At 50.5% G+C, this 67694-nt stretch overlaps 4 non-coding genes across 4 annotated transcripts; 3 read left to right on the top strand and 1 right to left on the bottom strand.

Annotated features, from left to right (window-relative positions):
• Positions 1 to 20384: 20384 nt before the first annotated feature.
• On the bottom strand, positions 20385 to 20491 carry LOC123725757 (U6 spliceosomal RNA). The gene has a single exon (XR_006758271.1). It is a non-coding gene; the product is annotated as a U6 spliceosomal RNA (small nuclear RNA).
• Positions 20492 to 28638: 8147 nt separating this feature from the next.
• On the top strand, positions 28639 to 28745 carry LOC123725759 (U6 spliceosomal RNA). Its single transcript, XR_006758273.1, has one exon. It is a non-coding gene; the product is annotated as a U6 spliceosomal RNA (small nuclear RNA).
• A 9756-nt stretch (positions 28746 to 38501) lies between these two features.
• Positions 38502 to 38607, top strand: LOC123725760 (U6 spliceosomal RNA). The gene has a single exon (XR_006758274.1). It is a non-coding gene; the product is annotated as a U6 spliceosomal RNA (small nuclear RNA).
• A 9664-nt stretch (positions 38608 to 48271) lies between these two features.
• LOC123725756 (U6 spliceosomal RNA) lies at positions 48272 to 48378 on the top strand. The gene has a single exon (XR_006758270.1). It is a non-coding gene; the product is annotated as a U6 spliceosomal RNA (small nuclear RNA).
• The last annotated feature ends 19316 nt before the right edge of the window (positions 48379 to 67694 follow it).

The following is a 67694-nucleotide window of genomic DNA, read 5'->3' on the forward strand; positions in this document are numbered from 1 at the left end:
TACTGAGAATATTGCAAAATGTGCTTTCACCGAAAAGCTATTTTAAAATCGGACATAGCGAGTGCATAGAGGAGTTCTGTATCTATAATTCTTAAAATAATTATGTTTTTTGTGAATGTTTATCGTGAGTAATTTAGTAAATTCACCGGAAGTTTGCGGTGGGTATGCTAGTTCTGAACGTCACATGCTAATGTAAAAAGCTGGTTTTTGATATAAATATGAACTTGATTGAACAAAACATGCATGTATTGTATAACATAATGTCCTAGGGTTGTCATCTGATGAAGATCATCAAAGGTTAGTGCTGCATGTAGCTGTGGTTTGGGTTTATGTGACATTATATGCTAGCTTGAAAAATGGGTGTCTGATTATTTCTGGCGGGGTACTCTGCTGACATAATCTAATGTTTTGCTTTCGTTGTAAAGCCTTTTTGAAATCGGACAGTGTGGTTAGATTAACGAGAGTCTTGTCTTTAAAATGGTGTAAAATAGTCATATGTTTGAGAAATTGAAGTAATAGCATTTCTAAGGTATTTGAATAACGCACCATGGGATTCAACTGGCTGTTGAGTAGGTGGGACGATTTCGTCCCGCCCGACCCTAGAGGTTAAGCCGCGAAGTTCAAAGCATGGGAAAAAAGTTGCGGCTTATAGTCCGGAATTTACGGTATAGAATATACATTGTAATGAAATTATAAAGAACAACAAATAGTAATATAAAATGGTAGTAAATGATAATACAAACCGAACAACAATAAAATGGAAAGTCAATAGTATAAATGTTATAAATATATAAAAAGCTAAACATGGAAGATGAAACTATAACTAAATAACTGTCATCTTCCCCATTACATCAGTACTACAACTACCATCATCATTACTACTACCATCATCATTAACCTCTCTTGGGCAGGTGGGATGCTACCGTCCCACCCACGGTTCACACTATTCAACAGCCAGTGAAAAATCAGAGCGGCAAATTCAAAACAACAAAATGTCATAATTCAAAGTTCTCAAACATATTACTATTTTACACCATTTTAAAGATACACTTTTCCTTAATATAACCACATTGTCCGATTTCAAAAAGGCTTTATGGCGAAAGCAAAGTTGGATTATGTTGGATTACAGGTACAACACAAGAAGAACCACACAGCCATTTTCCAAGCAGGAGAGGGGTCACAAATACCAGAAATTCAGCTAAAATTAAGCACTAACCTTTGACGATCTTCATCAGATGACACTCCTAGGACTCAATGTTAGACAATACATGTATATTTTGTTCGATAAAGTTCATATTTATATCCAAAAACAGCATTTTACATTGGTGCGTGATGTTCAGAAAATATTTTGCCTCCAATACTGCCGGTGAATCAGCACAACAATATCCCAAAATACTCATCATAAACGTTGATAAAATATTAAACTGTTATTCAAAGAATTATAGATAACCATCTCCTTTATGCAACCTCTGTGACAGATTTCAAAAAAGCTTCACGGGGAAAGCACACTTTGCAATAATCTGAGTACGGCGCTCAGAAACATACACCAGGCAATACAGATACCCGCCATTTTGGAGTCATCTAAAATCATAAATAGCATTATAAATATTCACTTACCTTTGATCTTCATCAGAAGGCACTTCCAGGAATTCCAGGTCCACAATAAATGTTTTGTTCGATAAAGTCCATAATTTATGTCCAAATACCTCCTTGTTGTTAGCGCGTTCAGTAAGCTACTCCAAATGTAGGAAGCGCGCCCAAAATTTAATGACGAAAAGTAACAAAAAAGTTCTATTTACGTTCGTTGAAACATGTCAAACGTTGTATAGCATCAATCTTTAGGGCCTTTTTAACATAAAACTTCAATAATATTCCATCCGGACGATTCCAATGTCTTGAAAAACGTTATGGAACACAGCTACCTCTTCACGTGAACGCGCGCCACAAAACTCATGTCATTTTCTGAGTCACCAACTTCCCGGCCTTCTTGTTCGCTCTCTGTTCACTGCAAAAGCCTGAAACTAGGTTCTAAAGACTGTTGACATCTAGTGGAAGCCTTAGGAAGTGCAAAATGAACCCTAAGTCACGATGTGTTTAGATAGGCAATGACTTGAAAAGACTACAAGCATCAGATTTCCCACTTCCTGGTTGGATTTTTCTCAGGTTTTTGCCTGCCATATGAGTTCTGTTATACTCAGACATCATTCAAACAGTTTTAGAAACTTCAGAGTGTTTTCTATGCAAATCTACTAATAATATGCATATTCTAGTTTCTGGGCCCGAGTAGTAGGCCGTTCAATTTGGGTACGTTTTTCATCCAGCCGTGAAAATACTGCCCCCTACCCAAGAGAGGTTAAACTGCTATCATTACCATCACCCTACTACCCATACAATTTGGAATGATAATCACAACGATAATAATAGTAACAATAATAATTTACTATAATAGTTTACAGTATACTACTGTTTACTATGAAGATGTTATTATCCAGTATCCCTCAGGCTATGGCAGGCAAATACATATTTGGCTTCAAGAGGAGCCATTGCTCCTTCGCCTATGAGTATTTTTTTAGTTTTTCCTCTGGGTTAAATTAGTTAAAATTTGAAATAAATGTAGTAATTTCTGTGAATAATGAATCTCTTTGTGAGGAACATTTATCACAGTAAAGGAGAAAGTGCATCTCCGTTTCTACCTCCCCTGTTGTGCAGTGACCACATACACACTCCTCTTTGGGTAGGCATGTCTTTTCATGTCTGCCGGTTTCTAAGTCCATGTCTGTTTTTTCTGTATTTTCATTACCAGTGGAAAGCGCCCAAATTCTGCCCTACATGCATTAGTTGGTGTATTTCTCTGGACTTGTAGAATTTTCTGACAGAATTCTGCATGTAGGACTTCAATTGGATGTTTGTCCCACATTTTAAAATCCAGTTTATTGAGTGGCCCCCAAACCTCACTTCCGTAAAGAGCTATTGGTAGGATTACACTGTCAAATATTTTGGTCCAAATTTTAATTGGGATTTTGATTTTGAATAATTTCATTTTTATTGCATACAATGCTCTGCGGCCTTTTTCATTGAGTGCCATATTAAAACTTCTTCGGGATAGGGGGCAGTATTCGGAAGTTTGGATGATTGATGTGCCCAAAGTAAACTGCCTGTTACTCAGGCCCAGAAGCTAGGATATGCATATAATAGTAGTATTGGATAGCAAATACTCTAAAGTTTCCAAAACTGTTAAAATAATGTCTGTGAGTATAATACAACTGATATGGCAGGCGAAAACCCGAGGAGAATCCATCCGGATTTTTTTGTTGTTGTTGAGCTCAGCACTCATTGAAATGGCTGTCTATGGGAATATCAATGGAATACCTCCCAGATTGTTGACATCTACTGGAAGCCCTATGAACTGCAGTCTTCAGAAAGCGTTTCAGACTTGTTTTTTGAAAAATTAGCAGAATTTGTAGTTTTTCTAGGTGGCTCCCATTTTGGCTGTAGTATTGTGGCGCGCGTGGATGAGGGCCCGCACTTCGTTATTTATCTCAGTTAATGAACATACTATTCTCAGTCTTAAAATTGTTTGTTTATTTACATATTAGGGTACCTGAGGATTGATTAGAAACGTTGTTTGACTTGTTTGGACGAAGTTTATTGGTAACTTTTGGGATTCATTTGTATGCATTTTGAACGAGGGAAACCGGTGGATTACTGAATCAAGCTCGCCAACTAAACTGACTTTTTTGGGATATAAAGAAGGACTTTATTGAACAAAATGACAATTTGTTATGTAGCCGGGACCCTTGGGATTGCAAACAGAGGAAGATCTTAAAAGGTAAGTGATTTATTTTATCGCTATTTCTGACTTTCGTGATGCCTCTGCTTGTGGCGCTGTCCTCAGATAATCGCATGGTATGCTTTCGCCGTAAAGCCTTTTTGAAATCTGACAAAGCGGCTGGATTAACTTCTCTGGGAAAGGGGGGCAGTATTGAGTAGCTTGGATGAATGAGGTGCCCAGAGTAAACTGCCTGCTACTCAGACCCAAAAGAGAACAAATCCAACCAGGAAGTGGGAAATCTGAGGTTTGTAGTTTTTCAAGTGATTGCCTATCCAATATACATTGTCTGTGGGGTCATATTGCACTTCCTAAGGCTTCCACTAGATGTCAACAGTCTTTAGAATGTTGTTTCAGGCTTCTACTGTGAATGGGAAGAGAATAAGAGCTGTTGGAATCAGGTGTCTGGCTTAGGCCATCTCAGTCACGGGCATGAGCACGAGCTCCCTTCTCTTTCCTTTATGAAGACAAAGGAATTGTCCAGTTGGAAAATTATTGAAGACTTATGATAACAACATCCTAAAGATTGATTCTATACGTCGTTTGACATGTTTCTACGAACTGTAATGTAACTATTTTGACTTTTCGTCTGGACTAAACGCGCGCTCTTGTGAATTTGGAATGCTGGACTAAACGTGCAAACAAAAAGGAGGTATTTGGACATAAAGATGAACTTTATTGAAACAAAACTAACATTTATTGTGGAACTGGGATTCCTGGGAGTGCATTCCAATGAAGATCATCAAAGGTAAGTGAATATTTATAATGCTATTTCTGACTTTTGTTGACTCCACAACATGGCGGGTATCTGTATGGCTTGTTTTGGTGACTGAGCGCTGTACACAGATTATTGCAGTGTGCTTTCGCCGTAAAGCTTTTTGAAATCTGACACAGCGGTTGCATTAAGGAGCAGTTTATCTTTAATTCTATGCATAACAGTTGTATATTTTATCAACGTTTGATGAGTATTTCTGTAAATTGATGTGCTCATTCACCGGAAGTTTTGGAGGCAAAACATTTCTGAACATTACACGCCAATGTAAAATGTTTTTTTGGATATAAATATGAACTTTATCGAGCAAAACATACATGTATTGTGTAACATGAAGTCCTATGAGTGCCATCTGATGAAGATCATCAAAGGTTAGTGATTAATCTTAGCTGTATTTCTGGTTTTTGTGACGCCTCTCCTTGCTTAGAAAATGGCTGTGTGGTTTTTCTTGTCTAGGTGCTGTCCTAACATAATCTAATGGTATGCTTTCGCCGTAAAGCCTTTTTGAAATCGGACACTGTGGTTGGATTAACAAGAAGTTTATCTTTAAAATGGTGGATAATACTTGTATGTGTGAGAAATTTGAATTATGAGATTTTTGTTGTTTTGAATTTGGCGCTCTGCTATTTCACTGGCTGTTAACCTCTCTGGGCTAGGTGGGACGTTTGCGTCCCACCCTAGTCAACAGCCAGTGGAATCCCGTGGCGCGATATTCAAATACCTTAGAAATGCTATTACTTCAATTTCTCAAACATATGACTATTTTACACCATTTTAAAGACAAGACTTTCGTTAATCTAACCACACTGTCCGATTTCAAAAAGGCTTTACAACGAAAGCAAAACATTAGTCAGCAGAGTCAGCAGAGTACCCCGCCAGAAATAATCAGACACCCATTTTTCAAGCTAGCATATAATGTCACAAAAACCAAAACCACAGCTAAATGCAGCACTAACCTTTGATCTTCATCAGATGACACTCCTAGGACATTATGTTATACAATACATGCATGTTTTGTTCAATCAAGTTCATATTTATATCAAAAAACAGCTTTTTACATTAGCATGTGACGTTCAGAACTAGCATTCCCACCGAACACTTCCGGTGAATTTACTAAATTACTCACGATAAACGTTCACAAAAAAACATAATTATTTTAAGAATTATAGATACAGAACTCCTTTATGCAATCGCGGTGCCCGATTTTTAAAATAGCTTTTCGGTGAAAGCACATTTTGCAATATTCTGAGTAGATAGCCCGGCCATCACAGGCTAGCTATTTTGACACCCAAGTTTGGTACTCACCAAACCCAGATTTACTATAAGAAAAATTGGATTACCTTTGCTGTTCTTCGTCAGAATGCACTCCCAGGACTTCTACTTCAACAACAAATGTTGGTTTGGTTCCAAATAATCCATAGTTATATCCAAATAGCGGCGTTTTGTTTGTGCGTTCAAGACACTATCCGAAGGGTGACGCGCCGGTGCATATCGTGACAAAAAAATGCAAAATATTCCATTACCGTACTTCGAAGCATGTCAAACGCTGTTTAAAATCAATTTTTATGCGATTCTTCTCGTAAAATAGCGATAATATTCAGACCGGGAGTCGTTGTTTTCATTCAAAGACTGAAAAAGTAACATGGACTCTTCACGTGCACGCCCGTCCCATTGTTCTCAGATCGACCACTTAACAAATGCGCTACTGTTTTTCAGCCAGTAACTGCAGAGTCATCATTCAACGTTCTGGCGCCTTCTGAGAGCCTATGGGAGCCTTAGAAAGTGTCACGTTACAGCAGAGATCCTCTGTTTTGGAAAGAGATGACAAAGAAGGCCAAGAAATGGTCAGAGAGGGCACTTCCTGTTTGGAATCTTCTCAGGTTTTGGCCTGCTATATGAGTTCTGTTATACTCACAGACACCATTCAAACAGTTTTAGAAAGTTTAGGGTGTTTTCTATCCAAATCAAACAATTAATTATATGCATATTCTAGTTACTGGGCAGGAGTAGTAACCAGATTAAATCGGGTACGTTTTTTTTATCCAGCCGTGCAAATACTGCCCCCTATCCCCAACAGGTTAACAAGAAGTTAAGCTTTTAAACTTTGTAAGACACTTGTATTTTCATGAATGTTTAATATTACGAATTTTGTATTTTGAATTTCGCGCTCTGCAATTTCCCCGGATGTTGGCGTCCCACTGATCCGCAAGAAGTTAAAGTTTCCCGATGCAGATATGGTCAGACCAAGTTATGAGTAATTTTTAGTGTGTTCAATTATGGTGTTGTTCAGGGTGAATTTCTATTTGTTTCTTTTTTTAAATTTACTGCCAGGGCCCAATTATGGAAATTTGCTCTAGAATGTTAAGGTTCTGTTGAAGACCATTGGTTGGTGATAGAATAACCAAATCCTCAGCATATAGCAGGTATTTTACCTCCGTGTCAAATAGTGAGTCCTGGGGCTGGAGAAGGTTCTAACATGTCTGCTAATTCATTGATATAAATGTTGAAAAGATTTGGACTCAAACTGCAGCCTTGTCTCTCACCTTGACGTTGTGAAAATAATTATGTTCTTTGGTTTTTGATTAAAATGCAAATCAATTTATAACATTTTTGACATGCGTTTTTCTGGATTTGTTTGTTGTTATTCTGTCTCTCACTGTTCAAATAAACCTACCATTTAAAATTATAGACTGATAATTTCTTTGTCAGTGGGCAAACGTACAAAATCAGCAGGGATCAAATACTTTATTTCCCTCACTGTACATCATTTTTCCCTCACTCGCTCTCTCTCCCCCTTTCTCTCCCCCTTTCTCTCCCCTTTCTCTCCCCCTTTCTCTCTCTCGCTCGCTCCCTCCCTTTCTCTTGCTCCCTCTCTCTCGCTTTCTCTCCCTTTCTCTCGCTCTCTCCCTCCCTTTCTCTTGCTCGCTCTCTCTCGCTCTGTCAACCTCTCTCCCCCTCTCTCGCTCCCTTTCGCTCTCCCTTTCTCTCGTTCGCTCTCCCTTTCTCTCGTCTCTTCCTTTTCTCTCGCTCGCTGCTTCCTTTCTCTCGCTTTCCTTTCTCTTCCTCGTTCCTTTTCTCTCGCTCTCCCTTTCTCTCGCTTCTCTCCTCCGGGCTTCCGCTTCTTCCCTTTCCTCTTGCTTCTCTCCCGCTTCTCTCCCGGCTTCTCTCGTTTTCCCGCTCTTCTCCTCGCTTCTCTCCCCCTTTCCCTCCTCGCTCTTCTCTCCCGCTTTCTCTCCCTTTCTCTCGCCCTCCTCCTTTCTTCCCCGTCTCCTCTTCGCTTTCTCCCTCGCTCTCCCCTTTCCCTCGCTTTCTCTCTCCCTTTCTCTCCCGCTTCTCCCGCTTTCCCTCTCCTCGCTTTCTCCCTCCTCCCTCTCTCTCCTCTTCTCTCCCCTCCTCCTCGCTTTCTCCTTTCCTTTCTCTCCCTTCTCTCTCCTTTCTCTCGCTCTTCTCTCTCTCTCGCTCTCCCGCTTCTCTCTCTCTCGCTTTCTCTCTCCCTTTCTCTCGCTCTCTCTCTCTCCCTTTCTCTCGCTCTCTCCCTTTCTTCTCGCTCTCTCTCTCCCTTCTCTCGCTCTTCTCTCTTTCTCTCGCTCTCTCTCTCCGGCTCTCTCCCCTCGCTCTCTCTCTCTCCCTTTTCTCTCCCGCTTTCTCTCTCGCTCTCTCTCCCCCCTTTCTCCTCGCTTCTCTCTCCCGCTCTCTCTCGCTTCTCTCCTGCTTTCCTCGTTCTCCTCTCTCTCGCTTTCCTCCTCTCTTCTCGCTTTCTCTCTGCTCCTCTCTCCCTTCTCCTTCGCTTTCTCTCTCCCCTTTCCCTCTCGCTTTTCCCTCGCCTTTCCCGGTTCCTCGCTCTCTCCCCGCTTTCCTCTGCTCTCTCCCGCTTTCCCCTCGCTCTTCTCTCCTTCTCCTTTTCTCGTCTCCTTCCCTCGCTTCTCCTCGCCTTTCCCTCGCTCTCCTTTCTCGCTTTCTCTCCCTCCTTTCCCCTCGCTTCTCCCTCTCTCCCTCTCTCTCCCCTTCTCTCTCCTCCCTCTCCCTCTCTCTCTCCCCTTTCCCCTCTCTCCTTTCCTCTCTCCTTCTCTCCTCTCTCTCTCCCTCTTCCCCTCGCTCTCTCCCCTTCCCGTTCTTCTCTCCTTTCCCTCCCCTCTCCTCGCTTTCTCTCCCGCTTTCCTCCTGCTCTCTCCTCGTTTTCCCCTCGTTTCTCTCCGCTTTCTCTCTCCCTTTCTCCGCCCTTCCCCTCGCTTCCTCTCGCTCTCTCCCTCTCGCTCTCTCTCCGCTTTCCCTCCGCTCTCTCTCTCCCGCTCTCCTCCCCTTTCTCCTCCCGCTCTCCTCCCGCTCTCTCCCCGCTTTCTCTCTCGCTTTCTCCTCTCGCTTTCTCTCGCTTTCTCTCTCTCTCTTCGCCTCTCTCTCGCTCTCTCCTTTCTCTCCCTTTCTCTCCTACGCTCTCTCTCGTTTCTCTCGCTTTCTTCTCCCTTTTCCCTCGCTTTCCTTCCCTTTCGCTTCTCTCCCTCGCTCCTCTCCCCTTTCCTCGCTTTCCCCTTTCTCCCTCGCTTTCTCTCCCCCTTTCTCTCGCCTTCTCTCCCCTTCTCTCGCTCTCTCTCCCTTTTCTCTCCCTTCTCTCTCCCTTTCTCTCGTCTCTCCCTTTCTCCGCTCTCTCTCTCTCCCCGCTCTCTCTCTCTCCTTTTCGCCCCTTTTCCCGTCTCGCCTCTCTCTCTACCCCTTTCCCCGTCTCGCTCTCACCCCTTTTCCCGTCTCGCGCTCTCTCTCTACCCCTTTCCCGTCTCCAGCTTCTACCCCTTTCCCCGTCTGCGCTCTCTCTCTACCCCTTTCCCCGTCTCGCGCTCCTCGCTCTCTACCCCTTTCCCCGTCTCGCGTCTCGCTCTCTACCCCTTTCCCCCGTCTCGCTCTCTACCCCCTTTCCCCGTCTCGCGCTCTCTACCCCCTTTCCCGTCTCGCTCTCTACCCCTTTCCCCGTCTCGCCTCTCTACCCCTTCCCCGTCTCTCGCTCTCTACCCCTTTCCCCGTCTCGCCTCTACCCCTTTCCCCGTCTCGCTCTCACTCCCTTTCCCTGTCTCAGCCTCTCTACCCCTTTCCCCGTCTCGCTCTCGCTCTCACCCCTTTTCCCCGTCTCCTCTCTACCCTTTTCCCCGTCTCGCTCTCTACCCCTTTCCCCGTCTCGCCCCGCTCTCTACCCCTTTCCCCGTCTCGCGCTCTCACCCCTTTCCCCGTCTCGTCTCTACCCCTTTCCCCGTCTCGCTCTCACCCCTTCCCCGTCTCGCTCTCTACCCCTTTCCCCGTCTCAGCTCTCGCTCTACCCCTTTCCCCGTCTCGCCCCTCTCTACCCCTTCTCCCCGTCTCGCTCTCTACCCCTTTCCCCGTCTCGCTCTACCCCTTTCCCCGTCTTCCGCGCTCTACCCCTTTCCCCCGTCTCGTCTACCCCTTTCCCCGTCTCACTCTCTACCCCTTTCCCCGTCTCGCGCCTCTCTCTACCCCTTTCCCCGTCTCTGCTCTACCCCTTTCCCCGTCTCTGCTGTTCTCTCTCTACCCCTTTCCCCGTCTCGCGCTCTCCCCCTTTCCCCGTCTTCGCGCTCTCTACCCCTTTCCCCGTCTCGCTCTCTACCCCTTTCCCCGTCTCGCTCTCTACCCCTTTCCCCGTCTCGCTCTCTACCCCTTTCCCCCGTCTCGCTCTCTACCCCTTTTCCCGTCTCTCCCTTTCCAATGGATGCAATAGCGCTATGTTGCCACCAGATGGAGGTATTGGAACAAAATTAACATCCATCTGGTGGCCACATAGCGCTATTGCATCCATTGGCTTTATCACTGACACTGTCAGCCAATCCAAAGACATCTCTCTCCCTCTCTGTCATATTTTTCTCTGCAACAACTGTTTGTAACTTTCCCTCTCCCTTTTTTCTTTCTCTCTCTCCTTCTCCTCTCTGCCTCTCTTCTCTCTGCCTTTCCCTTTCTCTTGCTCTCTATTTTTCTTTCTCTCCCCTCCTTTTCCTCGCTCACTCTCGCTCTCTCCCTTTTTTCTCTCCTTTTCCCTCTCCCTTTCCCTCTCCCCTCATTTTCTCTCTCCCTTTCCCTCTCGCTCTCCCTCGCCCTCCTCTCCCTCTCTCCCCTTTCCTCGATCTCTCCTTTTCCTCTCTCCCTTTTTTCTCACTCCTCTCTCCCTTTCCCTCTTTCCCTTTCTCTCGCTCCTCTCCCTTCCCCTCGATCTTCTTCCCCTCTCCCCATCCCCTCTCTCCCGCTCTTTTCTCTCTCTCCCCTTTCCCTCTCCTCTCTCTACTTTCTCTCGCTCTCTCTCCCTTTCCTCTCGCTCTCTCCCTTTCTCTCGCCCTTTCGCTCCCCTTTCTCTCCCTTTCTCTCGCTCTCTCTCCCTTTCTCTCTCGCTTCTCTCCCTTTTCTCTCGCTCTCTCCTTTTCTCTCGCTTCTCTCTCTCTCGCTCTCTCTCGCTTTCTCTCGCTCGCTCTCCTCCCTTTCCCCTTGCCCTGTCTCTCCCCTGTCTCTCCCCCTGTCTCTCCCCCTGTCTCTCCCCTGTCTCTCCCCTGTCTCTCCCTCCTCTCTCTCCCTTTCTCCTCGCTCCCTCTCCCTTCTCTCTCGCTCTCCCTTTCTCTCGCTCTCTCTCCTTTCTCTCGCTCGCTTCTCCTTTTCTCTCGCTCGCTCTCCTTTCTCTCGCCCTCTCTCCTTTCTCTCGCTCGCTCCTCCCCTTTCTCTCTGCTCGCTCTTCCCTTTCTCTTCGCTCGCTCTCCCCTTTTCTCTCGCTCGCTCTCCCTTTCTCTCGCTTCGCTCTCCCTTTTCTCGCTCGCTCGCTTCCTTTCTCTTCGCTCTCTTCGCTCTTCGCTTTCTCTCCCGCTTCTCCCGCTTTCTCTCGCTTCCTCCTCCTTTCTCTTTCGCTCTCTCTCGCTTTCCTCTCTCCCGCTTCTCTACCTTTTCTCCCGCTCTCTCTCCCTTTCTCTCGCTCCTCTCCCTTTCTCCTCGCTCTCTCTCCTTTCTCTCGCTCTCTCTCCCTTTTCTCTCGCTCTCTCTCCCTTTCTCTCGCTCTCTCTCCCTTTCTCTCGCTCTCTCCTTTCTCTCTCGCTCTCTCTCCCTTTCTCTCGCTCTCTCCCCCTTTCTCTCTCTCTCTCTCCCTTTCTCTCGCTCTCTCCTCTCCCCCTTTCCCCATCTCGCTCTCTCCCCCTTTCCCCTCTCGCTCTCTCTCTACCCCTTTCCCGTCTCGCTCTACCCCTTTCCCCGTCTCGCTCTACCCCTTTCCCCGTCTCGCTCTCACCCCTTTCCCCCGTCTCGCTCTACCCCTTTCCCCGCTCTCGCTCTACCCCTTTCCCCGTCTCGCTCTCTACCCCTTTCTCCCGTCTCGCTCTACCCCTTCTCCCGTCTCGCTCTACTCCCCTTCTCCCGTCTCGCTCTCCCCCTTTCTCCCGTCTCGCTCTACCCCTTTCCCCTGTCTCGCTTCTACCCCTTTCCCCGTCTCGCTCTACCCCTTTCCCCGTCTCGCTCTACCCCTTTCCCCGTCTCGCTCTCTACCCCTTTTCCCCGTCTCGCTCTCTCTCTACCCCTTTCCCCGTCTCGCTCTACCCCTTTCCCCGTCTCGCTCTACCCCTTTCCCCGTCTCGCTCTACCCCTTTCCCCGTCTCGCGCGCTCTCGCTCTACCCCTTTCCCCGTCTCGCTCTCTCTACCCCTTTCCCCGTCTCGCTCTCTCTACCCCTTTCCCCGTCTCGCTCTACCCCTTTCCCCGTCTCAGCGCTCTCTCTACCTTTTCCCCGTCTCGCGCTCTACCCCTTTTCCCCGTCTCGCTCTACCCCTTTCCCCGTCTCGCGCTCTCTCCACCCCTTTCCCCGTCTCGCTCTCTCTACCCCCTTTCCCCGTCTCGCCTCTCACCCCTTTCCCCGTCTCGCTCTCTCGCTCTCACCCCTTTCCCCGTCTCGCCTCTCGCTCTCTACCCCTTTCCCCGTCTCGCTCTCTACCCCTTTCCCCGTCTCTCCTTTTCCAATGGATGCAATAGCGCTATGTTGCCACCAGATGGAGGTATTGGAACAAAATTAACATCCATCTGGTGGCCACATAGCGCTGCATCCATTGGCTTTATCACTGACACTGTCAGCCAATCCAAAGACATCTCTCTCCCCTCTCTGTCATATTTTTCTCTGCAACAACTGTTTGTAACTTTCCCTCTCCCTTTTTCTTTCTCTCTCTCCTTTTCCCTCTCTGCCTCTCCTCTCTCTGCCTTTCTCTCTTGCTCTCTATTTTTCTTTCTCTCCCCTCCTTTTCCCTCGCTCACTCTCGCTCTCTCCCTTTTTCTCTCCCTTTTCCCTCTCCCTTTCCCTCTCCCCCTCATTTTCTCTCTCCCTTTCCCTCTCGCTCTCCCTATCTCTCTCCCCCTTTCCCTCGATCTCTCCTTTTCCTCTCTCCCTTTTTTCTCACTCCTCTCTCCCTTTCCCTCTTTCCCTTTCTCTCGCTCTCTCCCTTCCCCTCGATCTTCTTCCCCTCTCCCCATCCCCTCTCCCGCTCTTTTCTCTCTCTCCCCCTTTCCCTCTCCTCTCTCTACTTTCTCTCGCTCTCTCCCTTTCTCTCGCCCTTTCGCTCGCTCGCTCTCCCTTTCTCTCGCTCGCTCTCCCTTTCTCTCGCTCTCTCTCTCTCGCTCTCTCTCCCTTTCTCTCGCTCTCTCTCTCGCTCTCTCCCCTGTCTCTCCCTCGCTCTCTCTCGCTCTTCTCCCTCGCTTCTCCCGCTCTCTCTCCCTCTCTCTCCCGCTCTCTCCCTCCCCTCTCTCACTCCGCTCTCTCTCCCACTTTCTCTCCCGCTCTCCGTCTCTCTCCCTCTCTCCTTCTCTCCCTTTCTCTCGCTCTCTCTCTCCTTTCTCTCGCTCGCTCTCCCTTTCTTCTCGCTCGCTCTTCCCTCTTCTTCCCGCTCGCTTCTCTCCTTTCTCTCGCTCTCTCTCCTTTCTCCTTTCTCTCCTTTCTCTCGCTCTCTCCCCTTTCCTCTCGCTCTCTCTACTTTCTCTCGCTCTCTCCCCTTTCCCTCTCCTCTCTCTACTTTCTCTCGCTCTTCGCTCTCTGCTCTCTCGCTTTCTCTCCCTTTCTCTCCCTTTCTCTCCTTTCTCTCCCTTTCTCTCCCTTTCTCTCGCTTTCTCTCGCTCTCTCTCGCTCTCTCTCCCTTTCTCTCGCTCTCGCTCTCCTCTCCTTTTCCCTCTCGCTCTCTCCCTTTCCCCTTGCCCTGTCTCTCCCCCTGTCTCTCCCCCTGTCTCTCCCCCTGTCTCTCCCTCGCTCTCTCCCTCGCTCTCTCCCTCGCTCTCTCCCTCGCTCTCTCCCTCTCTCTCTCCCTCGCTCTCTCTCCCGCTCTCTCCTCCGCTTTCCCCGCTCGCTCTCCGTCTCTCCCGCTCGCTCTCCGTCTCCTCCCCCTTTCTCTCGCCTCGCTCTCCTTTTCTCTCGCTCGCTCTCCCTTTCTCCTCTCGCTCGCTCTCCTTTCTCTCGCTCGCTCTCCCTTTTCTCGCTCTCTCTCCCTTTCCCTCTCTCGTTCTCCCTCTCTCTCCCCTTCCCCTCGATCTTCTCCTCCCTCTCCCCATCCCCTCTCTCCCGCTCTTTTCTCTCTCTCCCCCTTTCCCTCTCCTCTCTCTACTTTCTCTCGCTCCTCCCTTTCCCTCTCGCCCTTTTCGCTCTCTCGCTCTCCCTTTCTCTCCCTTTCTCTCGCTCTCTCTCTCTCGCTCTCTCTCCCTTTCTCTCGCTCGCTCTCTCTCCCTTTCTCTCTCTCGCTCTCTCTCCCTTTCTCTCGCTCGCTCTCTCTCCCTCTCTCTCGCTTTCTCTCGCTCGCGCTCGCTCTCCTCTCCTTTTCCCTCGCTCTCCTCTCCCTTTCCCCCTTGCCCTGTCTCTCCCCTTTTCTCTCGCCCTTTCTCTCGCTCTCTCCCCCTTTTCTCTCGCTCTCTCCTTTTCTCTCGCTCGCTCTCCTTTCTCTCGCTCGCTCTCCTTTCTCTCCTCGCTCTCCTTTCTCTCGCTCGCTCTCCCTTTTCTCTCGCTTCTCCCTTTCTCTCGCTCGCTCCTCCCTTTCTCTCGCTCGCCCTTCCTTTCTCTCGCTCGCTCGCTCTCCTTTCTCTCTCTCGCTCTCCTCCCTTTCTCTCGCTCTTGCTCGCTCCTCCCTTTCTCGCTCGCTCGCTTTCCTCCTTTCTCTCGCTCTCTCTCTTTCTCTCGGCTCGCTCATCCCTCCTTTTCTCTCGCTCGCTCGCCCTCCCTTTCTCTCGCTCGCTCGCCCTCCCTTTTCTCTCGCTCGCTCGCTCTCCCTTTCTCTCGCTCGCTCTCCCTTCTCTCTCGCTCGCTCTCCTTTCTCTCGCTCGCTCTCCCTTTCTCTCTCGCTCGCTCTCTCCCTTTCTCTCGCTCGTCTCTCCTTTCTCTCGCTCGCTCTCCTCTCCTTTCTCTCGCTCGCTCTCCCTCCCTTTCTCTCGCTCGCTCCTCCCTCCTTTCTCTCGCTCGCTCGCCCTCCTTTCTCTCGCTCGCTTCCTCCTTTCTCTCGCTCGCTCGCCTCCCTTTTTCTCGCTGCATCTCCCTTTTCTCTCGCTCTTGCTTTCGCTTCCTTTCTGCTCGCTCGCTCTCCTTTTTCGCTCGCTCTTCCTTTCGCTCGCTCGCTCTCCCCTTTTTCGCTCGCTCTCTCCCTTTCTCTCGCTCTCGCTTCTCTCCTTTCTCTCGCTCGCTCTCCTCCCTTTCTCTCGCTCTCTCTCCTTTTCTCTCGCTTTCTCTCTCCCTTTTCTCTCGCTCTCTCTCCCTTTCTCTCGCTCTCTCTCCCCTTTCTCTCGCTCTCTCTCCCTTTTCTCTCGCTCTCTCTCCCCTTTTCTCTCCTCGCTCCTCTCCCTTTTCTCTCGCTCTTCTCCCTTTCTCTCGCTCTCTCTCCCGCTTTCTCTCGCTCTCTCTCGCTTCGCTCTCTCTCGCTCTCTCGCTCTCCCTTTCTCTCGCTTCGCTCCTCTCTCCCCGCTCTTCGCTCTCTCTCTCCCGCTTTCTCGCTCTCTCTCTCCCGCTCTCTCTCTCTCGCTCTCTCTCTCTCTCGCTCTCTCGCTCTCTCTCTCCTGCTCTCTCTCTCTCCCGCTCTCTCTCTCTCTCTACCCCTTTCCCCGTCTCGCTCTCTCTCTACCCCTTTCCCCGTCTCGCTCTACCCCTTTCCCCGTCTCGCTCTACCCCTTTTCCCGTCTCTCTCTACCCCTTTCCCGTCTCGCTCTACCCCTTTTCCCCGTCTCGCTCTACCCCTTTCCCCGTCTCGCTCTCTACCCCTTTCCCCGTCTCGCTCTACCCCTTTCCCCGTCTCGCTCTACCCCTTTCCCCGTCTCGCTCTACCCCTTTCCCCGTCTCGCTCTACCCCTTTCCCCGTCTCGCTCTACCCCTTTCCCCGTCTCGCGCGCTCTCTCTACCCCTTTCCCCGTCTCGCGCTCTCGCTCTCTACCCCTTTCCCCGTCTCGCGCTCTCGCTCTCTACCCCTTTCCCCGTCTCGCGCTCTCGCTCTCTACCCCTTTCCCCGTCTCGCGCTCTCGCTCTCTACCCCTTTCCCCGTCTCGCGCTCTCGCTCTCTACCCCTTTCCCCGTCTCGCGCTCTCGCTCTCTACCCCTTTCCCCGTCTCGCTCTCGCTCTCTACCCCTTTCCCCGTCTCGCGCTCTACCCCTTTCCCCGTCTCGCGCTCTACCCCTTTCCCCGTCTCGCGCTCTACCCCTTTCCCCGTCTCGCGCTCTACCCCTTTCCCCGTCTCGCTCTCTACCCCTTTCCCCGTCTCGCTCTCTACCCCTTTCCCCGTCTCGCCTCTCCTCTACCCCTATCCCCGTCTCGCTCTCGCTCTCTACCCCTTTCCCCGTCTCGCTCTACCCCTTTCCCCGTCTCGCTCTCACCCCTTTCCCCCGTCTCGCTCTACCCCTTCTCCCGTCTCTCTCTACCCCTTTCCCCGTCTCTCTCTACCCCTTTCCCCGTCTCGCTCTCTACCCCTTTCCCCGTCTCGCTCTCTACCCCTTTTCCCCGTCTCGCTCTCTACCCCTTTCCCCGTCTCGCTCTCTACCCCTTTCCCCGTCTCGCTCTCTACCCCTTTCCCCGTCTCGCTCTCTACCCCTTTCCCCGTCTCGCTCTCTACCCCTTTCCCCGTCTCGCTCTCTACCCCTTTCCCCGTCTCTCCCTTTCCAATGGATGCAATAGCGCTATGTTGCCACCAGATGGAGGTATTGGAACAAAATTAACATCCATCTGGTGGCCACATAGCGCTATTGCATCCATTGGCTTTATCACTGACACTGTCAGCCAATCCAAAGACATCTCTCTCCCTCTCTGTCATATTTTTCTCTGCAACAACTGTTTGTAACTTTCCCTCTCCCTTTTTTCTTTCTCTCTCTCCTTTTCCCTCTCTCCCTCTCTTCTCTCTGCCTTTCCCTTTCTCTTGCTCTCTATTTTTCTTTCTCTCCCCCTCCTTTTCCCTCGCTCACTCTCGCTCTCTCCCTTTTTTTCTCTCCTTTTCCCTCTCCCTTTCCCTCTCCCCCTCATTTTCTCTCTCCCTTTCCCTCTCGCTCTCCCTCGCCCTATCTCTCTCCCTCTCTCCCCCTTTCCCTCGATCTCTCCTTTTCCTCTCTCCCTTTTTTCTCACTCCTCTCTCCCTTTCCCTCTTTCCCTTTCTCTCGCTCTCTCCCTTCCCCTCGATCTTCTTCCCCTCTCCCCATCCCCTCTCTCCCGCTCTTTTCTCTCTCTCCCCCTTTCCCTCTCCTCTCTCTACTTTCTCTCGCTCTCTCCCTTTCTCTCGCCCTTTCGCTCGCTCGCTCTCCCTTTCTCTCCCTTTCTCTCGCTCGCTCTCCCTTTCTCTCGCTCGCTCTCTCTCGCTTTCTCTCGCTCTCTCTCGCTTTCTCTCGCTCGCTCTCGCTCTCCTCTCCCTTTCCCCCTTGCCCTGTCTCTCCCCCTTTCTCTCGCCCTTTCTCTCGCTCTCTCTCCCTTTCTCTCGCTCTCTCTCCCTTTCTCTCGCTCGCTCTCCCTTTCTCTCGCTCGCTCTCCCTTTCTCTCGCTCGCTCTCCCTTTCTCTCGCTCGCTCTCCCTTTCGCTCGCTCGCTCTCCCTTTCGCTCGCTCTCCCTCCCTTTCGCTCGCTCGCTCGCCCTCCCTTTCTCTCGCTCGCTCGCCCTCCCTTTTCCGCTCGCTCGCTCGCCCTCCTTTCTCGCTCGCTCGCTCGCCCTCCTTTCTCTCGCTCGCTCGCCCTCCCTTTCTCTCGCTCGCTCGCTCGCCCTCCTTTCTCTCGCTCGCTCGCTCGCCTCCCTTTTCTCTCGCTCGCTCGCCCTCCCTTTCTCTCCGCTCGCTCGCCCTCCCTTTCTCTCGCTCGCTCGCCCTCCCTTTCTCTCGCTCGCTCGCCCTCCCTTTCTCTCGCTCGCCCTCCCTTTCTCTCGCTCGCTCTCCCTTTCTCTCGCTCGCTCCTCCCTTTCTCTCGCTCTCCTCTCCCTTTCTCTATTTTTTTGTCTATCAATTTTTCTTGCTCTCTTCCTTTCTCTCGCTCTCTCTCCCTTTCTCTTTGTCCATCAATTTTTCTTGCTCTCTTCCTTTCTCTCGCTCTCTCTCCCTCTCTCCCTTTCTCTTTGTCCATCAATTTTTCTCGCTCTCCCTTTTCTCTTGCTCTCTCCTTTTCTCTCGCGCTCTCCACGTCTCTCCCTTTCCAATGGATGCAATAGCGCTATGTGTCTACCAGATGGAGGTATTGGAACAAAATTAACATCCATCTGGTGGCCACATAGCGCTATTGCATCCATTGGCTTGATCACTGACTCTCTCTCCCTTTCCCCCTCTCTTTTCTCTCTCTCCCTTTCCCTCTCTCCCTTTTCTTCTCCCTCTCTTCTCTCCCTTTCCTCCCTCTTTCCCCTATCTCCTCTCTCCTTTTTTTCTCTCCCTTTCCCCTTTCCCTTGCTCTCTCTTCCTTTTCCCTCGCTCTCTCCCTTTCTCTCCCTCCCTTTTTTCTCTCTCCTTTTCCCTCTGTCCCTTTCTCTCTCTCTTCCCTCTCTCTCTCTCTCTTTCCTTCTCTCTCTCTCCTCTCCTCTCTCTGCCTTTCCCTCTCCTCTCTCTGCCTTTCCCTCTCCTCTCTCTGCCTTTCCCTCTCCTCTCTCTGCCTTTCCCTCTCCTCTCTCTGCCTTTCCCTCTCCTCTCTCAGCCTTTCCCTCTCCTCTCTCAGCCTTTCCCTCTCCTCTCTTGCCTTTCCCTCTCCTCTCTCTGCCTTTCCCTCTCCTCTCTCTGCCTTTCCCTCTCTCGGTCTCCCCTCTCCCTTTTTTCTCTGTCGCCCCGTATCTCTCGTCTCCCTTTTTTCTCTTTATTTCTCTTTCCCTCTCTCCTCTCCCCCTTCTCTCATCTCTCCCTCTCTTTCTCCCCCTCTCGCTCCCTTTTTCTCTCCCTTTTTCTCTCCCTCTCTCGTCCTTTCCCCCTCTCTCCCTTTCACTCTCTTCTCTCTCCCTCTCCCTTTTTCTCTCTCCCTTCCCCTCTTTGCGCTCTCTCTCCTTTTCCTCTCTCCCTCCCCCTTTCTCTCTCGTTCTCCCTTTCCCTCCCTTTTTTCTCTCCCCTCACTCTCTTCTCTCTCCCTCTCCCTCCCTTTTCTCGTCCTTTCCCTTTCTCTTCTCCTCTTCCCCTTTCTCCTCTCTCCCACTCTCTTCTCCCCCTTCTCTCATCTCTCCCTTTTTTCTCTCAATTTTTCTTTCTCGCTCTCCCTCTCTTTCTCCCCCTCTCGCTCCCTTTTTCTCTCCCTCTCGCTCCCTTTTTCTCTCCCTCTCTCGTCCTTTCCCCCTCTCTCCCTTTCACTCTCTTCTCTCTCCCTCTCCCTTTTTCTCTCTCCCTTTCCCTCTTCTCTCTCTCTCCTTTTCCTCTCTCCCTCCCCCTTTCTCTCTCGTTCTCCTTTTCCCTCCCTTTTTTCTCTCCCCTCACTCTCTTCTCTCTCCCTTTCCTTCTCCCTCCCTTTTTTCTCGTCCTTTCCCGTTCTCTTCTCCTCTCTCCCTTTTCTCTCCTCTCTCCCACTCTCTTCTCTCCCCCTTTCTCCTCTCCCTTTTTTCTCTCTCGCTCTCTCCCTTTCCCCCTCTCTTTGTTCTGTTTTTGGTTTCTCTTTTTTTTCCTCTCCCTCTTCCGCATTTGTCTCTCCCTTTTTCAATCTTACTAGGTGAACATTTTTTAAAATGGTTTTTAATGCCTAGAGGGGGGTGCTGGGGTCCATGGCTGGGTAGTGAGCACCCCCCACCCGGGCCATTTTGGACGTTTTTCAAAAAATCTTCCAAAAAACGACAGTCCAACTTCTCTCTCGTTGCACTATTTTCAGCTTTTGCTCCATACTGTCCAGCCATGCACCGTGCAATTTTTTAAATGTTTTTATTCCTTTATGGGAATGCTGGAGGTCTTCTCCCTATTTTCCTCTACCCCACTATTTACCCCTCCCATATTTCACTTCCGACCCCTATTTCCTGCCACTTTTCCTCTCCCATATTTCCCTTGCTCTCCTCTATATTTTTCCACCCCACTATTTTCCCCCTCCTTTTCCCTCACCCCATTTGAATTCTATCCCGCCCTTTTCACTCTCTCCCACTCTTCTCCCCTTTTGTCTTTCTCCCTCTTTTTCTCTTCCCCCCCATGTCATTGGATTGGCTGACAGTGTCGGTGATAAAGCCAATGGATGCAATAACGCTATGTGGCTACCAGATGGAGTAATGGAACAAAATTAACATGAAGTCACTGCCATTATGGCACAATTTCCAATGGTATTTAAAAAATATTTTACAGGTAATACTAGGAGGAAGGTGGATGCCCCACCCCCAAAACATTATATATAGGGGTCAAAAGGGGTCAAAATAAGGAACGCTTCACGAATTTGCGTGTCATCCTTGCGCAGGGGCCATGCTAATCTTCTCTGTATCGTTCCAATTTTAGTATATGTGCTGCCGAAGCGAGCACAATACAGACATAGGAGAGGCCCTCATATATAGAGCACAACCCCCCTGACGTTTCGGATCCTGGTTGGGGTCAAACAGACCTTCAGAGGCTCAAAAACCACCCATAGAAGATTCCCACAGGATATTGTATGGACATGAACCTGGTTGGGATAATAATGGCTACCTTGTGTGTTGTAATGTTCTAGCCTCTGCCTCAGAGAGTTGCAATGTATGCTGGGTGATATGCGAGTACACTGTCCCGTCTAGGACGTTGATAGGGTAGAACATAACGACGTAACAAAAGCCTTCGCACAAAACCCCACCCACTCACTGAAACCCGACACTCTCTGGCGCTGCATTCACAAAAGGTCCTCACACACAGACGTAGCAGGAAATGTTGTGAAGCCTACGCCAACAATACCCTAACATGGGGATTTTAAAATCTTGTACCTTATGTGGTAAGAAAGAAAGTGAACAACTGTAAAAACTGCTGTTTTGTGACATTTTGACTTTAGTTATAGATGTAGAGACATTTAATTGATTATTTTAAGGAATGATTCTAGACTAAAATGTAGTGTAATAAGCTTTTGGACTCCTCCCCCTGCTGGTTTGAGTTGCTCTTCCCCTGGTCTTTGTTCCCCACCCTTCCCCCGCTCTCTGCAACATGGCCCGGCCAAAGACACTTATAACTAACTCCCCATTTAGTAGCGAGAGAAGCAGAATAGAGCGACACAGAAGAGTAGTAGAGACAGAGAGAGAACTAGAACGAGAGAAACAGCAGAGCGACAGAGAACTAGATATTCATATGTGGCCGGAAGGTGACTGTTTCAACTTTCATGTTGACACATTGCCAGTGTGGTTCAATAAGAGTTTTTAAAACTGGTGGTGGGGGGGAGAGAGAGAGAGAGGGGGAGCAGGTAAGGGGGAAAGAAAATTGGTTAAGAGAAAAGGGAGGGAGAGGAAAAAGAAAGTGGAATTAAGGTAAAAAGACAGAGGAGAGAATACGTGAGAGAAAAAGTTTAAAAGGGGGGAGCGAGGGAGAAAAAGCCACAAACACTTGTAGCAGTGAAAAATGAGAGTGAAAGGGGAGTGAGAGCAAGGGGGAGAGCTCCACTGGCTTCCAGTTGAAGCTCGCATTTGCTACAAGACCATGGTGCTTGCCTTTGGAGCTGTGAGGGGAAAGGCACCTCCGTACCTTCAGGCTCTGATCAGTCCCTACACCCAAAGAAGGGCACTGCGTTCATCCACCTCTGGCCTGCTCGCCTCCCTACCTCTGCGGAAGCACATTTCCCGCTCAGCCCAGTCAAAACTGTTCGCTGCTCTGGCACCCCAATGCTGGAACAAGCTCCCTCACGACGCCAGGACAGCGGAGTCAATCACCACCTTCCGGAGACACCTGAAACCCCACCTCCTTTAAGGAATACCTGGGATAGGATGAAGTAATCCTTCTTACCCTCCCCCCCCAAAAAAGATATAGATGTACTATTGTAAAGTGGTTGTTCCACTGGACAACATCAGGTGAATGCACCAATTTGTAAGTCGCTCTGGATAACAGTGTCTGCTAAATGACGTAAATGTGAGAGAGAGGGGCGAGAGGGAGAAGAAAAATGAGAGAAGGGGGAGAGAGAAAAAAGACAGGGAGAGGGGAGAAAAAAGGGGGAGAGGAGAGGGAGAGGGAAAAGATAGAGGGGGGAAAGGGAGAGAGAGGAGAAGGAAAGTGGGAGCGGGAGAGAGAAGAGTGGAGAGAGAGAGAAGAGAGGGAGAAAAAAGGGAGAGAGAGGCAAAGGGAGGATGAGAGAGCAAGAGGGGGAAAGGGAGAGAGCAAGAGGGGGAAAAGGAGAGAGGGCGAGAGAGAAAAAAGAGGGGGAAAAGGAAAGAAGAAAAGGGAGAGAGGGAGATGAAAAGGGGAGAGCAGGAGGGGGAGAGAGAAGAAAGGGACATAGGGAGGGGAGAGGGGGGGAAAGGGAGGATGAGAGGGGAGGGGAGAGAGAAAAAAGGGAGGATGAGGGGGAAAGGGAGAGAGAAAAAAGAGAGGGAGAGGAGAGGGAGAGAGAAGAAAAGGGAGAGAGGGGGAGAAGAAAGGGAGAGAGGGAGAAGAAAAGGAGAGAGGAGGGAAAGAGAGCGAGAGAGGGAAAGTCAGAGAGAGCAAGAGAGGGAGAAAGGGAGGGCGAGAGAAAGGAGAGAGAAAAAAGGGAGAGAGAGTCAAAGGGAGGATGAGAGGGGGAAAGGGGGAGAGATGAGAAGGAAAGTGGGAGCGGGAGAGAGAAGAGTGGAGAGAGAAAAGAGGGAGAAAAAAGGGAGAGAGAGGCAAAGGGAGGATGAGAGGGGAGAGGGGGAAAGGGAGAGAGAGGAAAAAGGGGAAAGGGAGAGACAAGAGGGGGAAAAGGAGAGAGGGAGAGAGAAAAAAGAGGGGGAAAAGGAAAGAAGAAAAGGGAGAGAGGGAGATGAAAAGGGGAGAGCAGGAGGGGGAGAGAGAAGAAAGGGAGGATGAGGGGGAAAGGGAGAGAGAAAAAGAGAGGGAGAGGAGAGGGAGAGAGAAGAAAAGGGAGAGGGGGAGAAGAAAGGGAGAGAGGGAGAAGAAAAGGAGAGAGGAGGGAAAAGAGAGCGAGAGAGGGAAAGTCAGAGAGAGCAAGAGAGGGAGAAAGGGAGGGCGAGAGAAAGGAGAGAGAAAAAGGAGAAAGAAGGGAGGATGAGAGGGGAAAGGGGGAGAGAGATGAGAAGGAAAGTGGGAGCGGGAGAGAGAAGAGGAGAGAGAAAAGAGGGAGAAAAAAGGGAGAGAGAGGAAAAGGGAGGATGAGAGGGGAGAGGGGGAAAGGGAGAGAGCAAGAGGGAAAAGGAGAGAGGGAGAGAGAAAAAGAGGGGGAAAAGGAAAGAAGAAAAGAGAGGGGGAGAAGAAAAGGGGAGAGCAGGAGGGGGAGAGAGAAGAAAGGGAGATAGAAAAAAGGGATGGGAGAGGGGGAAAGGGAGAGAGAGGAGGAGAGAGAAGAAAAGGGGGAGAAAAAAGGGAGAGAGGGAGAAGAAAAGGAGAGAGGAGGGAAAGGCAGAGAGAGCAAGAGGGAGAAAGTGAGGGGGGAGAGAGAGAAGAGAGAAAAAGGGAGGATGAGAGGGGGAAAGGGGGAGAGAGAGAGTAGAGTGAGAAAAAAAGGAGAGAGCAAGAGGGAGAAGAAAAGGGAGAGGGGGGAAAGGGACGAGAGAAAAAAGAGAGGGAGAAAGGGAGAGAGCAGGGCAAAGGGAGGGAGAAAAAAGGGAGGGAGGGGGAGAGAGGAGAGTGAGAGGGGAGAAAGAAAAAAGGGAGAGGGGGAAAGGGAGAGAGAAAAAAGGGAGGATGAGAGGGGAAAGGGAGAGAGAGGGGGAAAGGCAGAGAGGGAGAAGAGGAGAAGGAAAGAGGGAGCGGGAGAGAGGGAGAAAAAAGGGAGAGGGAAAAGGAGAGCGCGAGAGGGAGAGAGGGAGAAGTAAAGGGAGAGAGCGGGAGGGGGAGAGTGGCGAGTGAGAGGGAAGAGAGAAAAAAGGGAGAGGGAAAAAGGGAGAGAGAGAGAGGGAAAGGGAAAAAAAATATGGGGGAGGGGGTATAGGGAGAATGGAAAAAGTGGGAAAATATAAAGGGGAAAATAGTGGGAAAAAAATAGGGTAGGGGAAATCCAGGAGGGGAAAATAGTGGGGAAAAATATAGGGGATATTTTCCACAGCTCTAATTTGGCCCTCCCCCTATGCTCCCGTCCTCATATTTTCCTCCTATTTCCCCTAACTACCCAGCCATGGACTTCCAGCAACCCCCTGAAGCCATTTAGAGCCATACCGGAATTTGCACCTGGTAACCCGTTCAATTACCAGGTGCACATCTGGACTTAGTCTGTGGAACAAGAGCTGAACATCGTGCAATGAGAGAGAATTTGGACTCGGTTTTCTGATTTCAAAAAAATTCTATTTTTTCTCCTCACTCCCCCCTTTTCTCTCGCTCTCTCCCCTTTCCTCGCTCTCCCTTCTCTCCCTTTTCCTAACTCCCCCTTTCGCTCCTTATTCTCCCCCTTTTTCTCTCTTCCTCTTTCTCCCTTCCCCTTTTTCTCTCTTTCTATTCCTTTCTGTCGCTCTCTCCTCCCTTTTTCTCACTCCACTTTTGTTCGCTCTCCCCCCTTTTCTCTCCTCATTCTCCACCTTTTTCTCACTCCCCTTACCTTTTTTCTCTCTCTCCCCCTTATCACTTCTCATTCACCCTCTTTTTTTCCCTCTCCCCTCTTCTCTCCCTTTTTTCTCTCTCTCCCTTTACTTCTCCCTCTCTCCTTTTCCCTCTCTCGCTCTGCCTTTCCCCCTCTTGCTCTCTCCCTTATCTCGCTCTCTCTCCCTTTCCCCCTCTCCCCTCTCATCCTCCCTTTTTTCTCTCTCTCCTCTCTTCCCCTCCCTTTTTTCTCACTCCCTTTGCCCTGCTCTCCCTCTCTTGCTCTCTCTGCCTTTCCCTCTCTCGCTCTCTCTTTCCCTCCTCTCTCCTTTTCCCTCTCCCCCTTTTCTTCTCCCTCTCTCCCTTTATTCTGTCTCTCCCCTCCCTCTCCCTCTTTTCTCTCTCCCGCTCCCTCTTTCCTTCTCCTCTCTCCCTCCCTCTCTCGCTCTATTTTTTCTCTCTCTCCCTTTCCCTCTCTCTCCTTTTCCCTCTCGCTCTGCCTTTCCCCCTCTTGCTCTCTCCCTTATCTCGCTCTCTCTCCCTTTCCCCCTCTCCTCCCTTTTTTCTCTCTCCCCTCTCACTCTCCTCTCTCCCCCTCCCTCCTTTTCTCACTCCCTTAGCCCTGCTCTGTCCCTTTCTCCCTCTCTCTGCCTTTCCCTCTCTCTTTCCCTCTCCCCCTTTTCTTCTCCCTCTCTCCCTTTATTCTGTCTCTCCCCTATCTCCCTCTCTCTCTCCCTCTTTTCTCTCTCCCGCTCCCTCTTTCCTTCTTCTCTCTCTCCCTTTCCCCCTCTCTCTCCTTTTCCCTCTCGCTCTGCCTTTCCCCCTCTTGCTCTCTCCCTTTTTTCTCTCTCCCTTTCCCCCTCTCACCCTCCCTTTTTTCCTCTCTCCCTCGCTCCCTTTTTTCTCTCTCCCCTCTCACTCTCCTCTCCCCCTTCCGCTTTCTCCCTTTTTTCTCACTCCCTATGCCCTGCTCTCTCTTGCTCTCTCTCCTTTTCCCTCTCCCTCTCTCTTTCCCTCCTCTCTCCTTTTCCCTCTCCCCCTTTTCTTCTCCCTCTCTCCCTTTATTCTGTCTCTCCACTCACTCTCCCTTTTTTCTCTCTCTCTCTCCCTCTTTTCTCTCTCCCACTTTCCTTCTCCTCTCTCCCTTTCCCCCTCTCTATTTTTTCTCTCTCTCCCTTTCCCTCTCTCTCCCTCTCTCTCCTATTCCCTCTCTCGCTCTGCCTTTCCCCCTCTTGCTCTCTCCCTTTTTTCTCGCTCTCCCTTTCTCTCGCTCTCTCCTTCCCCCATTCCCCTTTCATCCTCCCTTTTTTCTCACTCCCTTTGCCCTGCTCTCTCCCTCTCTGCCTTTCCCTCTCGCGCTCTCCTTTTCCCTCTCCCCTCACTCTCCCTTTTCTCCCTCTCTCCCCTCTTCTCTCTCCCGCTCCCTCTTTCTTTCTCCCTTTCTCCCTCTCTTCTCTCTCTGCCTTTCCCTCTCTCGCTCTCTTTCCCTCCTCTCCTTTTCTTCTCCCTCTCTGCCCCTCTCTCCCTCTCCTCTCCCTTTCCCCCTCTCTTTTTTCTCTCTCCCCTCTCACTCCTCTCTCTCCCCCTCCCCTCTCATCCTCCCTATGTCCCTTTCTTCTCTCTCCCCCTCCTGCTCTCCCTTTCTTCTCCCTCTCTCCCTTTCTTCTCCCTCTCTCCCTTTTCTTCTTTCCTTTTCCCCCTCTTTTCTCTCTCCCTCTCTCCTTTTCCCCCTCTTGCTCTCTCCCCTCTCATCCTCCCTTTGCCTCTCTCTCCCTTTTTTCTCCCTCTTTTCTCTCTCCACTCTTCTCTCTCCCGCTCCCACTTTCCTCCCCCCTTTCCCCCTCTCATCCTCCCTTTTTTCTCTCTCCTTTCTCTCCCCTTTCTCCCTCTCTTGCTCTCTCTGACTTTCCCTCTCTCGCTCTCTTTCCCTCCTCTCTCCTTTTCTTCTCCCTCTCTCCCTTTCTTCTCCCCCTCTCCCTTTTCTTCTCTCCCTCTCCTCTCCCTCTCTTTTTTCTCTCTCCCTTTCCCCCTCATCCTCCCTTTTTCTCTCTCCCTCCCCTCCATCCTCCCTTTCCCCCCCTCTCCCCTCCCTATGTCCCTTTCTTCTCTCTCCCCCTCCTGCTCTCCCCTTTTCTTCTCCCTCTCTCCCTTTATTCTCCCTCTCTCCCTTTTCTTTCCTTTTCCCCCTCTTTTTTCTCTCTCGCCCTCTCCTTTTCCCCCTCTTGCTCTCTCCCTTTCCCCCTCTTGCTCTCTCATCCTCCCTTTGCCTCTCTCTCCCTTTTTTCTCCCTCTCTTCTCTCTCTCTCCACTCTTCTCTCTCCCGCTCCCACTTTCCTTCTCCTCTCTCTCCCTTTCCCCTCCCCCTTTTTTCTCCCCTCTCCCTGTCTTTTTTCTCTCTCCCCCTTCTCTCATTTTTCTTCTCCCTCTCGCCCCTCTCTCTCACATTTACGTCATTTAGCAGACACTGTTATCCAGAGCGACTTACAAATTGGTGCATTCACCTGATGTTGTCCAGTGGAACAACCACTTTACAATAGTACATCTATATCTTTTTTGGGGGGGGAGGGTAAGAAGGATTACTTCATCCTATCCCAGGTATTCCTTAAAGGAGGTGGGGTTTCAGGTGTCTCCGGAAGGTGGTGATTGACTCCGCTGTCCTGGCGTCGTGAGGGAGCTTGTTCCAGCATTGGGGTGCCAGAGCAGCGAAAAGTTTTGACTGGGCTGAGCGGGAAATGTGCTTCCGCAGAGGTAGGGAGGCGAGCAGGCCAGAGGTGGATGAACGCAGTGCCCTTCTTTGGGTGTAGGGACTGATCAGAGCCTGAAGGTACGGAGGTGCCTTTCCCCTCACAGCTCCAAAGGCAAGCACCATGGTCTTGTAGCAAATGCGAGCTTCAACTGGAAGCCAGTGGAGCTCTCCCCCTTGCTCTCACTCCCCTTTCACTCTCATTTTTCACTGCTACAAGTGTTTGTGGCTTTTTCTCCCTCGCTCCCCCCTTTTAAACTTTTTCTCTCACGTATTCTCTCCTCTGTCTTTTTACCTTAATTCCACTTTCTTTTTCCTCTCCCTCCCTTTTCTCTTAACCAATTTTCTTTCCCCCTTACCTCCCCCTCTCTCCCCCAAATTTTCTCTCTCTCTCTCTCTCTCTCCCCCCCACCACCAGTTTTAAAAACTCTTATTGAACCACACTGGCAATGTGTCAACATGAAAGTTGAAACAGTCACCTTCCGGCCACATATGAATATCTAGTTCTCTGTCGCTCTGCTGTTTCTCTCGTTCTAGTTCTCTCTCTGTCTCTACTACTCTTCTGTGTCGCTCTATTCTGCTTCTCTCGCTACTAAATGGGGAGTTAGTTATAAGTGTCTTTGGCCGGGCCATGTTGCAGAGAGCGGGGGAAGGGTGGGGAACAAAGACCAGGGGAAGAGCAACTCAAACCAGCAGGGGGAGGAGTCCAAAAGCTTATTACACTACATTTTAGTCTAGAATCATTCCTTAAAATAATCAATTAAATGTCTCTACATCTATAACTAAAGTCAAAATGTCACAAAACAGCAGTTTTTACAGTTGTTCACTTTCTTTCTTACCACATAAGGTACAAGATTTTAAAATCCCCATGTTAGGGTATTGTTGGCGTAGGCTACACAACATTTCCTGCTACGTCTGTGTGTGAGGACCTTTTGTGAATGCAGCGCCAGAGTGTCGGGTTTCAGTGAGTGGGTGGGGTTTTGTGCGAAGGCTTTTGTTACGTCGTTATGTTCTACCCTATCAACGTCCTAGACGGGACAGTGTACTCGCATATCACCCAGCATACATTGCAACTCTCTGAGGCAGAGGCTAGAACATTACAACACACAAGGTAGCCATTATTATCCCAACCAGGTTCATGTCCATACAATATCCTGTGGGAATCTTCTATGGGTGGTTTTTGAGCCTCTGAAGGTCTGTTTGACCCCAACCAGGATCCGAAACGTCAGGGGGGTTGTGCTCTATATATGAGGGCCTCTCCTATGTCTGTATTGTGCTCGCTTCGGCAGCACATATACTAAAATTGGAACGATACAGAGAAGATTAGCATGGCCCCTGCGCAAGGATGACACGCAAATTCGTGAAGCGTTCCTTATTTTGACCCCTTTTGACCCCTATATATAATGTTTTGGGGGTGGGGCATCCACCTTCCTCCTAGTATTACCTGTAAAATATTTTTTAAATACCATTGGAAATTGTGCCATAATGGCAGTGACTTCATGTTAATTTTGTTCCATTACTCCATCTGGTAGCCACATAGCGTTATTGCATCCATTGGCTTTATCACCGACACTGTCAGCCAATCCAATGACATGGGGGGGAAGAGAAAAAGAGGGAGAAAGACAAAAGGGGGAGAAGAGTGGGAGAGAGTGAAAAGGGCGGGATAGAATTCAAATGGGGTGAGGGAAAAGGAGGGGGAAAATAGTGGGGTGGAAAAATATAGAGGAGAGCAAGGGAAATATGGGAGGGGAAAAGTGGCAGGAAATAGGGGTCGGAAGTGAAATATGGGAGGGGTAAATAGTGGGGTAGAGGAAAATAGGGAGAAGACCTCCAGCATTCCCATAAAGGAATAAAAACATTTAAAAAATTGCACGGTGCATGGCTGGACAGTCTGGAGCAAAAGCTGAAAATAGTGCAACGAGAGAGAAGTTGGACTGTCGTTTTTTGGAAGATTTTTTGAAAAACGTCCAAAATGGCCCGGGTGGGGGGTGCTCACTACCCAGCCATGGACCCCAGCACCCCCCTCTAGGCATTAAAAACCATTTAAAAAAATGTTCACCTAGTAAGATTGAAAAAGGGAGAGACAAATGCGGAAGAGGGAGAGGAAAAAAAAGAGAAACCAAAAACAGAACAAAGAGAGGGGGAAAGGGAGAGAGCGAGAGAGAAAAAAGGGAGAGGAGAAAGGGGGAGAAGAGAGTGGGAGAGAGGAGAGAAAAGGGAGAGAGGAGAAGAGAACGGGAAAGGACGAGAAAAAAGGGAGGGAGAGGGAAAGGGAGAGAGAAGAGAGTGAGGGGAGAGAAAAAAGGGAGGGAAAGGGAGAGAGAAAAAGGGAGAGGGAGAGAGGAGAGTGAAAGGGAGAGAGGGGGAAAGGACGAGAGAGGGAGAGAAAAAGGGAGCGAGAGGGAGAGAAAAAGGGAGCGAGAGGGAGAGCAAGAAAGAAAAATTGAGAGAAAAAAGGGAGAGATGAGAGAAGGGGGAGAGGAGAGAGGGAAAGAGAAAAAAGGGAGACGAGAGATACGGGGCGATAGAGAAAAAAGGGAGAGGGGAGACCGAGAGAGAGACAGGCAGAGAGAGGAGAGGGAAAGGCAGAGAGAGGAGAGGGAAAGGCAGAGAGAGGAGAGGGAAAGAGAGAAAAAAGGGAGGGAGAGAAAAAAGGGAGGGAGAGAGAAAGGGAGAGAGCGAGGGAAAAGGAAGAGAGAGCAAGGGAAAAGGAAGAGAGAGCAAGGGAAAAGGAGAGAGGAGGGAAAGGAAGAGAGAGCAAGAGAAAGGGGAGGGGGAGAGAAAGGAAAAGAGTGCGAGAGGAGGGAAAGGAAGAGAGAGCAAGGGGAGGGGGAGAGAAAGGGAAAGGGAGAGAGAGAAAAGAGAGGGGGAAAGGGAGAGAGAGAGAGAGAGAAGGGGGATGTCATTGGATTGGCTGACAGTGTCAGTGATCAAGCCAATGGATGCAATAGCGCTATGTGGCCACCAGATGGATGTTAATTTTGTTCCAATACCTCCATCTGGTAGACACATAGCGCTATTGCATCCATTGGAAAGGGAGAGGGGGAGAGCGCGAGAGAAAGGGAGAGAGCAAGAAAAATTGATGGACAAAAAATAGAGAAAGGGAGAGGAGAGCGTGGGAAAAGGAGGAGCGAGCGAGAGAAAGGGAGAGCGAGCGAGAGAAAGGGAGAGCGAGCGAGAGACAGGGGGAGAGAGCGAGAGACAGGGGGAGAGACAGGGCAAGGGGGAAAGGGAGAGGAGAGCGAGGGAAAAGGAGAGGAGAGCGAGAGAAAGGGAGAGCGAGCGAGAGAAAGGGAGAGCGAGCGAGAGCGAGCGAGAGAAAGCGAGAGCGAGCGAGAGAAAGGGAGAGAGAGAAAGAGAGAGAAAGGGAGAGAAAGGGAAAGAGGGAAAGGGAGAGAGGAGTGAGAAAAAAGTGAGAGAGGAAAAGGAGAGATCGAGGGAAAGGGGGAGAGAGGGAGACAGGGCGAGGGAGAGAGACAGGGAGAGCGAGAGGGAAAGGGAGAGAGAAAATGAGGGGGAGAGGGAAAGGGAGAGAGAGAGAGAAGGGGGATGTCTTTGGATTGGCTGACAGTGTCAGTGATAAAGCCAATGGATGCAATAGCGCTATGTGGCCACCAGATGGATGTTAATTTTGTTCCAATACCTCCATCTGGTGGCAACATAGCGCTATTGCATCCATTGGAAAGGGAGAGACGGGGAAAGGGGTAGAGAGCGAGACGGGGAATGGGGTAGAGAGCGAGACGGGGAAAGGGGTAGAGAGAGAGCGAGACGGGGAAAGGGGTAGAGAGCGAGACGGGGAAAGGGGTAGAGAGAGAGCGAGACGGGGAAAGGGGTAGAGAGCGAGACGGGGAAAGGGGTAGAGAGAGAGCGAGACGGGGAAAGGGGTAGAGAGAGAGCGAGACGGGGAAAGGGGTAGAGCGAGACGGGGAAAGGGGTGGTAGAGCGAGACGGGGAAAGGGGTAGAGAGAGAGAGAGAGCGGGAGAGAGAGAGAGCGGGAGAGAGAGAGAGCGGGAGAGAGAGAGCGGGAGAGAGAGCGGGAGAAAGGGAGAGAGAGCGAGAGAGCGAGAGAAAGAGCGAGAGAAAGGGAGAGAGAGCGAGAGAAAGGGAGAGAGAGCGAGAGAAAGGGAGAAAGGGAGAGAGAGCGAGAGAAAGGGAGAGAAAGGGAGAGAGCGAGAGAAAGGGAGAACGAGAGAAAGGGAGAACGAGAGAGGGAAAGGCGAGAGGAGAAAGAGGGAAAGGGGGAGAGAGAGAAAGAGAGCGAGGGCGAGAGAAAGTAGAGAGAGGAGAGGGAAAGGGGGAGAGAGAGAAAAGAGCGGGAGAGAGGGGATGGGGAGAGGGGAAGAAGATCGAGGGGAAGGGAGAGAGCGAGAGAAAGGGAAAGAGGGAAAGGGAGAGAGAAGGAGTGAGAAAAAAGTGAGAGAGGAAAAGGAGAGATCGAGAGAAAGGGGGAGAGAGGGAGAGGGAGAGCGAGAGGGAGAGAGAAAATGAGGGGGAGAGGGAAAGGGAGAGAGAAAAAGAGGGAAAAGGAGAGAGAAAAAAAGGGAGAGAGCGAGGGAGAGACAGGGGGAGAGACAGGGCAAGGGGGAAAGGGAGAGGAGAGCGAGGGAAAAGGAGAGCGAGAGCGAGCGAGAGAGAGCGAGAGCGAGCGAGAGAGAGAGCGAGAGAGCGAGAGAAAGGGAGAGAGAGCGAGAGAAAGGGAGCGAGAGAAAGGGAGAGAGAGCGAGAGAAAGGGAGAGAGAGCGAGAGAAAGGGAGAGAGAGCGAGAGAAAGGGAGAGCGAGCGAGCGAAAGGGCGAGAGAAAGGGAGAGAGCGAGAGAAAGGGAGAGAGAGCGAGAGAAAGTAGAGAGAGGAGAGGGAAAGGGGGAGAGAGAGAAAAGAGCGGGAGAGAGGGGATGGGGAGAGGGGAAGAAGATCGAGGGGAAGGGAGAGAGCGAGAGAAAGGGAAAGAGGGAAAGGGAGAGAGAAGGAGTGAGAAAAAAGTGAGAGAGGAAAAGGAGAGATCGAGGGAAAGGGGGAGAGAGGGAGACCGAGAGAGGGAGAGAGATAGGGAGAGCGAGAGGGAAAGGGAGAGAGAAAATGAGGGGGAGAGAAAGAAAAATAGAGAGCAAGAGAAAGGGAAAGGCAGAGAGAGGAGAGGGAGAGAGAGAAAGAAAAAAGGGAGAGGGAAAGTTACAAACAGTTGTTGCAGAGAAAAATATGACAGAGAGGGAGAGAGATGTCTTTGGATTGGCTGACAGTGTCAGTGATAAAGCCAATGGATGCAATAGCGCTATGTGGCCACCAGATGGATGTTAATTTTGTTCCAATACCTCCATCTGGTAGACACATAGCGCTATTGCATCCATTGGAAAGGGAGAGGGGGAGAGCGCGAGAGAAAAGGAGAGAGCAAGAGAAAGGGAGAGCGAGAAAAATTGATGGACAAAGAGAAAGGGAGAGAGAGAGAGAGAGCGAGAGAAAGGAAGAGAGCAAGAAAAATTGATGGACAAAAAAATAGAGAGGAGAGCGAGGGAAAAGGAGGAGAGAGAGAGAGAAAGGGAGAGCGAGCGAGAGAAAGGGAGAGCGAGCGAGAGAAAGGGAGAGAGAGCGAGAGAAAGGGCGAGAGAAAGGGAGAGGGACAGGGGGAGAGACAGGGCAAGGGGGAAAGGGAGAGGAGAGCGAGGGAAAAGGAGAGGAGAGAGAGAGAAAGGGAGCGAGAGAAAGCGAGCGAGAGCGAGCGAGAGAGAGAAAGGGAGAGCGAGAGAGAGCGAGAGAAAGGGAGAGCGAGAGAGAGCGAGCAAAAGGGAGAGAGAGCGAGCGAGAGAAAGGGAGAGAGCGAGAGAAAGGGAGAACGAGAGAGGGAAAGGCGAGAGGAGAAAGAGGGAAAGGGGGAGAGAGAAAGAGAGCGAGGGCGAGAGAAAGTAGAGAGAGGAGAGGGAAAGGGGGAGAGAGAGAAAAGAGCGGGAGAGAGGGGATGGGGAGAGGGGAAGAAGATCGAGGGGAAGGGAGAGAGCGAGAGAAAGGGAAAGAGGGAAAGGGAGAGAGGAGTGAGAAAAAAGGGAGAGAGGAAAAGGAGAGATCGAGGGAAAGGGGGAGAGAGAGGGAGAACGAGAGAGGGAAAGGGCGAGAGGGGGAGAGGAAAGAGAGGGGGAAAGGGCGAGAGAGAGAGAAGGGAAGGGAGAGAGCAAGAGAAAGGGAAAGGGGGAGAGAGAAGAGAGTGAAGGGAGAGAGCAGAGAGGAGAGGGAGAGAGAGCGAGAGAAAGGGGGAGAGAAGAGAGAGGAGAGAGGGAAAGGGCGAGAGAGGAAAATAAGAGAGAAAGGAGAGAGAGGAAAGGGGGAGAAAGAGAGGGAGAGAAAGAGGGGGAGAAAGAGGGAGAGCGAGAAAAAAGGGAGAGAGGAGAGAGGGAGAGAGAAAGAGAGAAAAAAGGGGGAGTGAGAAGAGCGTGAGGGGAGAGCGAGAGATACGGGGCGATAGAGAAAAAAGGGAGAGAGGAGAGGGAGGGGAGAGGGAAAAGAGAGGGGGAGAGAGAGGAGAAGGAAAGTGGGAGCGGGAGAGAGAAGAGTGGAGAGAGAGAGGCAAAGGGAGGATGAGAGAGCAAGAGGGGGAAAAGGAGAGAGCAAGAGGGGGAAAAGGAGAGAGGGCGAGAGAGAAAAAAGAGGGGGAAAAGGAAAGAAGAAAAGGGAGAGAGGGAGAATAAAGGGAGAGAGGGAGAAGAAAAGGGGAGAGCAGGAGGGGGAGAGAGAAGAAAGGGACATAGGGAGGGGAGAGGGGGGGAAAGGGAGGATGAGAGGGGAGGGGAGAGAGAAAAAAGGGAGGATGAGGGGGAAAGGGAGAGAGAAAAAAGAGGGAGAGGAGAGGGAGAGAGAAGAAAAGGGAGAGGAGAGGGAGAAGAAAGGGAGAGAGGGAGAAGAAAAGGAGAGAGGAGGGAAAGAGAGCGAGAGAGGGAAAGTCAGAGAGAGCAAGAGAGGGAGAAAGGGAGGGGGAGAGAAAGGAGAGAGAAAAAAGGGAGAGAGAGGCAAAGGGAGGATGAGAGGGGGAAAGGGGGAGAGATGAGAAGGAAAGTGGGAGCGGGAGAGAGAAGAGTGGAGAGAGAAAAGAGGGAGAAAGGAGAGAGAGGCAAAGGGAGGATGAGAGGGGGAAAGGGAGAGAGCAAGAGGGGGAAAAGGAGAGAGGGAGAGAGAAAAAAGAGGGGGAAAAGGAAAGAAGAAAAGAGAGGGGGAGAAGAAAAGGGGAGAGCAGGAGGGGGAGAGAGAAGAAAGGGAGATAGAAAAAAGGGATGGGAGAGGGGGGAAAGGGAGAGAGGAGAGGGAGAGAGAAGAAAAGGGGGAGAAAAAGGGAGAGAGGGAGAAGAAAAGGAGAGAGGAGGGAAAAGGAGAGAGGAGGGAAAGGCAGAGAGAGCAAGAGGGAGAAAGTGAGGGGGGAGAGAGAGAAGAGAGAAAAAGGGAGGATGAGAGGGGGAAAGGGGGAGAGAGAGAGTAGAGTGAGAAAAAAGGAGAGAGCAAGAGGGGGAAAAGGGAGAGAGAAAAAAGAGGAGAGGGAGAGAGAAGAAAAGGGGGAGAAAAAGGGAGAGAGGGAGAAGAAAAGGAGAGAGGAGAGAAAGGCAGAGAGAGCAAGAGAGGGAGAAAGTGAGGGGGAGAGAGGAGAGAGAAAAAAGGGAGGATGAGAGGGGGAAAGGGGAGAGAGAGAGTAGAGTGAGAAAAAAAGGAGAGAGCAAGAGGGAGAAGAAAAGGGAGAGAGGGGGAAAGGGACGAGAGAAAAAAGAGAGGGAGAAAGGGAGAGAGCAGGGCAAAGGGAGGGAGAAAAAGGGAGGGAGGGGGAGAGAGGAGAGTGAGAGGGGAGAAAGAAAAAGGGAGAGAGGGAAAGGGAGAGAGAAAAAGGGAGGATGAGAGGGGAAAAGGGAGAGAGAGGGGAAAAGGCAGAGAGGGAGAAGAGAGGAGAAGGAAAGAGGGAGCGGGAGAGAGGGAGAAAAAGGGAGAGGGAAAAGGAGAGCGAGAAAGGGAGAGAGGGAGAAGTAAAGGAGAGAGAAAAAGGGAGAGAGCGGGAGGGGAGAGTGGCGAGTGAGAGGGAAGAGAGAAAAAAGGGAGAGGGAAAAAGGGAGAGAGAGAGAGGGAAAGGGAAAAAAAATATGGGGGAGGGGGTATAGGGAGAATGGAAAAAGTGGGAAAATATAAAGGGGAAAATAGTGGGAAAAAAATAGGGTAGGGGAAATCCAGGAGGGGAAAATAGTGGGGAAAAATATAGGGGAGGGGAAGGTAAATCATTTTCCCCTCCCCTATTTCAACCCCCCTATTTTTTCCCCCATATATTTTCCACAGCTCTAATTTGGCCCTCCCCCTATGCTCCCGTCCTCATATTTTCCTCCTATTTCCCCTAACTACCCAGCCATGGACTTCCAGCAACCCCCTGAAGCCATTTAGAGCCATACCGGAATTTGCACCTGGTAACCCGTTCAATTACCAGGTGCACATCTGGACTTAGTCTGTGGAACAAGAGCTGAACATCGTGCAATGAGAGAGAATTTGGACTCGGTTTTCTGATTTCAAAAAAATTCTATTTTTTCTCCTCATTCTCCCCTTTTTCTCCTCACTCCCCCCTTTTCTCTCGCTCTCTCCCCTTTCCTCGCTCTCCCTTCTCTCCCTTTTCCTAACTCCCCTTTCGCTCCTTATTCTCCCCCTTTTTCTCTCTTCCTCTTTCTCCCTTCCCCTTTTTCTCTCTTTCTATTCCTTTCTGTCGCTCTCTCCTCCCTTTTTCTCACTCCACTTTTGTTCGCTCTCCCCCCTTTTCTCTCCTCATTCTCCACCTTTTTCTCACTCCCCCTTACCTTTTTTCTCTCTCTCCCCCTTATCACTTCTCATTCACCCTCTTTTTTCCCTCTCCCTCTTCTCTCCTTTTTTTTCTCTCTCTCCCTTTACTTCTCCCTCTCTCCTTTTCCCTCTCTCGCTCTGCCTTTCCCCCTCTTGCTCTCTCCCTTATCTCGCTCTCTCTCCCTTTCCCCTCTCCCCTCCCTCCTTTTCTCTCTCCCCCTCCCTCCTTTTTCTCACTCCCTTTGCCCTGCTCTCTCCCTTTCTCCTCTCTCTGCCTTTCCCTCTCGCTCCTCTTTCCCTCCTCTCTCCTTTTCCCTCTCTCCCTTTCTTCTCCCTCTCTCCCTTTCTTCTCCCCCCTCTCCCTTTTCTTCTCTCTCCCTCTCCTCTCCCTCTCTTTTTCCTCTCTCTCCTTTCCCCCTCTTCCTCCCTTTTTTCTCTCTCCCTTCCCCCTCTCACCCTCCCTTTCCCCCTCCCCTCCCTCTGTCCCTTTCTTCTCTCTCCCCCTCCTGCTCTCCCCTTTTCTTCTCCCTCTCTCCCTTTTTCCCCCCCCCCCTTTCTTTTCCCCCTCTTTTTCTCTCTCGCCCTCTCCTTTTCCCCCTTGCTCTCTCCCTTTCCCCTCTTGCTCTCTCATCCTCCTTTGCCTCTCTCTCCCTTTTTCTCCCTCTCTCTCTCTCTCCACTCTTCTCTCTCCCGCTCCCACTTTCCTTCTCCTCTCTCCCCTTTCCCCCCCCTCCCCCTTTTTTCTCCCCTCTCCCTGTCTTTTTCTCTCTCCCCCTTCTCTCATTTTTCTTCTCCCTCTCGCCCTCTCTCTCACATTACGCCATTTAGCAGACACTGTTATCCAGAGCGACTTACAAATTGGTGCATTCACCTGATGTTGTCCAGTGGAACAACCACTTTACAATAGTACATCTATATCTTTTTGGGGGGGGAGGGTAAGAAGGATTACTTCATCCTATCCCAGGTATTCCTTAAAGGAGGTGGGGTTTCAGGTGTCTCCGGAAGGTGGTGATTGACTCCGCTGTCCTGGCGTCGTGAGGGAGCTTGTTCCAGCATTGGGGTGCCAGAGCAGCGAACAGTTTTGACTGGGCTGAGCGGGAAATGTGCTTCCGCAGAGGTAGGGAGGCGAGCAGGCCAGAGGTGGATGAACGCAGTGCCCTTCTTTGGGTGTAGGGACTGATCAGAGCCTGAAGGTACGGAGGTGCCTTTCCCTCACAGCTCCAAAGGCAAGCACCATGGTCTTGTAGCAAATGCGAGCTTCAACTGAAGCCAGTGGAGCTCTCCCCTGCTCTCACTCCCCTTTCACTCTCATTTTTCACTGCTACAAGTGTTTGTGGCTTTTTCTCCCCTCGCTCCCCCTTTTTAAACTTTTTTCTCTCACGTATTCTCTCCTCTGTCTTTTTACCTTAATTCCACTTTCTTTTTCCTCTCCCTCCCTTTTCTCTTAACCAATTTTCTTTCCCCCTACCTGCTCCCCTCTCTCTCTCCCCCCACCACCAGTTTTAAAAAACTCTTATTGAACCACACTGGCAATGTGTCAACATGAAAGTTGAAACAGTCACCTTCCGGCCACATATGAATATCTAGTTCTCTGTCGCTCTGCTGTTTCTCTCGTTCTAGTTCTCTCTGTCTCTACTACTCTTCTGTGTCGCTCTATTCTGCTTCTCTCGCTACTAAATGGGGAGTTAGTTATAAGTGTCTTTGGCCGGGCCATGTTGCAGAGAGCGGGGGAAGGGTGGGGAACAAAGACCAGGGGAAGAGCAACTCAAACCAGCAGGGGGAGGAGTCCAAAAGCTTATTACACTACATTTTAGTCTAGAATCATTCCTTAAAATAATCAATTAAATGTCTCTACATCTATAACTAAAGTCAAAATGTCACAAAACAGCAGTTTTTACAGTTGTTCACTTTCTTTCTTACCACATAAGGTACAAGATTTTAAAATCCCCATGTTAGGGTATTGTTGGCGTAGGCTTCACAACATTTCCTGCTACGTCTGTGTGTGAGGACCTTTGTGAATGCAGCGCCAGAGAGTGTCGGGTTTCAGTGAGTGGGTGGGGTTTTGTGCGAAGGCTTTTGTTACGTCGTTATGTTCTACCCTATCAACGTCCTAGACGGGACAGTGTACTCGCATATCACCCAGCATACATTGCAACTCTCTGAGGCAGAGGCTAGAACATTACAACACACAAGGTAGCCATTATTATCCCAACCAGGTTCATGTCCATACAATATCCTGTGGGAATCTTCTATGGGTGGTTTTTGAGCCTCTGAAGGTCTGTTTGACCCCAACCAGGATCCGAAACGTCAGGGGGTTGTGCTCTATATATGAGGGCCTCTCCTATGTCTGTATTGTGCTCGCTTCGGCAGCACATATACTAAAATTGGAACGATACAGAGAAGATTAGCATGGCCCTGCGCAAGGATGACACGCAAATTCGTGAAGCGTTCCTTATTTTGACCCCTTTTGACCCCTATATATAATGTTTTGGGGTGGGGCATCCACCTTCCTCCTAGTATTACCTGTAAAATATTTTTTAAATACCATTGGAAATTGTGCCATAATGGCAGTGACTTCATGTTAATTTTGTTCCATTACTCCATCTGGTAGCCACATAGCGTTATTGCATCCATTGGCTTTATCACCGACACTGTCAGCCAATCCAATGACATGGGGGGAAGAGAAAAAGAGGGAGAAAGACAAAAGGGGGAGAAGAGTGGGAGAGAGTGAAAAGGGCGGGATAGAATTCAAATGGGGTGAGGGAAAAGGAGGGGGAAAATAGTGGGGTGGAAAATATAGAGGAGAGCAAGGGAAATATGGGAGGGGAAAAGTGGCAGGAAATAGGGGTCGGAAGTGAAATATGGGAGGGGTAAATAGTGGGGTAGAGGAAAATAGGGAGAAGACCTCCAGCATTCCCATAAAGGAATAAAAACATTTAAAAAATTGCACGGTGCATGGCTGGACAGTCTGGAGCAAAAGCTGAAAATAGTGCAACGAGAGAGAAGTTGGACTGTCGTTTTTTGGAAGATTTTTTGAAAAACGTCCAAAATGGCCCGGGTGGGGGGTGCTCACTACCCAGCCATGGACCCCAGCACCCCCCTCTAGGCATTAAAAACCATTTAAAAAAATGTTCACCTAGTAAGATTGAAAAAGGGAGAGACAAATGCGGAAGAGGGAGAGGAAAAAAAAGAGAAACCAAAAACAGAACAAAGAGAGGGGGAAAGGAGAGAGCGAGAGAGAAAAAAGGGAGAAGAGAAAGGGGGAGAAGAGAGTGGGAGAGAGGAGAGAAAAGGGAGAGAGGAGAAGAGAACGGGAAAGGACGAGAAAAAAGGGAGGGAGAGGGAAAGGGAGAGAGAAGAGAGTGAGGGGAGAGAAAAAAGGGAGGGAAAGGGAGAGAGAAAGGGGGAGGGAGAGAGGAAAAGGAGAGAGAGAGAAGAGGGAAAGGGAGAGAGAAAAAGGGAGAGGGAGAGAGAAGAGAGTGAAAGGGAGAGAGGGGGAAAGGACGAGAGAGGGAGAGAAAAAGGGAGCGAGAGGGAGAGAAAAAGGGAGCGAGAGGGAGAGCGAGAAAGAAAAATTGAGAGAAAAAAGGGAGAGATGAGAGAAGGGGGAGAGGAGAGAGGGAAAGAGAAAAAAGGGAGACGAGAGATACGGGGCGATAGAGAAAAAAGGGAGAGGGGAGACCGAGAGAGAGACAGGCAGAGAGAGGAGAGGGAAAGGCAGAGAGAGGAGAGGGAGAGAGGGAAAGAGAGAGAGGGAAAGAGAGAAAAAAGGGAGGGAGAGAAAAAAGGGAGGGAGAGAGAAAGGGAGAGAGCGAGGGAAAAGGAAGAGAGAGCAAGGGAAAAGGAAGAGAGAGCAAGGGAAAAGGAGAGAGGAGGGAAAGGAAGAGAGAGCAAGAGAAAGGGGAGGGGGAGAGAAAGGAAAAGAGTGCGAGAGGAGGGAAAGGAAGAGAGAGCAAGGGGAGGGGGAGAGAAAGGGAAAGAGTGCGAGAGAGGAAAAGAGAGAGAGAAAAAAGGGAGAGAGGGAAAGGGAGAGAGAGAAAAGAGAGGGGGAAAGGGAGAGAGAGAGAGAGGGGGGATGTCATTGGATTGGCTGACAGTGTCAGTGATCAAGCCAATGGATGCAATAGCGCTATGTGGCCACCAGATGGATGTTAATTTTGTTCCAATACCTCCATCTGGTAGACACATAGCGCTATTGCATCCATTGGAAAGGGAGAGGGGGAGAGCGCGAGAGAAAGGGAGAGAGCAAGAGAAAGGGAGAGTGAGAAAAATTGATGGACAAAGAGAAAGGGAGAGAGAGCGAGAGAAAGGAAGAGAGCAAGAAAAATTGATGGACAAAAAAATAGAGAAAGGGAGAGGAGAGCGTGGGAAAAGGAGGAGCGAGCGAGAGAAAGGGAGAGCGAGCGAGAGAAAGGGAGAGCGAGCGAGAGACAGGGGGAGAGAGCGAGAGACAGGGGGAGAGACAGGGCAAGGGGGAAAGGGAGAGGAGAGCGAGGGAAAAGGAGAGGAGAGCGAGAGAAAGGGAGAGCGAGCGAGAGAAAGGGAGAGCGAGCGAGAGAAAGCGAGAGCGAGCGAGAGAAAGGGAGAGAGAGAAAGAGAGAGAAAGGGAGAGAGAGCGAGAGAAAGGGAAAGAGGGAAAGGGAGAGAGAAGGAGTGAGAAAAAAGTGAGAGAGGAAAAGGAGAGATCGAGGGAAAGGGGGAGAGAGGGAGACCGAGAGAGGGAGAGAGATAGGGAGAGCGAGAGGGAAAGGGAGAGAGAAAATGAGGGGGAGATAAAGAAAAATAGAGAGCAAGAGAAAGGGAAAGGCAGAGAGAAGAGAGGGAGAGAGGGAAAAGGAGAGAGAAAAAAAGGGAGAGAGCGAGAGTGAGCGAGGGAAAAGGAGGGGGAGAGAAAGAAAAAGAGAGCAAGAGAAAGGGAAAGGCAGAGAGAGGAGAGGGAGAGGGAAAAGGAGAGAGAGAAAAAAAGGAGAGGGAAAGTTAAACAGTTGTTGCAGAGAAAAAATACAGAGAGGGGAGAGATGTCTTTGGATTGGCTGACAGTGTCAGTGATAAAGCCAATGGATGCAATAGCGCTATGTGGCCACCAGATGGATGTTAATTTTGTTCCAATACCTCCATCTGGTGGCAACATAGCGCTATTGCATCCATTGGAAAGGGAGAGACGGGGAAAGGGGTAGAGAGCGAGACGGGAAAGGGGTAGAGAGAGAGCGAGACGGGGAAAGGGGTAGAGCGAGACGGGGAAAGGGGTAGAGCGAGACGGGGAAAGGGGTAGAGAGCGAGACGGGGAAAGGGGTAGAGCGAGACGGGGAAAGGGGTAGAGAGAGAGAGGGAGAGCGGGAGAGAGAGAGAGCGGGAGAGAGAGAGAGCGGGAGAAAGGGAGAGAGAGCGAGAGAAAGGGCGAGAGAGCGAGAGAAAGGGAGAGAGAGCGAGAGAAAGGGAGAGAGAGCGAGAGAGCGAGAGAAAGGGAGAGAGAGCGAGAGAAAGGGAGAGAGAGCGAGAGAAAGGGAGAGAGAGCGAGAGAAAGGGAGAGAGAGCGAGAGAAAGGGAGAAAGGGAGAGAGAGCGAGAGAAAGGGAGAGAAAGGGAGAGAAAGGGAGAGAGCGAGAGAAAGGGAGAACGAGAGAAAGGGAGAACGAGAGAGGGAAAGGCGAGAGGAGAAAGAGGGAAAGGGGGAGAGAGAGAAAGAGAGCGAGGGCGAGAGAAAGTAGAGAGAGGAGAGGGAAAGGGGGAGAGAGAGAAAAGAGCGGGAGAGAGGGGATGGGGAGAGGGGAAGAAGATCGAGGGGAAGGGAGAGAGCGAGAGAAAGGGAAAGAGGGAAAGGGAGAGAGAAGGAGTGAGAAAAAAGTGAGAGAGGAAAAGGAGAGATCGAGGGAAAGGGGGAGAGAGGGAGACCGAGAGAGGGAGAGAGATAGGGCGAGGGAGAGCGAGAGGGAAAGGGAGAGAGAAAATGAGGGGGAGATAAAGAAAAATAGAGAGCAAGAGAAAGGGAAAGGCAGAGAGAAGAGGGAGAGAGGGAAAAGGAGAGAGAAAAAAAGGGAGAGAGCGAGAGTGAGCGAGGGAAAAGGAGGGGGAGAGAAAGAAAAATAGAGAGCAAGAGAAAGGGAAAGGCAGAGAGAGGAGAGGGAGAGAGGGAAAAGGAGAGAGAGAAAGAAAAAAGGGAGAGGGAAAGTTAAACAGTTGTTGCAGAGAAAAATATGACAGAGAGGGAGAGAGATGTCTTTGGATTGGCTGACAGTGTCAGTGATAAAGCCAATGGATGCAATAGCGCTATGTGGCCACCAGATGGATGTTAATTTTGTTCCAATACCTCCATCTGGTAGACACATAGCGCTATTGCATCCATTGGAAAGGGAGAGGGGGAGAGCGCGAGAGAAAAGGAGAGAGCAAGAGAAAGGGAGAGCGAGAAAAATTGATGGACAAAGAGAAAGGGAGAGAGAGGGAGAGAGCGAGAGAAAGGAAGAGAGCAAGAAAAATTGATGGACAAAAAAATAGAGAAAGGGAGAGGAGAGCGAGGGAAAAGGAGGAGAGAGAGAGAGAAAGGGAGAGCGAGCGAGAGAAAGGGAGAGCGAGCGAGAGAAAGGAGAGAGAGCGAGAGAAAGGGCGAGAGAAAGGAGAGGGACAGGGGAGAGACAGGGCAAGGGGGAAAAGGGAGAGGAGAGCGAGGGAAAAGGAGAGGAGAGAGAGAGAAAGGAGCGAGAGAGCGAGACGAGCGAGAGAGAGAAAGGAGAGCGAGAGAGCGAGAGAAAGGGAGAGCGAGAGAGAGCGAGCAAAAAGGGAGAGAGAGCGAGCGAGAGAAAGGGAGAGAGCGAGAGAAAGGGAGAACGAGAGAGGGAAAGGCGAGAGGAGAAAGAGGGAAAGGGGGAGAGAGAAAGAGAGCGAGGCGAGAGAAAGTAGAGAGAGGAGAGGGAAAGGGGGAGAGAGAGAAAAGAGCGGGAGAGAGGGGATGGGGAGAGGGGAAGAAGATCGAGGGGAAGGGAGAGAGCGAGAGAAAGGGAAAGAGGGAAAGGGAGAGAGGAGTGAGAAAAAAGGGAGAGAGGAAAAGGAGAGATCGAGGGAAAGGGGGAGAGAGAGGGAGAACGAGAGAGGGAAAGGGCGAGAGGGGGGAGAGGAAAGAGAGGGGGAAAGGGCGAGAGAGAGAGAAGGGAAGGGAGAGAGCAAGAGAAAGGGAAAGGGGGAGAGGTGAAGGGAGAGAGCAGAGAGGAGAGGGAGAGAGAGGAGGGGGAGAGAAGAGAGGAGAGAGGGAAAGGGCGAGAGAGGAAAATAAGAGAGAAAGGAGAGAGACGAAAGGGGGAGAAAGAGAGGGAGAGAAAGAGGGGGAGAAAGAGGGAGAGCGAGAAAAAAGGGAGAGAGGAGAGAGGGAGAGAGAAAGAGAGAAAAAAGGGGGAGTGAGAAGAGCGTGAGGGGAGAGCGAGAGATACGGGGCGATAGAGAAAAAAGGGAGAGAGGAGAGGGAGGGGAGAGGGAAAAGATAGAGGGGGAAAGGGAGAGAGGAGAAGGAAAGTGGGAGCGGGAGAGAGAAGAGTGGAGAGAGAGAAAAAAGGGAGAGAGAGGCAAAGGGAGGATGAGAGAGCAAGAGGGGGAAAAGGAGAGAGCAAGAGGGGGAAAAGGAGAGAGGGCGAGAGAGAAAAAAGAGGGGGAAAAGGAAAGAAGAAAAGGGAGAGAGGGAGAATAAAGGGAGAGAGGGAGAAGAAAAGGGGAGAGCAGGAGGGGGAGAGAGAAGAAAGGGACATAGAGAGGGGGGGAAAGGGAGGATGAGAGGGGAGGGGAGAGAAAAAAGGGAGGATGAGGGGGAAAGGGAGAGAGAAAAAAGAGAGGGAGAGGAGAGGGAGAGAGAAGAAAAGGGAGAGGAGAGGGAGAAGAAAGGGAGAGAGGGAGAAGAAAAGGAGAGAGGAGGGAAAGAGAGCGAGAGAGGGAAAGTCAGAGAGAGCAAGAGAGGGAGAAAGGGAGGGGGAGAGAAAGGAGAGAGAAAAAAGGGAGAGAGAGGCAAAGGGAGGATGAGAGGGGGAAAGGGGGAGAGATGAGAAGGAAAGTGGGAGCGGGAGAGAGAAGAGTGGAGAGAGAAAAGAGGGAGAAAAAAGGGAGAGAGAGGCAAAGGGAGGATGAGAGGGGGAAAGGGAGAGAGCAAGAGGGGGAAAAGGAGAGAGGGAGAGAGAAAAAGAGGGGGAAAAGGAAAGAAGAAAAGAGAGGGGGAGAAGAAAAGGGGAGAGCAGGAGGGGGAGAGAGAAGAAAGGGAGATAGAAAAAAGGGATGGGAGAGGGGGAAAGGGAGAGAGGAGAGGGAGAGAGAAGAAAAGGGGGAGAAAAAAGGGAGAGAGGGAGAAGAAAAGGAGAGAGGAGGGAAAAGGAGAGAGGAGGGAAAGGCAGAGAGAGCAAGAGGGAGAAAGTGAGGGGGGAGAGAGAGAAGAGAGAAAAAGGGAGGATGAGAGGGGGAAAGGGGGAGAGAGAGAGTAGAGTGAGAAAAAAAGGAGAGAGCAAGAGGGGGAAAGGGAGAGAGAAAAAAGAGGAGAGGGAGAGAGAAGAAAAGGGGGAGAAAAAAGGGAGAGAGGGAGAAGAAAAGGAGAGAGGAGAGAAAGGCAGAGAGAGCAAGAGAGGGAGAAAGTGAGGGGGAGAGAGGAGAGAGAAAAAAGGGAGGATGAGAGGGGGAAAGGGGAGAGAGAGAGTAGAGTGAGAAAAAAAGGAGAGAGCAAGAGGGAGAAGAAAAGGGAGAGAGGGGGAAAGGGATGAGAGAAAAAAGAGAGGGAGAAAGGGAGAGAGCAGGGCAAAGGGAGGGAGAAAAAAGGGAGGGAGGGGGAGAGAGGAGAGTGAGAGGGGAGAAAGAAAAAAGGGAGAGAGGGAAAGGGAGAGAGAAAAAAGGGAGGATGAGAGGGGAAAGGGAGAGAGAGGGGGAAAGGCAGAGAGGGAGAAGAGAGGAGAAGGAAAGAGGGAGCGGGAGAGAGGGAGAAAAAAGGGAGAGGGAAAAGGAGAGGGAGAAAGGGAGAGAGGGAGAAGTAAAGGGAGAGAGAAAAAAGGGAGAGAGCGGGAGGGGGAGAGTGGCGAGTGAGAGGGAAGAGAGAAAAAAGGGAGAGGGAAAAAGGGAGAGATGGGAGAGAGGGAAAGGGAGAGAGGGAAAGGGAAAAAAATATGGGGGAGGGGGTATAGGGAGAATGGAAAAAGTGGGAAAATATAAAGGGGAAAATAGTGGGAAAAAAATAGGGTAGGGGAAATCCAGGAGGGGAAAATAGTGGGGAAAAATATAGGGGAGGGGAAGGCAAATCATTTTCCCCTCCCCTATTTCAACCCCCCTATTTTTTCCCCCATATATTTTCCACAGCTCTAATTTGGCCCTCCCCCTATGCTCCCGTCCTCATATTTTCCTCCTATTTCCCCTAACTACCCAGCCATGGACTTCCAGCAACCCCCTGAAGCCATTTAGAGCCATACCGGAATTTGCACCTGGTAACCCGCTCAATTACCAGGTGCACATCTGGACTTAGTCTGTGGAACAAGAGCTGAACATCGTGCAATGAGAGAGAATTTGGACTCGGTTTTCTGATTTCAAAAAATTTATTTTTCTCTCCTCACTCCCCCTTTTTCTCTCGCTCTCCCTTTCTCGCTCTCCCTTCTCTCCCTTTTCCTAACTCCCCTTTCGCTCCTTATTCTCCCCCTTTTCTCTCTTCCTCTTTCTCCCTTCCCTTTTTCTCTCTTTCTATTCCTTCGTCGCTTCCTCCTCCTCCCTTTTTCTCACTCCACTTTTGTTCGCTTCCTCCCCTTTTCTCTCCTCATTCTCCACCTTTTTCTCACTCCCCTTACTTTTTTCTCTCTCTCCCCTTATCACTTCTCATTCACCCTCTTTTTTCCCTCTCCCTTTCTCCCTTTTTTTCTCTCTCCCTTTACTTCTCCCTCTCTCCTTTTCCTCTCTCGCTCTGCCTTTCCCCTCTTGCTCTCTCCCTTATCTCGCTCTCTCTCCCTTTCCCCTCTCCCTCTCCTCCCTTTTTCTCTCTCTCCTCTCTTCCCCTCCCTTTTTCTCACTCCCTTTGCTCTGCTCTCCCTCTCTCGCCTCTCTTTCCCTCTCTCCTTTCCCTCTCCCCCTTTTCTTCTCCCTCTCCCTTTCTTCTCCCCTCTCCTTTTCTTCTCCCCCTCTCCCTTTTCTTCTCTCTCCTCTCCTCTCCCTCTCTTTTTCTCTCTCCCTTTCCCCCTCATCCTCCCTTTTTTCTCTCTCCCCTCCCCTCTCATCCTCCCTTTCCCCCTCTCCCCTCCCTATGTCCCTTTCTTCTCTCTCCCCTCCTGCTCTCCCTTTTTCTCCCCTCTCCCTTTATTCTCCCTCTCTCCCCTTCTTTCATTTTCCCCTCTTTTTCTCTCTCGCCTCTCCTTTTCCCCCTCTTGGTCTCTCCCTTTCCCCCTCTTGCTCTCTCATCCTCCTTTGCCTCTCTCCTTTTTCTCCCTCTCTCTCTCTCTCTCCACTCTTCTCTCTCCCGCTCCCACTTTCCTTCTCCTCTCTCTCCCTTTCCCCCTCTATCTTTTCCTCTCCCTCTCCTCTCCCCTTTTTTTCTCCCCCTCTCCCTGTCTTTTTTTCTCTCTCCCCCTTCTCTCATTTTTTCTCCCTCCCTCTCGCCTCTCTCTCACATTTACGTCATTTAGCAGACACTGTTATCCAGAGCGACTTACAAATTGGTGCATTCACCTGATGTTGTCCAGTGGAACAACCACTTTACAATAGTACATCTATATCTTTTGGGGGGGAGGGTAAGAAGGATTACTTCATCCTATCCCAGGTATTCCTTAAAGGAGGTGGGGTTTCAGGTGTCTCCGGAAGGTGGTGATTGACTCCGCTGTCCTGGCGCCGTGAGGGGAGCTTGTTCCAGCATTGGGGTGCCAGAGCAGCGAACAGTTTTGACTGGGCTGAGCGGGAAATGTGCTTCCCCAGAGGTAGGGAGGCGAGCAGGCCAGAGGTGGATGAACGCAGTGCCCTTCTTTGGGTGTAGGGACTGATCAGAGCCTGAAGGTACGGAGGTGCCTTTCCCCTCACAGCTCCAAAGGCAAGCACCATGGTCTTGTAGCAAATGCGAGCTTCAACTGGAAGCCAGTGGAGCTCTCCCCTGCTCTCACTCCCCTTTCACTCATTTCACTGCTACAAGTGTTTGTGGCTTTTTCTCCCTCGCCCCCCTTTTAAACTTTTTCTCTCACGTATTCTCTCCTCTGTCTTTTTACCTTAATTCCACTTTCTTTTTCCTCTCCCTCCCTTTTCTCTTAACTAATTTTCTTTCCCTTACCTGCCCCCCTCTCTCACCACCAGTTTTAAAAACTCTTATTGAACCACACTGGCAATGTGTCAACATGAAAGTTGAAACAGTCACCTTCCGCCACATATGAATATCTAGTTCTCTGTCGCTCTGCTGTTTCTCTCTGTTCTAGTTCTCTCTGTCTCTACTACTCTTCTGTGTCGCCCTATTCTGCTTCTCTCGCTACTAAATGGGGAGTTAGTTATAAGTGTCTTTGGCCGGGCCATGTTGCAGAGAGCGGGGGAAGGGTGGGGAACAAAGACCAGGGGAAGAGCAACTCAAACCAGCAGGGGAGGAGTCCAAAAGCTTATTACACTACATTTTAGTCTAGAATCATTCCTTAAAATAATCAATTAAATGTCTCTACATCTATAACTAAAGTCAAAATGTCACAAAAACAGCAGTTTTTACAGTTGTTCACTTTCTTTCTTACCACATAAGGTACAAGATTTTAAAATCCCCATGTTAGGGTATTGTTGGCGTAGGCTTCACAACATTTCCCGCCACGTCTGTGTGTGAGGACCTTTTGTGAATGCAGCGCCAGAGAGTGTCGGGTTTCAGTGAGTGGGTGGGGTTTTGTGCGAAGGCTTTTGTTACGTCGTTATGTTCTACCCTATCAACGTCCTAGACGGGACAGTGTACTCGCATATCACCCAGCATACATTGCAACTCTCTGAGGCAGAGGCTAGAACATTACAACACACAAGGTAGCCATTATTATCCCAACCAGGTTCATGTCCACACAATATCCTGTGGGAATCTTCTATGGGTGGTTTTTTGAGCCTCTGAAGGTCTGTTTGACCCCAACCAGGATCCGAAACGTCAGGGGGTTGTGCCTATATATGAGGGCCTCTCCTATGTCTGTATTGTGCTCGCTTCGGCAGCACATATACTAAAATTGGAACGATACAGAGAAGATTAGCATGGCCCCTGCGCAAGGATGACACGCAAATTCGTGAAGTGTTCCTTATTTTGACCCCTTTTGACCCCTATATATAATGTTTTGGGGGGTGGGGCATCCACCTTCCTCCTAGTATTACCTGTAAAATATTTTTTAAATACTATTGGAAATTGTGCCACAATGGCAGTGACTTCATGTTAATTTTGTTCCATTACTCCATCTGCAGCCACATAGCGTTATTGCATCCATTGGCTTTATCACCGACACTGTCAGCCAATCCAATGACATGGGGGGGAAGAGAAAAAGAGGGAGAAAGACAAAAGGGGGAGAAGAGTGGGAGAGAGTGAAAAGGGCGGGATAGAATTCAAATGGGGTGAGGGAAAAGGAGGGGGAAAATAGTGGGGTGGAAAAATATAGAGGAGAGCAAGGGAAATATGGGAGAGGAAAAGTGGCAGGAAATAGGGGTCGGAAGTGAAATATGGGAGGGGTAAATAGTGGGGTAGAGGAAAATAGGGAGAAGACCTCCAGCATTCCCATAAAGGAATAAAAACATTTAAAAAATTGCACGGTGCATGGCTGGACAGTCTGGAGCAAAAGCTGAAAATAGTGCAACGAGAGAAAGTTGGACTGTCGCTTTTTTGGAAGATTTTTTGAAAAACGCCCAAAATGGCCCGGGTGGGGGGCCCACTACCCACCATGGACCCCAGCACCCCCCTCTAGGCATTAAAAACCATTTAAAAAAATGTTCACCTAGTAAGATTGAAAAAGGGAGAGACAAATGCGGAAGAGGGAGAGGAAAAAAAAGAGAAACCAAAAACAGAACAAAGAGAGGGGGGAAAGGGAGAGAGCGAGAGAGAAAAAGGAGAAGAGAAAGGGGGAGAAGAGAGTGGGAGAGAGGAGAGAAAAGGGAGAGAGGAGAAGAGAACGGGAAAGGACGAGAAAAAAAGGGAGGGAGAGGGAAAGGAGAGAGAAGAGAGTGAGGGGAGAGAAAAAGGGAGGGAAAGGGAGAGAGAAAGGGGGAGGGAGAGAGGAAAAGGAGAGAGAGAGAAGAGGGAAAGGGAGAGAGAAAAAAAGGGAGAGGGAGAGAGAAGAGAGTGAAAGGGAGAGAGGGGGAAAGGACGAGAGAGGGAGAGAAAAAGGGAGCGAGAGGGAGAGAAAAAGGGAGCGAGAGGGAGAGCGAGAAAGAAAAATTGAGAGAAAAAAGGGAGAGATGAGAGAAGGGGGAGCGAGAAAGAAAAATTGAGAGAAAAAAGGGAGAGATGAGAAGGGGGAGAGGAGAGAGGGAAAGAGAAAAAAGGGAGACGAGAGATACGAGCATAGAAAAAAGGGAGAGGGGAGACCGAGAGAGAGACAGGCAGAGAGAGAGGAGAGGGAAAGGCAGAGAGAGGAGAGGGAGAGAGGGAAAGAGAGAGAGGGAAAGAGAGAAAAAAGGGAGGGAGAGAAAAAAGGTAGGGAGAGAGAAAGGGAGAGAGCGAGGGAAAAGGAAGAGAGAGCAAGGGAAAAGGAGAGGAGGGAAAGGAAGAGAGAGCAAGAGAAAGGGGAGGGGGAGAGAAAGGAAAAGAGGCGAGAGGAGGGAAAGGAAGAGAGAGCAAGGGAGGGGGAGAGAAAGGGAAAGAGTGCGAGAGAGGAAAAGAGAGAGAGAAAAAGGGAGAGAGGGAAAGGAGAGAGAAAAGAGAGGGGGAAAGGGAGAGAGAGAGAGAGAAGGGGGATGTCATTGGATTGGCTGACAGTGTCAGTGATCAAGCCAACGGATGCAATAGCGCCTATGTGGCCACCAGATGGATGTTAATTTTGTTCCAACACCTCCATCTGGTAGACACATAGCGCCATTGCATCCATTGGAAAGGGAGAGGGGGAGAGCGCGAGAGAAAGGGAGAGAGCAAGAGAAAGGGAGAATGAGAAAAATTGATGGACAAAGAGAAAGGGAGAGAGAGCGAGAGAAAGGAAGAGAGCAAGAAAAATTGATGGACAAAAAAATAGAGAAAGGGAGAGGAGAGCGGGGAAAAGGAGGAGCGAGCGAGAGAAAGGAAGAGCGAGCGAAGAAAGGGAGAGCGACGAGAGAAAGGGAGAGAGAGACGAGAGACAGGGGGACCGAGAGACAGGGGAGAGAAAACAGCAAGGGGGGAAAGGGAGAGGAGCAGGAAAAGGAGAGGAGAGTCGAGAGAAAGGAGAGCGAGCGAGAGAAAGGAGAGGAGGAGAGAAAGGGAGAGACGAGAAAAGCGAGAGAGAGGAAGAGCGAAGAGAGCGAGAGCGAGCGAGAGAAAGGGAGAGAGAGCGAGAGAAAGGGAAAGAGGGAAAGGGAGAGAGAAGGAGTGAGAAAAAGTGAGAGAGGAAAAGGAGAGATCGAGGGAAAGGGGGAGAGAGGGAGACCGAGAGAGGGAGAGAGACAGGGCGAGGGAGAGCGAGAGGGAAAGGGAGAGAGAAAATGAGGGGGAGAGGGAAAGGGAGAGAGAGAGAGAAGGGGGATGTCTTTGGATTGGCTGACAGCGTCAGTGATAGAGCTAATGGATGTAATAGCGCTACGTGGGCCACCAGATGGATGTTAATTTTGTTCCAATACCTCCATCTGGTGGCAACATAGCGCTATTGCATCCATTGGAAAGGAGAGACGGGGAAAGGGGTAGAGAGCGAGACGGGAAAGGGGTAGAGAGCGAGACGGGGAAAGGGGTAGAGCGAGACGGGGAAAGGGGTAGAGCGAGACGGGGAAAGGGGTAGAGAGAGAGCAGCGGGGAAAGGGGTAGAGCCGAGACGGGGAAAGGGGCAGAGAGAGAGGAGACGGGGAAAGGGGTAGAGAAGAGCAGACGGGGAAAGGGGTAGAGCGAGACGGGAAAAGGGGCAGAGCGAGACGGGGAAAGGGGAGAGCGAGACGGGGAAAGGGGGTAGAGCGAGACGGGGAAAGGGGTAGAGCGAGACGGGGAAAGGGTAGAGAGAGACGGGGAAAGGAGAGTAGAGCGAGACGGGGAAAGGGGTAGAGAGAGGCGAGACGGGGAAAGGGGTAGAGAGAGGCGGAGAGAGGGGAGAGAGAGAGCGGAGAGAGAGAGAGCGGGAGGAGAGAGGCGGGAGAGGAGAGAGCGGAGAGAGAGAGGAAGGGGAGAGAGAGAGAGGGAGAGAAGAGAAGGCGAGAGAGCCGAGAGAGAAAGGGAGAGAGAGCTGTATTATTGATATACCGCGATCTTATATACATGTTATTAAGCGACATCATCATGTAAATTTCTATATTGATATTAGTTTTTATTTTGCAAGATGGGAGAGGAAGGCGAGAAAAACGATGGGAGAGGGGAAGAAGATCGAGGGGAAGGGAGAGAGCGAGAGAAAGGGAAAGAGGGAAAGGGAGAGAGAAGGAGTGAGAAAAAAGTGAGAGAGGAAAAGGAGAGATCGAGGGAAAGGGGAGGAGGGAGAAGGGAGAGGAGAGCGAGAGGGAAAGGGAGAGAGAAAATGAGGGGGAGATAAAGAAAAATAGAGAGCAAGAGAAAGGGAAAGGCAGAGAGAAGAGAGGGAGAGAGGGAAAAGGAGGGGGAGAGAAAGAAAAATAGAGAGAAAAGGAAAGGCAGAGAGGAGAGGGAGAGAGAGAAAGAAAAAGGGAGAGGGAAAGTTACAAACAGTTGTTGCAGAGAAAAATATGACAGAGAGGGAGAGAGATTCTTTGGACTGGCTACAGTGTCAGTGATAAAGCCAATGGATGCAATAGCGCTTATGTGGCCACCAGATGGATGTTAATTTTGTTCCAATACCTCCATCTGGTAGACACACAGCGCTATTGCATCCATTGGAAAGGGAGAGGGGGAGACGCGAGAGAAAAGGAGAGAGAGCAAGAGAAAGGGAGAGCGAGAAAAACTGATGGACAAAGAGAAAGGAGAGAGAGGAGAGAGAGAGAAAGGAAGAGAGCAAGAAAAATTGATGGACAAAAAAATAGAGAAAGGGAGAGGAGAGCTTAGAGAAAGAAGCAAAGAGAGAAAGGGAGAGCTGAGCAGAGAAAGGGAGAGCGAGCGAGAGAAATGGAGATTAGCGAGCCAGAGAAAGGAGAGCGAGCGAGAGAAAGGGAAGAGAGAGCCGAGAAAGAACCAGAGAAAGGAAGGGAGGGGGAGAGAGGCAAGGGGAAAGGGAGAAAGTCGAGAGAGGAGGAGTCGAGCTATATGTTCCAGCGAGAGAGAGAGAAGAGAGCAGAGAGAGCGAGAGAGAAAAGGAGAGCGAGAGAGACCAGCAAAAGGGAGAGAGAGCGAGCAAGAGAAAGGGAGAACGAGAGAGGCAAAAAGGCGAGAGGAGAAAGAGGGAAAGGGGGAGAGAGAAAGAGAGCGAGAGAAAGTAGAGAGAGGAGAGGGAAAGGGGAAGAGAGAGAAAAGAGCGGGATGGGGAGAGGGGAAGAAGATCGAGGGGAAGGGAGAGAGCGAGGGGGGCAGGAAAGGGAGAGCAGAAAAGGAGAGAGCGAGAGAAAGGGCGCAAGAAGTGCTAGACCGTATTGACGGGGCGATCATATCAGATATCTGGTTCATTCCCGTTCGTTCTGTTCGTCGCCGTTCCTATTTGCTCTACGTTAAGCCGGTATTCGTTCTTGCCTCTCTATTTGATTCGCCCTTGTCCATCCGTATTTTATCTGACCTCTTTCCATTCGTTATTATTTGCATTCTGCTCTGCCATTTCCATATTTGTCCTCCTGTTCTCGCATCGGTTTCCCTTCGTCGATTTGCGCCCTTATTTCGGCGTTCGGTCGCCGGTCTCCTGCTGTTATACCGTCGAGAGATAAAAGGGAGGGGAGAGAAGGAGAGACAAGAGAAGGAGAACAGCGAGAGAAAGAGAGAAGGGAGAGAAGAGAAAGGGAGAGACAGCGAGAGAAAGGGAGAGACAGCGAGGGAAAGGGAGAACGAGAGAGGGAAAGGGAGAACGAGAGAGGGAAAGGGAGAACGAGAGAGGGAAAGGCGAGAGGAGAAAGAGGGAAAGGAGGAGGGGAGGAGAGGGAAAGGGGGAGAGAGAGAAAAGAGCGGGAGAGAGGGAGAGAGAGAGAAGGGGGATGTCATTGGTGGCGACAGTGTCAGTGATAGTTAATGGATCAATAGCGTATGTGGCCACCAGATGGATGTTAATTTTGTTCCGAATACCCCATCTGGTGGCAACATAGCGCTATTGCATCCATTGGAAAGGGAGAGACGGGGAAAGGGGTAGAGAGCGAGAGCGCAAGACGGGAAAGGGGTAGAGGCAGCCGCAGACGGGGAAAGGGTGAGAGCGAGTCGAGACGGGAAAAGGGTAGAGTGCGAGCGCGCGAGACGGGGAAAGGGCTAGAGACGACCGCGGACGGGAAAGGGGTAGAGAGCGAGCGCCGAGACGGGGAAAGGGGTAGAGACGAGCCACGAGACGGGGAAAGGGGTAGAGAGCGAGCGCCCACGAGACGGGGGAAGGGGTAGAGAGAGAGCGCGCGACGGGGAAAGGGGTAGAGAGAGCGCGCGAGACGGGGAAAGGGGTAGAGAGAGAAATTGAGGGAGTGAGCGAGAGGGGGAAAAAGGGAAAAGGGGAGAGAAAGAAAAATAGAGAGGCAGAGAGGGAAAGGCGAGAGAGACGGGGAGAGAGCGAGGGGAGAAAGGAAAAGGAGGGGGAGAAAGAAAAATAGAGAGCAAGAGAAAGGGAAAGGCAGAGAGAGGAGAGGGAGAGAGGGAAAAGGAGAGAGAGAAAGAAAAAAGGGAGAGGGAAAGTTACAAACAGTTGTTGCAGAGAAAAATATGACAGAGAGGGAGAGAGATGTCTTTGGATTGGCTGACAGCGTCAGTGATAAAGCCAATGACGCAATAGCGCTATGTGGCCACCAGATGGATGTTAGACTTTGTTCCAATACCTCCATCTGGTGGACACATAGCGCTATTGCATCCATTGGAAAGGGAGAGACGGGGAAAGGGGTAGAGAGAGAGACGGGGAAAGGGGTAGAGAGAGCAGACGGGGAAAGGGGTAGAGAGAGAGCGAGACGGGGAAAGGGGTAGAGAGAGGCGAGACGGGGAAAGGCGCAGAGCAGACGGGGAAAGGGGTAGAGCGAGGCGGGAAAGGGAGATGCGAGACGGGGAAAGGGGTAGAGAGAGAGCAGACGGGAAAGGGGCAGAGAGAGGGGACTGGGAAAGGGGTAGAGAGAGACGGGAAAGGTAGAGGGCGGAAAGGGGCAGAGAACGGGGAAAGGGGTAGAGCTAGACGGGGAAAGGGGTAGAGAGCAGCAGAGGGGAAAGGGGTAGGCGAGGCGAAAGGGGTAGAGAGCGAGACGGGGGAAGGGGTAGAGAGCAGACGGGAGAAAGGGGCAGAGAGCGAGACGGGAAAGGGGAGAGAGCACGGAGAGAGCGAGACGGGGAAGGGAGGGAGGGGGGAAAGACGCAGAGAGAGCGAGCGGGGAAAGGGGCAGAGAGGGCGAGACGGGGAGGGGTAGAGGAGGCGAGACGGGAGAGGCGGGAGAGGCGAGCGGGAAGAGAGGGGCGGGGAAAAGGGGAGAGAGAGCGAGAGCGGGGAGAAGGGGGCAGAGAAGAGCGAGCGGGGAAAGGGGTAGAGAGAGCGACGAGAAAGTAGAGAGGCGAGAGGGGAAAGGGGAGAGCGAGACGAAAGGGGTAGAGCGAGAGGGGAAAGGGTAGAGAGGAGCGAGAGGGAAGGGGTAGAGAGAGACGAACGGGAAAGGGAGAGCGAGGAAAGGGGAGAGCGAGACGGGGAAAGGGGTAGAGCGAGCGGGGAAAGGGCGCGTAGAGAGCGAGACGGGAAAGGGGTAGAGCGAGACGGGAGAAAGGGGTAGAGAGCGAGACGGGAAAGGGTAGAGAGGACGAGACGGGAAAGGGGTAGAGCCAGCGAGAGGGGGAAAGGGAGAGAGCGAGACGGGGAAAGGGGAGAGAGCGAGAGAAGGGGGCAGAGCGAGAGGAAAGGGGTAGAGCGAGACGGGAAAGGGGTAGAGAGAGACGGGGAAAGGGGTAGAGAGAGAGGGAAAGGGGAAGCGGACGGGGAAAGGGTAGAGAGAGGGAAAGGGGTAGAGGAGAGAGGAGAGGAAAAGGGGAGAGCGAGACGAGAAAGGGGTAGAGAGAGAGAGCGGGGAAAGGGGTGAGCGAGAGAGCGGGGAAAGGGGTAGAGAGAGCGAGGGAAAGGGGGAGAGAGAGAGCGAGAGAAAGGGGAGAGAGAGCGAGGAAAGACGGAGAGAGCGAGAGAGAAAGGAAAGAGGCGAGAGCGGGAAAAGGAGAGCGAGAGAGCAGAGAGACGGAGAGAGCGAGAGAGCGGGAGAAATGAGAGAGCGAACGAGGGAGAGGGACCAGCAAGGGAGAGAGACGAAGAAAGGAGAGAGCGGAGAGCGAGCGAGAGCGAGCGAGGAGAAGAGCGGGAGAGAGCAGCGAGGGGAGCGAGAGAGCGAAATAGGAGCGAGAGCGAGAGAGAGGACGAAAGAGGGCGAGAGAAAGGAGGCGAAAGGCGAGAGAAAGGGAGAGAGCGGAGAGAGAGGGGAGAGAGGAGAGAGGAGAGAGAAGGGGAGCGAGAGAAAGGAGAGCGAGCGAGAGAAAGGAGAGCGAGCGGAGAGAAACGAGACAGCGGGAGAGAGAGAGCGAGCGGAGAGAGAACGAGAGCGAGCGGAGAGAGAGAGAGACGAGCGGGAGAGAGAACGAGAGAGGGGAGAGAGGAGAGAAAGGGAGAGAGAGAGGGAGCAAGAGAAAGGGAGGGAGCGAGCGAGAGAAAGGGAGAGAAAGGGAGAGAAAGAGGGAGAGAAAGGGAGGAGGGAGAGGAAAGGGGGAGAGAGGGGGAGAGAAAGGGGAGAGAGGGGGAGAGAAAGGGGGAGAGAAAGGGAGCGAGGGAGAGAAAGGGAGCGAGGGAGAGAAAGGGAGCGAGGGAGAGAAAGGGAGCGAGAGACAGAAAGGGAGAGAGGGAGCGAGAGACGGAGAGAGGGAGCGAGAGACAGAGAGAGGGAGAGAGAGACAGAAAGGGAGCGAGAGACAGAGAGGGAGAGAGAGACAGAAAGGGAGAGAGAGACAGAAGGGAGAGAGAGGGAGCGAGAGACAGAAAGGGAGAGAGAGGGAGCGAGAGACAGAAAGGAGCGAGAGACAGAAAGGGAGAGAGAGGGAGCGAGAGACAGAGGGAGAGAGAGGGAGCGAGAGACAGAAAGGAGAGAGAGGGAGCGAGAGACAGAAAGGGAGAGAGAGGGAGCGAGAGACAGAAAGGGAGAGAGAGGGAGCGAGAGAGAGAGGGAGCGCGAGAGAGAGAAAGGGAGAGAGAGAGAGAGGGAGCGCGAGAGAGAGAAAGGGAGAGAGGGAGCGAGAGAGAGAAAGGGAGCGAGAGGAAGCGAGAGAGAGAAAGGGAGCGAGAGGGAGCGAGAGAGAAAGCGGGAGAGAGAGGGAGCGAGAGAGAGAAAAGGAGAGAGAGGGAGCGAGAGCAGACAGAAAGGGAGAGAGAGGGAGCGAGAGAGAAAGGGAGAGAGAGGGAGCGAGAGAGAGAAAGGGAGAGAGAGGGAGCGAGAAAGGGAGAGAGAGGAGGGAGAGAGAGAAAGGAGAGAGAGAAAAGGAGAGAGAGGGAGCAGAGAGAGAAAGGGAGAGAGAGGAGCGAGAGAGAAAGGGGAGAGGGCGAGAGAGAGAAAGGGGAGAGAGAGGAGCGAGAGAGAGAAAGGGAGAGAGAGAGCGAGAGAGAGAAAGGGAGAGAGAGGGACAAGGAAAGGGAGAGAGAGGGAGCAGAGAAAGGGAGAGAGAAAAAGGGATGGACAGAGAAAAAAGGGAGGAGAGAGAGAGGGAAAAGGAGAGAGCGTGAATGGGAGAGAGAGCGAGAGAAAGGGAGAGGGCGAGAGAGGCAAAGGGAGAGAGAGGGGCAAAGGGAGAGAGGGGCAAAGGGAGAGAGGGGCAAAAGGGAGAGGGCGAGAGAGGCAAAGGGAGAGAGGGGCAAAGGGAGAGAGAGAGAGAGGGAAAAGGAGATCGTGAAAGGGAGAGAGCGAGAGAAAGGGAGAGAGAGGGGGAAAGAGAGGAGAGAGAAAAAAGGGAGAGAGAGAGGGAAATGGAGGGACAGGGAGAGAGAGAGGGAAAAAGGGAGAGGGCGAGAGGAGGGAAAGGGAGAGAGAGAGGGGGAGAGAGAGAGGGAGAGAAAGAGAAATGGATGGACAGAGAAAAAAGGGAGAGGAGAGGGAGAGAGAGGGAAAAGGAGAGAGAAGAAAGGGAGAGAGAGCGAGAGAAAGGGAGAGAGCGAGAGAAAGGGAGAGAGAGACAGAAAGGGAGAGAGAGGGAGCGAGAGACAGAAAGGGAGAGAGAGGGAGCGAAGACAAAGGGAGCGAGAGACAGAAAGGGAGAGAGAGGGAGCGAGAGACAGAAAGGGAGAGAGAGGGAGCGAGAGACAGAAAGGGAGAGAGAGGGAGCGAGAGACAAAGGGAGAGAGAGGGAGCGAGAGACAGAAAGGGAGAGAGAGCGAGAGACAGAAAGGGAGAGAGAGGAGCGAGAGAGAGAGGCCAGAGAGAGAAAGGGAGAGAGAGAGAAGCGAGAGAGAGAAAAGGAGCGAGAGGGAGCGAGAGAGAGAAAGGAGAGAGAGGGAGCGAGAGAGAGAAAGGAGAAGGAGAGAGGGAGCGAGAGAGAGAAAGGGAGAGAGAGGGAGCGAGAGACAGAAAGGGGAGAGAGGGAGCGAGAGAGAGAAAGGGGAGAGAGAGGGAGCGAGAGAGAGAAAGGGAGAGAGAGGGAGCGAGAGAGAAAGGGAGAGAGAGGGAGCGAGAGAGAGAAAGGGAGAGAGAGGGAGCGAGAGAGAGGGAAGAGAAAGGGAGAGAGAGGGAGCGAGAGAGAGAAAGGGAGAGAGAGGGAGCGAGAGAGAGAAAGGGAGAGAGAGGGAGCGAGAGAGAGAAAGGGAGAGAGAGGGAGCGAGAGAGAGAAAGGGAGAGAGAGGGAGCGAGAGAGAGAAAGGGAGAGAGAGGGAGCGAGAGAGAAAGGGAGAGAGGGAGCGAGAGAGAGGGAGAGAGGGAGCGAGAGAAAGGGAGAGAGAAAAAGGGATGGACAGAGAAAAAAGGGAGGAGAGAGAGAGGGAAAAGGAGAGAGCGTGAATGGGAGAGGGCGAGAGAGGCAAAGGGAGAGAGAGGGGCAAAGGGAGAGAGGGGCAAAGGGAGAGAGGGGCAAAGGGAGAGAGAGAGAGAGGGAAAAGGAGATCGTGAAAGGGAGAGAGCGAGAGAAAGGGAAGAGAGGGGAAAGAGAGGGAGAGAGAAAAAGGGAGAGAGAGAGGGAAATGGAGGGACAGGGAGAGAGAGAGGGAAAAAGGGAGAGGGCGAGAGGAGGGAAAGGGAGAGAGAGAGGGGGAGAGAGAGAGGGAGAGAAAGAGAAATGGATGGACAGAGAAAAAAAGGGAGAGGAGAGGGAGAGGAGGAAAAGGAGAGAGAGCGAGAGAAAGGGAGAGAGAGCGAGAGAAAGGGAGAGAGGAGAGAGAAAAAAGGAAGAGAGGAGAGGGAGAGAGCAAGAGAGGGAGAAAGGAGAGAGAGGGAATAGGGAAAGGGAGAGCGAGAGAAAGGGAGAGCAGAGCGAGAGAAAGGGAGAAAGAGAGAGGCAAAGGGGAGAGAGAGAGAGAGAGGCAAAGGGGGGGAAGAGAGAGAGAGCAGGGGGGAGAGAGAAGGGGAAGAGAGAGGAAAGGGGGAGAGAGAGAGGCAAAGGGGGGAGAGAGAGAGAGGCAAAGGGGGGGAGAGAGAGCAAGGGGGGAGAGAGAGAGCAAAGGGGGGGAGAGAGAGAGAGGCAAAGGGGGGGAGAGAGAGAGAGCAAAGGGGGGGAGAGACAGAGAGGCAGGCAAAGGGAGACAGAGAGGCAGCCAAAGGGAGACAGAGAGGCAGGCAAAGGGAGAGAGAGAGGCAGGCAAAGGGAGAGGGAGAGGCAGGCAAAGGGAGAGGCAGGCAAAGGGAGAGGGCAGGCAAAGGGAGAGGGAGACGCAGGCAAAGGGAGAGGGAGAGGCAGGCAAAGGGAGAGAGAAAGGGAGAGAGAGGGAGCAAGAGAAAGCGAGAGAAAAAGTAATGGACAGGGAGGAGAGGGAGCGTGAAAGGGAGAGAGAGCGAGAGAAAGGGAGAGAGAGAGACAGGCAAAGGGAGAGAGAGAGAGAGGGAGAGAAAGCGAGAGAAAAAGTGATGGACAGGGAGGAGAGGGAAAAGGAGAGAGCGTGAAAGGGAGAGAGACCGACAGGCAAAGGGAGAGAAAGAGAAAAAGTGATGCACAGGGAGGAGAGGGAGAGAGGAAAAGGAGAGAGCGTGAAAGAGAGAGCGAGAAAGAAAGAGAAAGAGAGAGCGAGAGAAAGGGAGAGAGAGCGAGAGAGGGAGGCGGAGAAAGGGAGAGAGAGCGAGACAGGCAAAGGGAGAGAGAGAGAGGAGAGAGAAAGCGAGAGGGAGAGAGAGAAAGCGAGAGAAAAAGTGATGGACAGGGAGGAGAGGGAAAAGGAGAGAGCGTGAAAGAGAGAGCGAGAAAGAGAGCGTGAAAGGGAGGAGAGAAGGAGAGAAAGAGAGAAAGAGAAAAAGTGATGGACAGGGAGAGAGGGAAAAGGAGAGAGCGTGAAAGAGAGAGGGAAAAGGAGAGAGCGTGAAAGAGAGAGAGAAAGAAAGAGAGAAAGAGAAAGAGAAAGAAAGAGAGAAAGAGAAAGAGGGAGAAAGAGAAAAAGTGATGGACAGGGAGGAGAGGGAGAGAGAGGGAAAAGGAGAGAGCGAGAAAGAGTGTGAAAGGGAGAGAGAGAAAGAGAGAGAGAAAGAAAGAGAAAGAGAGAGAAAAAAGTGATAGAGGGAAAAGGAGAGAGCGTGAAAGGGAGAGAGAGAGAAAGAAAGAGAAAGAGAGAAAGAGAGAGAGAAAGAGAAAAAGTGATGGACAGGGAGGAGAGGGAGAGAGAGGGAGAGAGCGAGAGAAAGGGAGAGAGAGCGAGACAGGCAAAGGGAGAGAGAGAGAGAGAGAGAGGGAGAGAGAGAAAGCGAGAGAAAAAGTGATGACAGGGAAGAGAGGGAAAAGGAGAGAGCGTGAAAGGGAGAGAGAGCGACAGGCAAAGGGAGAGAAAGAGAAAGTGATGGAGAGGGAGAGAGAGGGAAAAGGAGAGCGTGAAAGAGAGAGCGAGAAAGAGAGAAAGAGAGAGAAAGAAAGAGAAAGAGAAAGAGAAAAAGTGATGGACAGGGAGGAGAGGGAGAGAGAGGGAAAAGGAGAGAGCGTGAAAGAGAGAGCGAGAGAGTGTGAAAGGGAGAGAGAGAAAGAAAGAGAGAGAGAAAGAGAGCGAAAGAGAGAGAGAAAGAGAGAAAGAGAGCGAAAGAGAGAGAGAGAAAGAGAGAGAGAAAGAGAGAGAAAGAGAAAAAGTGATGGACAGGGAGGAGAGGGAGAGAGCGTGAAAGAGAGAGAGAGAGGGAAAAGGAGAGAGCGTGAAAGAGAGCGAGAAAGGAGAGAGCGTGAAAGAGAGAGCGAGAAAGAGAAGGGAGAGAGAGAAAGAGAGAGAGAGAAAGAAAGAAAGAGAGAGAAAGAGAAAAAGTGATGGGAAGAGAGGGAGAGAGAGGGAAAAGGAGAGCGTGAAAGAGAGAGCGAGAAAGGGAGAGAGAGAAAGAGAAAAAGTGATGGACAGGGAGGAGAGGAAGAGAGGGAAAAGGAGAAAGCGTGAAAGAGAGAGCGAGAAAGAGAGAGAAAGAGGGAAAAGGAGAGAGCGTAAAAGGGAGAGAGAGCGAGAGAGAAAGAAAGAAAGAAAGAAAGAGAGAGAAAGAGAAAAGTGATGGACAGGGAGGAGAGGGAGAGAGGGAAAAGGAGAGAGCGTGAAAGAGCGAGAAAGAGAGAGAAAGAGAGAAAGAGGGAAAAGGAGAGAGCGTAAAAGGGAGAGAGAGCGAGAGAAAAGGAGAAAGAGAGAGAAAGAGAGAGAAAGAGTGATGGACAGGGAGGAGAGGGAGAGAGAGGGAAAAGGAGAGAGCGTGAAAGAGAGAGCGAGAAAGAGAGAGGGAAAAGGAGAGAGCGTGAAAGAGAGAGCGAGAAAGAGAAAAAGTAAGAGAGAAAGAAAGAGAAAGAGAGAAAGAAAGAGAGAAGAGAGAAAGAGAGAGAAAGAGAGAGAGAAAAAGTGATGGACAGGGGAGGAGAGGGAGAGAGCGTGAAAGAGAGAGAGGAGAAAGAGAGAGGGAAAAGGAGAGAGCGTGAAGAAGCGAGAAAGGAGAGAGCGTGAAAGAGAGCGAGAAAGAGAGAAGAAAGAGAGAGAAAGAGAGAGAGAAAGAGGAAAAGGAGAGAGCGTAAAGGGAGAGAGAGAGAGAAAGGGAGAAAGAGAGAGAGAGAAAGAGTGATGGACAGGGAGGAGAGGGAGAGAGAGGGAAAAGGAGAGAGCGAAAAGAGTGTGAAAGAGAGAGAGAAAGAGAGCGAGAAAGAGAGAGAAAGAGAGAGAAAGAGAAAAAGTGATGGACAGGGAGGAGAGGGAGAGAGCGTGAAAGAGAGAAAAAGAGAGAAAAAGAGAGAGAGAGGAAAAGGAGAGGCTGAAAGAGAGAGCGAGAAAGGAAAGAGCGTGAAAGAGAGAGCGAGAAAGAGAAGGGAGAGAGAGAGAAAGAAAGAGAAAGAGAGAGAAAGAGAAAAAGTGATGGACAGGGAGGAGAGGGAGAGAAAGAGAGAAAGAGCGAGAAAGAGAGAAAGAAAGAGTGATGGACAGGGAGGAGAGGGAGAGAGAGGGAAAAGGAGAGCGTGAAAGAGAGAGAAGGAGAGAGAAAGAGCGAGAAAGAGAGAAAGAAAGAGAAAGAAAGAGAAGGAGAGAGAAGGAGAGAGAAAGAGAGAAAGAAAGAGAGAGAAAAAGTGATGGACAGGGAGGAGAGGGAGAGAGAGGGAAAAGGAGAGAGCGTGAAAGAGAGAGCGAGAAAGAGAGAGAAAGAAAGAGAGAGAAAGAGAAGGGAGAGAGAGAGAAAGAAAGAGAAAGAGAGAGAAAGAGAAAAAGTGATGGACAGGGAGGAGAGGGAGAGAAAGAGAGAAAGAGCGAGAAAGAGAGAAAGAAAGAGTGATGGACAGGGAGGAGAGGGAGAGAGAGGGAAAAGGAGAGCGTGAAAGAGAGAGAGCGTGAAAGAGAGAGCGAGAAAGAGAGAGGGAAAAGGAGAGAGCGTGAAAGAGAGAGCGAGAAAGAGAAAAAGTAAGAGAGAAAGAAAGAGAAAGAGAGAAAGAAAGAGAAAGAGAGAAAGAGAGAGAAAGAGAGAGAGAGAAAGAGAGAGAGAAAAAGTGATGGACAGGGAGGAGAGGGAGAGAGCGTGAAAGAGAGAGAGAGAAAGAGAGAGAGGGAAAAGGAGAGAGCGTGAAAGAGAGCGAGAAAGGAGAGAGCGTGAAAGAGAGCGAGAAAGAGAGAAAGAAAGAGAGAGAAAGAGAGAGAGAAAGAGGGAAAAGGAGAGAGCGTAAAAGGGAGAGAGAGAGAAAGGGAGAAAGAGAGAGAGAGAAAGAGTGATGGACAGGGAGGAGAGGGAGAGAGAGGGAAAAGGAGAGAGCGAGAAAGAGTGTGAAAGAGAGAGAAAGAGAGCGAGAAAGAGAGAGAAAGAGAGAGAAAGAGAAAAAGTGATGGACAGGGAGGAGAGGGAGAGAGCGTGAAAGAGAGAAAAAGAGAGAAAAAGAGAGAGAGAGGGAAAAGGAGAGAGCGTGAAAGAGAGAGCGAGAAAGGAAAGAGCGTGAAAGAGAGAGCGAGAAAGAGAAGGGAGAGAGAGAGAGAAAGAGAAAGAGAGAGAGAAAAAGTGATGGACAGGGAGGAGAGGGAGAGAAAGAGAGAAAGAGCGAGAAAGAGAGAAAGAAAGAGTGATGGACAGGGAGGAGAGGGAGAGAGAGGGAAAAGGAGAGCGTGAAAGAGAGAGAAGGAGAGAGAAAGAGCGAGAAAGAGAGAAAGAAAGAGAAAGAAAGAGAAGGAGAGAAGGAGAGAGAAAGAGAGAAAGAAAGAGAAGAAAAAGTGATGGACAGGGAGGAGAGGGAGAGAGAGGGAAAAGGAGAGAGCGTGAAAGAGAGAGCGAGAAAGAGAGAGAAAGAAAGAGAGAGAAAGAGAAGGGAGAGAGAGAGAAAGAAAGAAAAGAGCGAGAAAGAGAGAAAGAAAGAGAAAGAAAGAGAAGGAGAGAGAAGGAGAGAGAAGGAGAGAGAAAAAGAGAGAAAGAAAGAGAGAGAAAGTGATGGACAGAGAGAGGGAGAGAGAGGGAAAAGGAGAGAGCGTGAAAGAGCGAGAAAGAGGGAAAAGGAGAGAGCGTAAAAGGGAGAGAGCGAGAGAGAGAGAGAAAGAGAGAGAAAGAGTGATGGACAGGGAGGAGAGGGAGAGAGGGAAAAGGAGAGAGCGAGAAAGAGAGAGAAAGAGAGAGAAAGAGAAAAAGTGATGGACAGGGAGGAGAGGGAGAGAGAGGGAAAAGGAGAGAGCGTGAAAGAGAGCGAGAAAGAGTGTGAAAGGGAGAGAGAGAAAGAAAGAGAGAAAGAGAGAGAAAGAGCGAGAGAAAGGGAGAGAGAGCGAGAGAAAAAGAGAGAGAGCGAGAGAAAAGAGAGAGAGCGAGAGAAAGGGAGAGAGAGCGAGAGAAAGGGAGAGAGAGCGAGACAGGCAAAGGGAGAGAGAGCGAGACAGGCAAAGGGAGCGAGCGAGAGAGGGAGAGAGAAAGCGAGAGAAAAAGTGATGGACAGGGAGGAGAGGGAAAAGGAGAGAGCGTGAAAGGGAGAGAGAGCGACAGGCAAAGGGAGAGAAAGAGATAAAGTGATGGAGAGGGAGAGAGAGGGAAAAGGAGAGAGCGAGAAAGAGAGCGTGAAAGGGAGAGAGAAAGAGAGAGCGAGAGAGAGAAAGAAAGAGAGAGCGAGAGAGAAAGAAAGAGAAAGAGAGAGAGAGAGAAAAAGAAAGAGAGAGAGAAAGAGAAAGAGTGATGGACAGGGAGAGAGAGGGAAAAGGAGAGAGCGAGAAAGAGTGTGAAAGGGAGAGAGAAAGAAAGAGAGAGAGAAAGAAAGAGAGAGAGAGAGAAAGAAAGAGAGTAAGAAAGAGAGAGAAAGAAAGAGAGAGAAAGAAAGAGAGAAAGAGAGAGAAAGAAAGAGAAAGTAAGACAGAAAGAAAGAGAGAGAGAAAGAGAAAGAAAGAAAGAGAGAAAGAAAGAGAAAGAAAGAAAGAAAGAAAGAAAGAAAAGAGAGAGAGAGAGAGAAAGGGAGAGAGAGAGAAAAGAGAAAGATAAAAAGAAAAATTGATGGACAGAAAAAAGGGAGGGGAGAGAGAAAAAAGGGAGGGGAAAGGGAAAAGGAGGGAGAGGGAAAATCACTGACATTGACCCCTCCATTAGTGCATTCACTGTCAGACCACAGACACCATTGTCAGATCAGTCAGATCAACCTGTTTCTGAAGAAATTAACCGTCAATATTCATGAAAAAAAAACAGCCCAATAAACTCTCAACATAACCAATTGTACAGACGGGCTCAAAACAGTGCAGAGAGATACATTGAACTCTATAAAGTTCTTCAATAACTCACAATACCAAAACAATAAAAAAGGTGTCAATTCAGCTACTCAAAACAACAATTGCATATTCCAAAAAACAGCATCAAAAGCAAATTTGAGAAAACCAAAGAAACAAAACATTTCTGAAAAATGGTTTGACAATGAATGTAAAAGAATTAGAAAACACCTAAGACAAAATGTCAAATGAAAACCATAAGCAGCAAACAACCCAGAGCCACGCTAGAAACATACACTGAAACGCAAGAAATTGAATTATACTAACAAGACACTTGACGAAATTGAAAACGCAATTGAACAAAATGAGTTCTGAAACATGTGGAACAATTTAAGCACGACAAAGCCACATGAATTAGCCATACAAGATGAAGGAATTTGGGAAACGTATTGTGATCCTCTTTACAAAAAACACCCCACAAAAAGATGTTGGTTCTGTTATTAAAAACAAACAAAATCCATAAAAAATTGCCCAATAACCCAACAAGAACTAAATGAAAAGCTCAAATCTAAAAAATCAAAAGGCTTGTGGTCTTGAAAACATCAGAAATGAAATACTGAAAAACAGCACACCTGAGTTGCTAAATGCTGTGCTTAAATTGTTCAATATGGTATTAACTTTTCCCCTGTCCACAAGAGTGGAGACAAATCAGACCCCAATAATTACAGGGGAATTTGCATAAATAACAACTTGGGAAAGGTTTTCTATAGCATTTTGAATTCAAACCTTTCTTCAAGAACAAAATGTAATTTAGTAAATGTCAAATTGGATTTCTCCCCACATCTTACACACACACACACTAATTACTAAACATGTCCACCTGTAATGAGTATGATGGGAGACAAAGTGCTGGTTTCAAGCGCAGGGCGCAGCAGGTGTAAAGAACCACAGGAGGAGGCAGGTAGCATGGTCCAGGGACAGGTAGAAGGTCATACACAGGGATTCCAAAAAGGTAACAGTACAGGCAGGGAAAAAGGCTAATAACGTAGTCCGGGAGATCAGGCAAGAGGTTGATGACAGGAAATCTGATGGGCAAAAGTACAGGCAGGGCAAAAGTACAGGCAGGGAATAGGCAAAAAAACTGTTAGTGAGGATGGCCAAAAACTACAATACACAGGAGGACTAATATGGAAATACACAGAGCTCCGAATAGAATGTGGACAAAAACAAACAATACCTCGCAATGAGCTGAACTAAATACTGTGTGTAAATGACATACAGGTGTGTGAACAGGTGATCAGAATTCAGGTGATCTGGAGTGAGCTGTGTTCAGGGGATCTGTGTGTTGGAAGCAGACCTTACAGTATCCCCCCACCAGGTAGAGAATGCAACCACCCAGGCACTTGGAGTCAAGGAGGGCTTGGATGGAATAAGCCGGTGCACCACCGACGTCAAACGGAGGGGGTGCGCCGAGGTGCGCAACTGGAGGATGGACAGGGCTGTAACTCACAGGATTGAGAAGGGACACGTGGAAGGATGAGGCGATCCGGTAACGGCGGGGCAACTGGAGACGGTAGGTGACAGGATTGATGCGGTGTTATTTTGAAGGGACCAATGAACCGGGGACTGAACTTTTTGCAGGGGTCACGAAGCAGGATGTCCCGGGTAGATAGAGCGCCACACATGTTGCCTAGGGTGGAAGAGCGGAGTAGGTCGGCGACGCCGGTCAGCGAACCGTTTCTGGGAGAGGGAAGCTTGTGGTAGGTGCCGATGTGCGGTCTCCCAAACCTGCTTACTACGTCAAAACCACACAGACGGCAGGCACAGTTCCGGGCTCTGTCTCCCATGGGATCATGGGGGGGGTTGGAAACCAAGGACACACTGAAAAGGAGTGAGATGGAGTGAGGAATGCACCAGAGAGTTCTGTGCGTTTTCGGCCCAGGCGAGATAACGACTCCACTCGTGTGGTTGTTGGGTGCAGTGTTGGCAGAGGTACGTCCCTATTTCCTGATTCAGGTGTTCTGTCTGCCCGTTGGTTTGAGGATGGTACTTGGAGGATAGGCTGATGGAGACCCCCAGTCAGTCGCAGAAGTCTCGCCACACCCTGGAGACAAACTGGGGCCCCCGACCAGAAACGATGTCCTCCGGGATCCCATACAGACGAAACACCTGTTGGAACATGCACTCGGCCAAATCCATGGCGTTAGGTAGATGCGGAAGGGGAATGAGTCGGCACATCTTTGAGAACCGGTCCACTACAACTAAAATAGTAGTGAAGCACGAAGAGTCTGGCAGATCCGTGAGGAAATCCATGGCGATGTGGGACCATGGTCTGTGTGGTGTAGGTAAAGGCTTGAGTTTACCGGTAGGTAGTTGGCGAGGGCTCTTTGCCAATGCACAGACAGGACAGGAAAGAACATCTCGTACGTCTGCTGTTAGGGATGACCACCAGAACTTGCGTGTCAGTAGCTCTGTGGTCCGGGCGATCCCGGGATGGCCAGAACTCAGCAAAGTATGGCACCACTGCATTAGTTGCTGGGTCGGAGCGTAGGGCCTCTGGGACGGCTGATTGGATTTCCCACTGTATGGGTCCCACGACACAAGACGGAGGCAGGATGGGCTCGGGAGCTGGGTTAGAGGAAGGGGAGTCATATAGACGGGATAAGGAATCAGCCTTCACATTTTTCTTACCGGGCAGATAGGCGACGGTGAATTGGAATTGGAATTTGAGTCGGGTGAAGAAGAGTGCCCAGTGAGCCTGTCTGGGATTGAGCCTATTAGCATTTACATTTTAGTCATTTAGCAGACGCTCTTATCCAGAGCGACTTACAGTAGTGAATGCATACCGCTCCAACGCCGACCTCGGATGCATCAACCTCCAGAACAAAAGGAAGGGTAGGATCTGGCTGCCCAAGGTTGCGTGCAGAGGTGAAAAGGCATTTCAAGGTTTCAAAAGCTGTAAGGGCGGTGTCGGTCCATTCGAGGGTATGGGTTCTTTGACTGGTGAGAGCTGAGAGAGAGAAGCGGTTGTGCTGCTGCAGTTTTGGATGAACCGGCAGTAGTAGTTGGAGAAACCTAGGAAACGTTGTAGTTCCTTTACGGTGGTAGG

The sequence above is a fragment of the Salmo salar genome, chromosome ssa12, assembly GCF_905237065.1.
Source record: "Salmo salar chromosome ssa12, Ssal_v3.1, whole genome shotgun sequence".
In the NCBI taxonomy this organism is placed as follows: Eukaryota; Metazoa; Chordata; class Actinopteri; order Salmoniformes; family Salmonidae; genus Salmo; species Salmo salar.